We start from the raw sequence: 60246 nt of genomic DNA, 5'->3' as shown, positions 1-60246 counted from the left end.
AGGAGATGGCGATGCTAATGCCCACTCCCCACCTTCACCCAGCTGGGATCAGGTGCGGAGCAGGGGACAATGCCTGCCCCACTCTGGGATCAGGCGCAGAGCAGGGGGCGATGCCCACTGCCCAGCTTCACCCGGCTGGGATCAGGAGCAGAGCAGGGGGCAATGCCAGCCTGCCTTTCACCAGACTGGGATCAGGTGCGAAGTAGGTGGCAATGCCTGTCCCCCTTCACCCAGCTGGGATCAGGAGCCAGTTTGGTGTAGCGATTAAGAATATGAGACTTTAATCTGGAGAACCGGGTTTGATCCGCCACTCCTCCACTTGAAGCCAGCTGGGTGACCTTGGGTCAGTCACAACTTCTAGGAGCTCTCTCAGCTCCACCCACCTCACAGGGTGTTTGTTGTTGTGGAGATAATAATAACATACTTTGTAAACCACTCTGGGTGTTAAGTCATCCTGAAGGGTGATATATAAATCGAATGTTGTTGTTGTTAGAGGAGTTGATAGCAATGGTAATGCCTGCCCCACTTTGCTCAGCTGGTATCAGGAGGAGAGCAGGTGGCAATGCCCTCCCCGCGCATTAACCCAGCTGCTATTAGGTGTGGAGCAGGTGGCAATGCCCACCCCTCTTCACCCAGCTGGGATCAGGAGCGGAGCAGGTGGCAACGTCCGCCCCTCTTCACCCAACTGTGATCAAGAGTAGAGCCCTTGATCCTTCACCTGGTCGGGATCAGTCATGGAGGAGGAGGAGGCAATGCCCGCTTGCCCACCCTCCCCCTTCCAAAACTTGTATTTTTTCCCACAACAGGCTTTTTAACTAGTCCGAAATAAAACGTAAGTATTAAACATGACGTGTTAAACAAGCAGTAAATCTTATTGCGTAAGCAGAAATACAGTGCACTGAGAACAAGGTAATGCACACATCAACAGATAACACATACCATACACAGCAGTATCTGCCTAGGAACCCAAATGTTAGCATCTGTGGGCAAGTTTTCTGTCTCAGGCTGCATGCAGCCTGTTAGCCGTGTCCCGTGGAAGAGAGTGGGCAAGATGAAGATATCTGAGTTCGGCCTACCCTGTGTTCTTTTTCTGCACCTTACTCTAGCATGGCATCACAGGAGCACATGAATGTTTCTCATTAGACTTTTGTTAATAATTATAACATAATAATAACATTCGATTTATATACCACCCCTTCAGGACAACAGAGCGGTTTACAAAGTGTCATTATTATCCCCACAACAAACAGCCTGTGAGGTAGGTGGGGCTGAGAGAGCTCTGAGAGAGCTGTGACTGACCCAAGGTCACCCAGCTGGCTTCAAGTGGAGGAGTGGCGGATCAAACCCGGTTCTCCAGATTAGAGTCCCGCCGAGTCTCGCCGCTCTTAACCACTACACCAAACTGACTGGATATAAGAACTTCCAGCTGGCAAAAAATGTGCTGCTCCGAAGCTCCTGTTGTCCCAATTTACAGAACATAAAACAGAGGCCAGAATGTCAACCATTATTCTGCTGTGAATTCGTGGCAGAGATGGGTCCAGCTTGGAGCCTACCAAGGCATGTCTGGCCTTTGACCTCTGTATGACTCTGTGGTCCAAAGCAGGCAGTGCCTTGTAGTTTTCATCTGCATCTGACGAAGAGAGCTGTGGTTCTCGAAAGCTTATGCTACAGTAAAGTTGGTGAGTCTTAAAGGTGCTACTGGACTGTTTTCTATTTTGCTACTACAGACTAACACAGCTAACTCCTCTGGATCTTGTAGTTTTCAGATTGCACCGCTGCATCCGCAAAACCAGTTCTCTAGGCGGCTTTGTTTCTGGCACCTAAAGACCTCTGCCAGATGACGTTCTAAGACAGAAGAAAACAGACTCTCCCCAGATGATCCTGAGCACAAGACCCTTCCTCGGCTAGCTTGACCCAGACAGGCAATTCCAGCGCAGAGGCCTGGCAGTGCTTCTGAAAGAAGCCCCTGCTTGGGGCTGGGCGGAGTTCTTCTCTGTTGTTCAGGGAATGACTGGCATTCAAGAGGCACAAATTGCAGCTGAGGGCACAAGCCACAAGTGACGCCTGACACAGGTTGGACACTTGTCAGCTTCCCTCAAGTTTTGATGGGAAACGTAGGCATCCTGGTCTTGCAGCTGCAATGGAGAGCCAAGCTGTAGAACCAGGACGCCTACATTTCCCATCAAAACTTGAGGGAAGCTGACAAGTGTCCAACCTGTGTCAGGCGTCACTTGTAGCTTGGCTCTCAGTCTCACAGGCTGAGGAAGCCTCCCTTAAAACACTCCCCTCCCCTCAGTTAAAGCCAAAGCATCAGGATAGTTTGGAAAGTAACAGCAAAATTACTTTCCAAAATACTCTCCTACAGCCCTTGAGTGCCTGCCTGGACAATCTGGTCCATGTCTGTGGCCCTTGGAAGCAACTCCCTGCCATCTGAGCTTCCCTTCCTTGGGAGCCCCACACACCCTTTTCTGGGGTCCTGCTGGCTTTGTGAAATGCCCTCTGGGGTTGGAGAGGAAACTGGAGATTCTGGGAGTGGAGCCTGGAGAGGGCAGGATTTGTGAAGGGGAGGGACTTCAGCAGACAACAAAAATGCAAAGCATGCGTATTGGATGAGGGATACATTTCTGGGTAACAATGTGTGTGAACAAAATCCTGGATTCTGTAAATAAAGATGGAGTGCTAGCTCTAATTTGGGATTTAATTGGGGCTTTTTTTCAGGGGGAACACGGGGGAATGGAGTTCCGGCACCTCTTGAAAATACTCGGCAATAGTGCTTGAAAATAATATGATTTCAAAGAATCCCGTGTGTTTCTTCCTCATTCCCCTCTTGAGAGTTCCATCACCTCTTTTCCCAGAAAAAAAACCCCTGGATTTAATGATTTTTTAAAAAAAAATTAAAATCTGATGCTAACACACAATTAAATCTGAGGTGTGTTTTTATATGCTGTTTTGGATGTTGAAAGCCAGTAGCTCTAAACAGCAGGATTTGAGTCCAGTGGCATCTTAAGAGACCAACAAAAAATTTAGGGTGTAAGCTTTTGAGAGGCAGAGCTCCCTTCTTCAGGCACCTGACTCTCAAAAGATTGCACTCTGAAAACCTTGTTGGTATCTAAGCTGCCATTGGACTCAAATCCTGCTGTTCTACTGAGGACCAGCACAGCTACCCGCCTAAAACTGTCTCTAAATGGGTAGTTCATCACAGTTTCCAGTTTTTCCATTCTCAACCAAGAACAACCTTGTGTGTGTGTGTGTGTTTTCAGGCTATTTTGGTGGAGATTCCAGCATATGGAATTCTTGGGGCTGAAAAAGTCAAGCTTCATGGGGAATTTTCCTAAAAGAAAGTGTTTTAAGTGACTGTAGTAGAAAATGTTAGATGTTTCTTCTTTAAAAACCACGTGCCAAATAGTTTATTTTGTTTATTGCATCAGTAAATGGTTATTGTTCAAAATATAAAGAAGAGATGACCTCAGGTTGTTGAAATCCAATCTATTGCATCTAAAGGTTTGGGCCTATTGCCTTCAGCCACAAAATGCACTTTAATTAGATTATGGATATTGCCTTCAATTACAGTATTCAGAGATGCTAATTTTCAGGAGCTGATTTTCTGCACTTCCCACCTCTGTGTAACTCCTAGCTTTAATCAGGCTAATTACATTTTGCATTTATTTATTACTGTTATTAATAGTCTGCCTTTCTCACTGAGATTCAAGGTGGGTCACTCAGTGTTAAGTTAATACAATCAACATCAGGGACAATAGACATTGCAGTTGGGTATAGAAATGCAAATTTGCAAAGGTTTGAAAACACGAAAACAAATGCGAGTTACGAACAAGTAGAGATCCCACCACAACTTACTAACTCAAAATTCAAATTACAAACACTGTAGTATACAAAATGAGTATACTATGTGCTCCAAAATACTAGGCAAAAATTCACTTTTAAACAAAGCAACCAACATTGGCAAAAATTACACGTCGTGTTACCACAGACCTCTTAAAGGGACATAGTGCAAATATAAATCAATGAACACTCTTTGATTCTCTGATACAAAGATGTCGTATTGATCTAAACAGTATCCTGTTTAAACGGGTCCAGAATCTCTCAGGTAAGTTACAAAGGACCTCTTAAAGTGGCATAGTGCAAATATGAAAGCACGCATCTGACAAAGAGAGCTGTGGTTCTCGAAGGCTTATGCTACAGTAAAGTTGGTTAGTCTTAAAGGTGCTACTGGACTCCTTTCGGTTTTGCTACTACAGACTAGCACGGCTAACTCCTCTGGATCTATAGTGCAAATAGGCATCAATATACACTCAAAAAATCATATATAGACATCAGATTGATCTAGACAGTATAGGTCCTAAATTTTTCAGGTAAATCCAATCAAGTGTCCTCGTGTAATGATTTCCAAAATTTGCTAACTCTCTTCCTTTTTTCTTCAGAGGAGAAGACGCCCTCAAGGCCCCGCTCGACAAGGAACCAGCTTGCCACCTCGTTTCCAGTAATCAAAAATCACCTTTATCACCTGACATTTTCAAAGACTGCAATGTGTGTTTCCAAAGGACCACCTGGGCGTTCCTTGGAAACATACATTGCGGTATGACTTGTAATTATGGACTAAATTATGCACCTTTTGGAGAGCTGTCTTTGAGAGGTCCATGATAATATGATGAAATTTTTGCCAACATTGGTTGTTTTGTTTAAAAGTGAATTTTTGCCTAGAATTTTGGATTACATATTATACTCATTTTGTAAACTGCAGTGTTTGTAATTTGAATTTTTAGTTAGTAAGTTGTGGCGGGATCTCTACTTGTTTGGTTAGAGGTTTGGAAACGAGCAGAAATCAGATACAGAGCTGAAATAATGCTGAAATAAAGCATAAGCCATTCTAAACCACATTCACCACATTTCAAAATTCTGAGTGCGTTGCAGGTACCATGGACAGCCAAAAAGACAAATAAGTGGGTACTACATCAAATCAAACCAGAATCCTCCCTAGAAGCTAAAATGACAAAACAGAGGCTGTCGTACTTTGGTCACATCATGACAAGATTCTCTGGAAAAGTCAAGAATGCAAGGAAAAGTAGAAGGCAGTAAGAAAAGAGGAAGACCCAAAATGAGATGGCTGGACTCAACAAAGGAAGCCACGTCCTCCAGTTTGAAAGATCTGAGTAAGTCTGGTGATAGGAAATTTTGGAGGTCTTTCATTCATAGGGTCACCATTGGTTGGAGGCGACTTGATGGCACATAACACGCACAGACACACACACACAGGAGGATCACACAGTGGGTGTCATTGTACCTATCTGGACTCCCACTGGCCCTTCTTTGTAACCCCCACCCTACCCTTTGATGTGGCTATTAGGGCTGATCAAACTTCATTCTGTTTGGGAACTTTGACTCAGGAAAGCTTCTTCCTTGGAAAATTCTGTTGCACCCAAAGGAGTCGCTGGGCTCGAACTGCATTCAAAGCGTGCCTTGAGGACATATTCCGTTCAGCTGACTCTGATGGAGAAGGGTGGGTTTGGCTGGGGGCGAGGTGTGGGGGAGGATCCACATTTCCAGCTTCTTGCTCTCCAAGCCCATTCGCTCTGGCCAATGGATCCTAGTTCAGAAGCAGGGATTCAGCTCTGGTTCTCAAAACACAGGAGACAAAGATCACACCTCTGGGTTTGTCTATAAAATGCAAATCGCAGGTTCTGCAGGTTTAGTTTGCCTCCCAGCCCTGCAGGAAGAAGAAAGCGGGTTCAACCCTTCGCTCCCCACCTTGATAAACAGGCAGGGTGTGAAACAGCAGGATTTGAGTCCGGTGGCACCTTAGAAACCCACCCAGTTTTCAGAGTGCAAGCTTTTGAGGGTCAGAGCTCCCTTCTTCAGACATTAGTAAACGAGAAAAGGATACTTAATCCCGTGTTGGTGGCCCCAGCATCTTCATAATCAGAGGCATACTGCCTCTGAACAGGGAGGTTCCATTTAGTGTTTGTTGATAGACTCCCCCCTTCCTCGCCATGTCTCTTTGCCCTTTTAAGGTCTGCTTTTGCTAGCACCCTTGCACATCTCATGGCAGAGCTCCCTTCGATAGCGATTCCTCCAGATCCTCGCCAAAGTGTCAGCCCTGTTGAACAGAGAAATGAGCACGTTCTACGGTTGCCAGGTCCAGCCTGGGAAATTCCTGGAGGTTTGGGGGTGGAACCTGGAGAGGGTGAGGTTGGAGGAGGGGCCTCAGAATGGCATAATGCCATAGAGTCTACCCTCCAAAGCAGCCATTTTCTCCAGGTGAACTGATCTCTGTCACCTGGAGATCAGTTGTAATTCCGGGAGATCTCCAGCCACCACCTGGGGGCTAGAAACAAGAAGGAGGGGCAACGCAGCGTAGTAAACTGCAATAGGAAAAGAGAACCTATAGCAGTAAGGTCTGAAGACCTATAATTCCTTAAAGTGCACCGTGCAACTAACAAAAACCAAGACAGAAACCCTTAAGGATGATTATCAAAATACTTTCTAATTGTAAAGTGCTGGGTGTGAATGCTCTACAATACTGTAACAACACCAATTCATGCAATAGAATTAAACTTGAACAATCCACCAGTGAGTCCTAAATCTCCAAAGTCTTTCATATTATGAATGGAGCAATCTCTCTTCTTTCACTCTGGGGGTATCCCCGGCGACGTGAACAAGCATGGAAGCTGACTCCCGGGCGGGAGAAGCCGCAGCGGAGATGTGGAACACGCTGGAAAAGGGGCGCAGCTACCCAAAACGCTCAACAGGTCGCAAGCTGAACTCCTGTTTCGGGAATTCTTTCTCAAGAGCGTGGAAGGACAGCAATAATACAGTTCCAGTAGGGTTGCCAGCCTCCAGGTAGTGGCTGGAGATCTCCCGGAATTACAACTGGTCTCCAGGCCACAGAGATCAGTTCCTCTGGAGAAAATGGCTACTTTGGGGGGTGGACTGTATGGAATTATGCCATGCCAAGGTCCTTTCCCTCCCCATACCCCGTTTTCTCCCAGTTTCACACCCCAGATCTCCAGGAATTTCCTAGCTTGGAGCTGGCACCCCTAAGTTCCAGTGTTGTGTACAAACTCACTTCTCTAATCCCTAGCACATTCTGAGCCCCCCCCCTCACATCTGTACAGTGCCGATCAGATGGACTAACACATCACGGAAGTCCCCAGAAGTCAAGCTCTGGCAAGCTCACGTTCATGTTGGCATAGATTTAAAGACAGGAAGCAAAGAGCAGGAATAAACAGGCAGGTCTCACAGTGGAGGGAAGTAACGAGTAGAGTCTCACAAGGACTGGTGTGGGGACAGATGCTATGTAATTTGTTCATAAAATATCTGGAACTGGGGCTGAGCAGTATAGTAGCCAAGTTTGCAGATGACATGAAACTGTTCTGGGCAGTGTGCAAGAGTCGGGGCGAGGAGCCCCTTAAAGCCCAACTAGATTTCCAGGGTAGGAGCTTTTGAGAGTCAGAGCTCCAAGATAATCTCCAGAAATCCCGTGAGTAAGTAACTTTGTGGTTAATTAAGTACAATGCAGGCAATTGTAAGGGGATGCGCATTGGAACAAAACAGCTCATCTTCAAATATATGTTAATTGGGTGTGAACTGGCTGAGACTGAGCGAAAGAGACCTTGGGGTCCTAGTGGAGAGCTCAATGAACATGTCGAATCAGTGCTACAGCAGTGAAAAAGGCACTGGGGATTATTAGAAAAGGAATTGAAAATAAAACATCCAATATTATAATGTCCTTGTATAGATCTATGGTGTGGCCTCATTTGGAATACTGTATGCGGTTCTGGTCACCGTACCTCAAAAGGACATTGCAGAGCTGGAAAAAGTACAGAAGAGGGCAACCAAGGTGATTAAAGGGTTAAAGCACCTTTTCTATGAGTAAAGGCTGTAGAGTCTGGGACTTTTTAGTTTAGAAAAAAGATGACGGGGGGGGGCACATGATAGAGTTTTATAAAATTATGCTCAGGGTAGAGAGAGTGGACAGAGAGAGCTGTTTCTTTCTCACCCAGCATTCACGGGACCCCAATCAAGTTGATAGTCACTATATTCAGGATGAACAAAAGGAAATACTTCTTTACAGAAGGAGTAATTAAGATGTAGAATTCACAAATGATGTAATAAAACACATTAAAAATATAACAAGTTACACAATCCCTTTCATCCCAGAAATCATATTTTTGGATCAATGGGACACCTTTGCAATCCCTAAAATCAGAAAAGAATGGATAAGTATTTTTCTAGTAGCGGCCAAATCAGTAATAGCTCTAAGTTGAAAATCGTCGAAAGCACCATCCGTTGACAGCTGGATGGCCAAAGTTTGGGGCCATTATATACAAGAGAAAATTCATGATATCTTTCAGGCAGAACACTTTCCAAATGAAACTGATTTCATAACAAAATAGTATCCATTTTTTGAATATATACCTGAAAACTATAACAGCCTAAAAAAATGTTATGTTATGATGTCATAAAGGACAACTATCAAAACTTTTACGGAAAATATCAGCATCCTATAAGTTTGTTGTCATATCTCTCCCCGTATGTGCCCCAAAGAGCGCTTTGTTCAACCGGAAAACATCTACTGGTGGTCCCTGGCCCCAGGGAGGCTCGGCTGGCCTCTACCAGGGCCAGGGCCTTTTCGGTCCTGGCCCCAACCTGGTGGAACTCTCTGTCTGAGGACACCCAGTCCCATCAAGATCTTCTATCATTTCAGCAGGCCTGTAAGACGGAGATGTTCCGCCAGGCATATGGTGGAGGCTAATTTTAGCCCATCATTGCCGAGCCTTCCACCGGTCTCCCTCTACGAGGGGTTATGGAGAGTCCACTGCTGGCTGCCCCCAAAAGGGGTACAGTAATCTATCTGCCCACTACTACCTCCCCTTTTTGTATGCTGATGGGCAGGAGTGCAGGACTGCCCGTCTTGGAATGGTTTTATTGATTGCTGTTTTTATGCTGTGTTTATTGTTTTTATGTTGTATTTTAATCAATGTTGTACCTCGCCCTGAGCCTGCTTGCGGGGAGGGCGGGTTAAAAAGATAATAAATAAATAAGTAAAAAAATAAATAATAAATATGTATCACATAATGTTTTGTTTGCCAAAGGAAATTGCATTTATTATAACTTGTGAATTTGTTAAACGTCAATAAAAAAATTTTTAAAAAAAGATGTAGAATTCACTGCCAGAGGAAGCAGTGATGGCTGCAGGCACAGATGAATTTAAAACGGGATTCGACAGAAGACAGGTCTATCAGCGGCTACTAGAGTAGCCTTGGTGACTTAAGGGAACCTCCATATTCAGAGGCAGTCAACCTCTGAATCCCAGGGCCAGAGACAACAGCAGGGGAAGGCCTCAGCCTCTCAGCCTTGCTGTTGGCTCTCCATGATAGCTCCTTGGCCCCTGTGTGAGGCAGGGTGCTGGCTAGATGGACCACAGGTCTGATGTACCAGGGCTCTTCTCATGGCTTCTCTTTCAGGGAATGTGTGGGATACGCCATTGTGAAGATCTCTGCATTTTCAAACTGGATTCTCAGCAGAACTCTGCTTTCTGAAATGATACGTGGGAATGAACAACAGAATGTGCAAAGATCCAGAGGAGTTAGCCGTGTTGGTATGTAGTAGCAAAATAGTAAAGTTGTGCATAATTGTTTTGTGCATATTGTGCAGACTTGTTCCCCCCCCCCCACACACACACAAGGTGGAGTACTTTTGTGCTCCGATAGATTTGGGGTTGGAGTAGAAGGGAGTCTGTCTCAAAACCCTATCTGAAGAAGTGAGCTGTGACTCACGAAAGCTCACACCCTGACACAAATTTTGTTAGCCTGATAGGTACTACTGGACTCTTGCTCTCCCTGAAGAAGAGAGCTGTGACTCATGAAAGCTCACACCCTGACACAAATGTTGTTAGCCTGATAGGTGCTACTGGACTCTTGCTCTCCCTGAAGAAGAGAGCTGTGACTCATGAAGGCTCACACCCTGACACAAATTTTGTTAGCCTGATAGGTACTACTGGACTCTTGCTCTCCCTGAAGAAGAGAGCTGTGACTCATGAAAGCTCACACCCTGACACAAATGTTGTTAGCCTGATAGGTGCTACTGGACTCTTGCTCTCCCTGAAGAAGAGAGCTGTGACTCACAAAAGCTCACACCCTACCACAAATTTTGTTAGCCTGGTAGGTGCTATTGGACTCTTGCTCCCCCTGAAGAAGTGAGCTGTGACTCACGAAAGCTCACACCCTGACACAAACTTTGTTAGTCTTATAGGTGCTACTGGACTCTCGCTCCTTTCAAAGGGGGCGGTGTGGAGGGAGTGAGCAATCCCCTATGGAATGAAGGCTTCACCGACACCCTTATCATTATCCCCAGTTTGTGTTAACTGGGCCAAAGCGGTCACTCCAGCTTGATCACTCATGACAGAGGTGCTTGCAACCCAAGAATGATCTCATCATGGAACTATCAAGGAGAGATCTCACAATGCTGTCGGGCTTTGGGCTATCAAGAGAGAAATGCAGATCGAGCTTCCTTCTGGCTGGAGCACACGAAAGCTCCTCCAGTGGCAGGCGGAGCCCCCACAACACTTTGACTCTCCAAAACACAGTGGAAGGAACACAGCCCAAGATCCCTCGTGGAATCAGAGAGGTGTGCAGGGAGATAAAACGAGCATCTGTGGGTGCAGAGTCAGGTTCCTTTCCTGCCATACAGATCCTTAATCTTTGAGCAAAATAGCAAAGAGTCCAGTAGCACCTTTAAGACTAACCAACTTTATTGTAGCGTAAGCTTTTGAGAACCACAGCTCTCTTCGTCAGATGCATCTGATGAAAGCTTATGCTACAATAAAGTTGGTTAGTCTTAAAGGTGCTACTGGACTCTTTACTATTTTGCTACTACATACTAACAAGGCTAACTCCTCTTAAACTTTGAGGAAAGTGAAGGTAACAAGTGGGAGACTTAGCTGGCGACCAGATCTAGCACCCACCTTAACTCAGTTGGCATGCATGCGCCGTGGGGATTGTATGCATGTGAAGTGTGGCACAAGTGTATCTTTGGGGCCTTTTGTAGTTTTACAAAATTATGCATGGGGTGGAGAAAGAAGAGAGTGGAACTTTCCTCTCCTGATAATATAGGAATTGGGAGCAGGACACACAATTCAGTTGAGGGGCAGACAAAAGGAGGCAACGTGTGAAATTCACTGCCACGAGATATGATGATGGCCACAAGCTTAGGCAACTTTGAAAGGGGATTAGGTCAGAGGATAGACCCATCAATGGCAAGGATGAATAAATGGAATGAGGGCTACAACTAGGGGAGGCCTTGACCTCTGTCTTCTTCTACGGCTTCCAAGGACATGAGCCTGGCCATGGGGTGAAACAAAGGTGCCAAGTTACAGGTCAGAAAAGATGCCCCATTGGACAGACAAGAACATATGGAACATCATAAAGAGTCCAGTAGCACCTTTAAGACTAACTTTATTGTAGCATAAGCTTTCAAGAACCACAGGTCTCTTAATAAGCCTTTTTTAAACAGGAGTTACACTGAACCCTTCCCCCCGCCCCCAGTGGTGCAGAGTGGTAAGCTGCAGTACTGCAGCCCAAGCTCTGCTCGCAACCTGAGTTCGATCCTGGCCGAAGGCAGGTTCAGGTAGCCGGCTCGAGGTTGACTCAGCCTTCCATCCTTCCAAGGTCGGTAAAATGAGTACCCAGTTTCCTGGGGGTAAAGCGTAGATGACTGGGGAAGGCAATGGCAAACCACCCCGTAACAAAAGTCTGCCAAGAAAACGTGATGCGATGTCCCCTCATGGGTCCATAACGACTCGGTGCTTGCACAGGGGGCTAACCTTTACCTTCACAGAAGTGACATTCAAAAACATTGCAAATGATTTTTCAGCTAGCAAATCTATTGCGAAGGCTAATGCTAAGACACAATCACCACACCAATTCATCAGTGCAATCGGTGGACCTTTTGCTGGAGGAAGGGTGGGGGAGAGTAGGGGGCACATACGCTCTTTGTCCCAGCAGGGAGAAAGGAATGAAGGAAGCAAGACCAGGCAGGGAGATAAGCAAAGAAAATGATGTTTTGCTGGCAGAGCTTCTAAAGTAGGTCAGGTTTTATAAACTAAGAAGCCATGGGAGAGCCAGCGTGGTATGCTGTCAGGCTAGGATCTAGAGACCCAGGTTCGAATCCTTGCTCTGCCATGGAAGCTCACTGGGTGACCCACCCTGGGCCAGTCACAAACTCTCAGCCTAACGCAGTATCTGGAGGACAGGAGAATGAGGTAAGATACTTTACGTTCCCATTAGACTGAACAGATGAAGTAAACAATCCCAGTGTCTACAGAAGGGAGGGAGGGAAGTGAAAGAGAAGGGGGCCTGTGGGGCAAAGCTCAGAGGGAAAACTCCCGTGAAAAAGATCTCAGAGCACAACTAGATGCCACCAAGTGGGTTTAGGACGGGATCTCCTTTTTTGAATCGTTAAAAAGCAGCTGCTGGCTCCCCAATTTGGACTGCAGCTGCAGTGCAAGGAGAAGGCAATCTTAACTCTTTCCCCCACACCATTTTTCAGAGAGAAACCCCCCTTCCCAACTGATGAAGGTCCCCTCTGGCCTTGCTTTCCCAGGTCCAGCCCAAATGTCATAAGGGAAAAAAACCCACATGGCGTTCCATGAAGAAGAATGATTGGCTTCCCCTCTGTCTCCTTTACGTTTCCCCATCCCGTTGCCTGCCTCTGAGGAGCCCTGGGTTCTCAGGCCTCGTGGGACTTTGGCCCCGCACAGTCCTGCTCCTTCTGGGTGCCACAAGATGCCTTCTGTTCCAGCTCGCTGATGTTCCGGATCAGGGGTGGGGTAGAAGTCTCTGTCGTGCGGCTTCTCTTTTATTGGTGTTGTCCTTTTCTGGTTTTGGCCACCTCTCCTTGGCGGAGACAGAGCTGAAAAACACAGGTCCTCCAAAGGTGTGTGGGGGGGGGGGGAGAAATGCCCTGGTGCCCCAGGTACAGACTCTGATAGAGTCTGCAATGCTCTTTTTCTCAGAGGCACGAAAGGCCCCATATGCCTGGCAGACTGGCATCGCTGTAGGCTGTGCCAGGCGGCAGGAAAGCAGAAGTCCGCTCCTGCTCTGCCCTCCCTCTGAAGGAAGCCGGTGCCTAGCGCATGCAACTTATGGTGAATGCATCTGCTATGACCTGCCCGGGTTGCAGCCTGTCCCATACTGTCTGTCATTAGCCTGCTGCGCAGAAGCCACAAAAGCCCCACTGGATCAGACTGCGGGTCTGGGTAACCCTGTGCCCTATTTCACACATTATTGTAGCATAAGCTTTCAAGAACTACAGCTCTCTTCATCAAATGACTCTTTAGTCTTTACTTTTTTGCTTGGTTAAGAAAATGATTGCTGCTGTGATGGTGTCTGTTCAGCGTTTTGTTCAGCAGATTGGTTGAAGGATTCTTTCAGGCATCTAAAATAGGCCTCACGCATCTGACGAAGAGAGCTGTGGTTCTCAAAAGCTTATGCTACAGATGCATCTGACAAAGAGAGCTGTGGTTCTCGAAAGCTTGTGCTACAGATGCATCTGACGAAGAGAGCTGTGGTTCTCGAAAGCTTATGCTACAATAAAGTTGGTTAGCCTCAAAGGTGCTTCTGGATTCTTTACTATTCTGCAGCTACAGACTAACACAGCTCACTCCTCTGGATCTATGCCTGTTCTGGGAGCCGCTGCAAGCCCTTGGTCCAAGGGACAGCAAGCACCAGCCCCCAGCCTCTGCGGGCTAACTGAATGATATCATGCTTCGATAGACAATTAACTTTGGCCTCCCACCGAGATTAGAATGGGCCAGCAGGTCTGAACTTGTCACCAAGGTCTTAGTCGCTGGCCCTCATCCTCCTGCATATTTGCTGAATGCATGAGGCTGCTGGGTGCTGGAAGTTTTATTAGGAGCGGGGGCTGGGATGGAGTCTCCAGTGGAGTCCCAGACTGGAGCCCTCTTTTGTGCATTCCTGAATGCAGCTGCCTGCATTCGCTTTTGCAAGACTAGCGCAAAAAACCCATCAGGCACGCAGAGTAATGACTCCGCAAAGCAATGGGCGGCTTTCTCCCCCTGCCCCCCGCCCCCCACCCCAGCCATGCCAGTGCCAAGCAAAAACACCCTCCTCTTTTTCATTCAGGGAGAGATTGTATTGTGTCAAAGATCCAGAGGAGTTAGCCGTGTTAGTCTGTAGTAGCAAAATCAGAAAGAGTCCAGTAGCACCTTTAAGACTAACCAACTTTATTGCAGCATAAGCTTTTGAGAAGAATAAAATTGGTTAGTCTTAATGGTGCTACTGGACTCTTTCTGATTGTATTGTGTGTATACAGGAGGAGTAGGCTAAAAGAACAGCTCTACTGGGCTGCTTTGTGCTTGAGGGCTGTGGAGGTGGGGGGGCTCCCATTTTGCAGATGGGAAACTGAGGCTGTAGGTTGCATCAGACGAAGAAAGCTGTGGTTCTCGAAAGCTTATGCTACAATAAAGTCGGTTAGTCTTAAAGATGCTACTGGACTCTTTACTATTTTATAGAATAGGCAGGACATCATAAGGAGACATGGCAGGCGGCCTTGGCTATGGGCCCTCGCCCTGAGCAAAACAGGACATTGCAGCCCATAGATGGGGGTCAGACTCAGAGGGCAACTGGAGAGGTGTGGAGAGGGCAGAATGGAACCTGCAGAAGGCCCTTCAATATAAAGCTGGCCATCCTCTTCATAGCTCATTTAGCAGCACCGGATGAGGTTGTCAACCTCCAACTGAGGCCAGAAGATCTCCAGTTAGGAAATTCCTGGAGATTTTGGAGGGGGGGGGGAGCCTGGAGAGGGCAGGATTTGGGGAAAGGAGAGTCCTCAGTGGGGTATGATGCCGTTCAGATCAGCATTCATCCTTCAGAATTAAAATAACTTGCAAGCTTCTGATACCGATAAGCAGGGTTTTTTCTGGAAAAAGAGGTGGCAGAACTCTCAAGAGGAAAATGAGGAAAACACACATGGGATTCTTTGAAATCATATTATTTTCAAGCATTATTGACAAGTATTTTCAAGAGGTGCCGGAACTCCGTTCCTCCGCGTTCCCCCTGAAAAAAAGCCCTGCTGATAAGTAAAACAGCCTCTTGCGATGCAGTCTTATTTGCGTGGATATCGCAGGGGCATGTCTGCATTATGCATTTTAAGTGTTCTGAACCAGTGTAACTGTCATGGCTGAGCATTCCCCACCCCCCAAGGGTGCCAGAGGTTGGTGTTTTCTGACAGCGTTGGGCATGTCTCACTGGAGCTGACTGGGCCTAGCAAAGCACTGCAACCTCTCAGCTTCTGAGAATGGGAGCTGGGACACTTACGCAGGTTGGAGAGCATTTTCAGTGTGTGGTGAAAACGTATCCCAGCCTCAGGAGAATGTGTTCATTATGCACCAGGAGAGCTCTAGGAGAGACGTTTCGAATACTTCTCTTCTCTTCTCTTCTCTTCTCTTCTCTTCTCTTCTCTTCTCTTCTCTTCTCTTCTCTTCTCTTCTCTTCTCTTCTCTTCTCTTCTCTTCTCTTCTCTTCTCTTCTCTTCTCTTCTCTTCTCTTCTCTTCTCTTCTCACGATTGCTGTAACAAAATTCTGACCTGGAAAGGGCTCTCTGCAGTTTACCTGTAATGCAAAAAGACGTGCCCCTGCTTCCTGTGGTATGCAGTTCAATCAGGAATGCTGTAAATGTTTAACATTGACCTGCTTCTACTAGTACATGTGAGACAGCCCTGAAGTGGAGGTGAAATGCACTCGGTCTATATTCTGGGGCTCTGTTTTTAAAAAGCGAATCTCATTAAGACGAGGCAGCACGTGGAGCGGTCAGAGGGACTAAGATGGGGGAGACCCGGGTTCAAATCCCCAGTCTGCCACGGAAGCTTGCTGGATGGCCTTGGGCCAGTCCCTTATTCTCAGCCTAACCTACCTCACAGGGTTGCTGTGAGGAGAAAGTGGAGGAGAAAAGAACGATATAAGCTGCCTTGGGCCCCCGTTGGGGAGAAAGGCAGGGTATATATGAAGCAAATAAATAATTAAGAATATAAGAGCCCTGTGGGATCAGAACAGAATTTCACACAGTGGCCAAAGAGTCTCCCTGGATAGTTAACAATCCCAGCGCCTGCCTCTGGTGTTGCCTCACAGCTCTGGTGTTGCCTCACAGAGGTATGCTGCCTCTATACAGGGAGGTTCCCTTTAGTCACCCTGGCTTTCAGCGGCTGCTGGATCTGTCCTCCTTTAAAAGCCGTCTTGCCCCTGGCCGTCACTCCGTACACAGGTAAATCCCACAATTTAATTACTCATCAGCTAGAGTATTTTCTTTAGTTCATCCCAAATCTATTACCTGTCAACCTTCCAAATATATAAAGCTTTATGCCTAATTTTATAAACCTTTATCACGTCCCCTTTTTTCTAAACTGAAAAGTACCAGGCTTTTTAGCCTTCCCCCCATAGGAAAAGTGCCCCAACCTCCCTTAAACATTTTGAGTGCCCTCCTTTGTCCTTTGTCCAGCTCCGCCATGTCCTTTTTGCGACATGGAACACAGAGCTGCACATAGAATTCCAAATGAGGCCACACCGTAGATCTATACAGGGGTATTACAATATTAGCCATTCGATTGTTAAAAAAAATTTGAAAAGAAAAATATAGATAGCAATAGAAAGTGCACAGAAACGTAAATACAAAATACAAAATACTAAATTTAAACGACAACAGAAAAGTGTATTCAAAATACGTGGCAATTCAACTAACTTATGGAATGTTTCTCCTTCCCCTTTCCTTAAAAATTATACCTAAAATATCATATCAATAGTCTTTAATCAGTTAGCTATTTCCTATTTTATACTCAACATTTTTAAGTATCTATATTATAATTAATCTATTTCCTTATTAACTGCTCCTAATTTTTCTTTGTTTCGAGCTTGAAGCCATTTGATTTTTTTTCCAGTTCCTTTCCTCATAATCTTCACCATGGAGTCTACCTGTTTCACGGCTGATGCACTCTGGCTTGACATTTTCATCGAGCTTTCCATTACAACTCCAACAGTGCAATCCTAAACAGATTTACACCAGTGTAAGCTCATTGAAATCAATGGGCTTAGGCTGGAGTAACTTTTCTTAGGATTACGAGTTAGCTTTTCTTGTCTGAACCTCTTCAGACTCCCCCGTCATATATTTAAAGTTAGGATATTTTCTTCCAATATGTTTTTTTTTTAATTTTTATTAGGTGAGCATAGTTTACAAATAACATTTATCTATTAAAACCTTAATATCTATATTCCCCCACCCTTTCCCTCCCCCCCTTTTCCTGAGACTTCCAACAGCTTTCCAACCCAATAACAAAGTCTATTACTTACTTATCTCTACATATCATTCTAACATTTTACTTTACTATACTAAATAATATCCATTGATTTCAAATCTAATTCTAATCTTAATCTAACAATAGTTAAAACTTCCCTTTATCAGATAAAAGATTCATATCTCTTAATCTCCAAATTTAATAACTTTCCAGTTGGCATAGTTTTCCCTTTACGTCCCGCTTCTTCTCTAAATATTGTCTTAACCTCCCCCATTTGTTAAAAAATTCTTCTAAATTCTGATCTCTCAGCCGCCTTGTCATTTTATCCATTTCTGCCATGTACAGCAATTTTTGTATCCAGTCTTCAATAGATGGTATGTCTTGCACCTTCCATTTTTGTGCATATAATATTCTTGCCGCTGTTGTCATATAAAATAATAATGTTCTGTATTGCATAGGAACATCTTCCATATTTAAGTTCAGTAGCAATAGTTCTGTGTTCTTTGTTATCGATATCTGCAAAATTTCATTCATCGCTTCTAAAATATCTCCCCAGTACTGTTTAGCCACATCACAAGTCCACCACATATGATACAATGATCCTTCATGATTTTTACATTTCCAACATTTATCTGACATCTTAGCATTTCCATACGCTATTTTCTTAGGCGTCAAGTACCACCTATATATCATTTTATAAACATTCTCCTTAATATTAGTACAGGTCGAGATTTTTAGGATATTTTCTTCCAATATGCATCACCTTACACTTACCTACACTGGACTTCATTTGCCACATTTGTTGCCCACACCCCCCAAAGTAGACAGATCCTCCTGAATCTCTTCACAACCCCTTTCCCCAAAATGCTAACCCAGGGGCCCCTTGATTGAGGCCAAGATGTACTTTTTAAACAACAACAATTTTTCATCTGTATTTTGCAGGAATCAACACTATTGGCTTGGCGAAGGGCTGCTGAGGCCGGCCAACGCGGCCTCTCTCTTCCTGATAGAGCCAGTGTGCTTTTAATAGCTATTTGATAAGGCGGACTTTAATGCCAGAATTATAGATTTCTCCTGTTTAGAGTAGGAAGAGAACAACTAAGCTCTGTCAAATCAGACTGGAGGTCCACCTAGTCCAACATCTGGTTCCAGATGTTTCCAAGATGCCCGTTAGCAGGACATGAAGCTCTGGAACATATATTACCTCTGATGATGGAGGTTGTATTTAATTCCCTGGGTAAGCCCTTTTAAAACTGTCTATGCAGTCATGATGGCCACAGATTCCGCAAGTTAATGATGTGTTCTGTGAAAAAAAAACCCTTTGTCCTGAATCTACCAGCCACTAATGTATCTGGGTGATCCCATATTGTCTTATTTTGGAATACAAAGAGAGAACTATCTCTCAGTCTACTTAAGAGGGAAGTATCTATTCTTAGGTTAGGGCTGGCATGGCACCCCTTTCATAAAATCTAACAGATGAAGCTCTTTCACAACAGTGAGCTACATTGGTATGGGAATGCTGCTACTGCCTCCTCCTCCTCCTCCTTGTGATGCTGTAACAAGCACTAGCTCACTGCCAGGAAAAAGTTGCAATCTTTAATACTGCAGACCTGACTTCCAAAGACGCTTGGCTTCCTACCCTGCACTCTGCTGTCTGCTCTTATCCCAAAGAAACCTCTGCTGCCATCTGGTGGCACTTTGGAGGGTTCCTTTCCAAGTGCTCTTAGTATGTTACGCCGCCCTCTGTGAAGCTTTAAATGGTGGACTGTCTACCTATTTCCTATAGGGAAAGATCACCTTGACATGGCAGAATGAGCTATTGTCAGGGTTTCATGGAGGGTCCTGGGCTTGTCAACAGGGGTTCAAGCTCCAAGAGTCAGGGAAGATTGGTGCGGAGGGAGGGTTGGACACGCAATGCACGAAGCCACATTATACCGAATCAGAGCATCGGTTCATCAATGTCGATATTGTCTACTGAGACAAGCAGAGGCTCTCGAAGGACACTCACATCACTTACAAACTGATTCTTTTAACTAGTTCCTTCTTGACAGGTGACAGAACTAAAGATACTTGGAGATTTTAAACATTCGGCTCAAGCCTGTCCTTCTGGCTGATACCCAGTATAGAATCACTCCGTTCCTGTCCTGTGTTTTCAAAACAGGTTTATTATTCCTGCGATGGTGGCCTCTGCCCCACCCTCCAAAAGAGGTCTCTGTGGACCGAGAGCTTTTCTTTCTGATCTGCAGTTTGCAAAGTTGTTCTGCTTTGGTTTCTGACTGCATGGTTGCACAGGGCGGGGGAGGGGGGCACATTCCTGCACACTCAAAGAGTGTTTTGTAAACAGAGGAAATTAGAATGGAATGGGGCTGGGTGGCACACCCAGGCCCCAACTGGCGCCTTGGTTGTGTGGTGTTTGTGTGGTGTAATTAGCAAGGGAGCTCACAGGGTTTTGAGAGTAAGGCAGGGCCAACTTCAGAAGTGGTGCTGTCAGATGTTGGCCGGAGGTCCACAACCAGCCTAAAGCCCCAGAACTGCTTCTGGGCCCTGCCACTCTTGGGCAAGGGGCTCACCGAGGGTGTCTTCAAGCTGTCGTGGTCTGCAGAGGAACAGCAGGATTTGAGTCCAGTGCCAACAAGATTTTCAGGCAAGATTCAGTGCCATGCAAGATTTTCAGCTTTCAAGAGTCAGAGCGCCCTTCTACAGACACCCTCAAAATCTTGTTGGAAAATCCAGAAGTAAAATGTGGTATCTCACACACACAAAAGCCTTCAGGGCATGAAAGAATAAGAACCCCTTTCCTTCGCACTGGACTCCCTCTCTAGACAAAGTTCAAGCCTTAAATTAATGTTCCCTACCTCTCTGTCCTAACAAGTTGGCTCCCTTTATCTTATCTGACTTGTTAATCCTTTTGCCTCTATCCAATCCTTTTAGTCTGGACATAACTCACAGGAGTGATGCCTTGAGAGAAAAGGTGGGATATGTGTGTGTGTGCGTGTTGTGTGCTGTGTGGTGTAATTAGCGAGGAAGCTCACAGGGAGTAAGGCAGGGCCAGCTTCAGAAGTGATTCGAGAACCACAGCTCTCTTCGTCAGGTGATGCATCTGACGAGGAGAGCTGTGGTTCTCGAAAGCTTATGCTACCATAAAGCTGGTTGGTCTTAAACGTGCCACTGGACTCTACTATTTTCCCCAGGGGAACTGCTCTCTGCAGCCTGGAGAGCGGCTGTAATCCCGAGAGCACCCACCACCTGGACGTTGGCAACCCAAGCCCCTCTTCCGGAGGCCTGGGCCCGTCTCCAGCATCCGCCTCCCCGTCCTGGGCCCGCGTTGCTAAGCGCTGCTAGGCCGCGCCCGTTGCCTAGCAACCCTGCCGCGGCCGGGGCGAGCCGAACTACCATTCCCAGAATGCTGCTGGCCCTGTTGCCATGGCCACGAACGCAAACACCATGGCGTCCCGCAGCCCTGCTCGCCACCAGGGAGGCGGAGGGCTCCCGTTGCCAGCCGCGGGCGGGAGGTAGAGGCGGCGCCGGCATGGCCCACGAGCTGGACGAGGAGAGCCTGCAGGAGCTCTACAGCTGGGTCGACGCCATCCCGCTCTCCCGCCCCAAGAGGAACATCGCCCGGGACTTCAGCGACGGAGGTGGGGAGAGGGGAAGGGGAGGGGGCGCCTCCTGGGGCTGCAGAGGTAGGGTTGCCAACCTCCAGGTGCGGCCTGGCGAGGCCCTGGAATGGCAACTCATCTCCGGGCAACAGAGATCAGCTCCCCTGGAAAGGAATGGCTGCTTTGGAGGGCGGTCTTGGTGGCATTATATACCCCAACCCCTAAATCCTGCCCTCCCTTGCCTAGGTTCCACCCTCAAATCTCCCGCAGTTTCCCGACCTGGAGATGGCACGCCTAGGTGGGTGGGTTCTGTTGTCTGGGAGGGGAGGGGAGGGTGAGCAGAAGAAATGCACAGAGCCACACCGGCCCTCTCTGCTTCCTTGCTTTGTGCTGAATTTTAGGGTTGCCAACCTCCTGGTGGAGCCTGGTGTTCTCACAGAATTACAACTGATCCCCATGCTATAGAGATCTGTTCCCCTGGAGAAAACAGCTGCTTTGGAGGCTGGATCCTATGGCATTATACCCCGCGGAGGTCTCTCCCCAAACCCCGCCCTTCCCAAGCTCCACTCCCAAATCTCCAGGATTTTCCCCAACCAATGTTGGCAACCTTAGAGCATGGGCCTACCGCTGCTCTTACCATACACATTGAACCCCCCCCCCCCCATTGGTGCTGGTAAAAAGTCAGAAATGAAATTTTCCCTGCCGTTCAGATGCAGAGATGCACTCGTCCACATATATTTTTTAATTTACTTTATCCAAGTTATCTGTAGTCCGCCTTTCTTTCTGAGACTCAAGGAGGACTACACAGTGTGAGTCAATACGATCAACGGCTGGGACATTCAGTAAACAACACAAGAGGGAATGAGTTACAGAAATCTGAAAGAAACAAGCAGACCCTCCCCTCACCAAAGATCGCTGGCACTGACTGTGTTGGCCTGGTGTGGGATGCAGAGGAGAGTTTTGCTATCTACTTGGTGTACCGACCGCCTAGCGCACCAGTAGCTTCCCTGTCGAACCTGTTGGAGGTGGTATCGGGGTGGGCGTTGGAGCACCCTAGGCTGTTGGTCTTGGGTGACTTCAGTGTCCATGTCGATGACACTGCCTCTTCTCAGGCTGCGGACCTGGTGTCGCCCATGGCAGCACTGGGACTCTCCCAGTTTGTTTCTGCTCCTACACATCAAGCGGGCCACATGCTGGATCTGATCTTTGGGGTGGGGGTTCAGGTGGACCTAGATGCTATTACAGTGGTGCCGTGGTCAGACCACCAAGTCCTGGGAGTGCCAACCCCCTCCTGCATGGGCGGCGAGCTGATTTATGCTCGCCCGCGGAGACTCATGGATCCAATTGGTTTCCAGAATGCTCTGCGGGATCCGATGCCCCCTGGCGGTTCGTTGGATGAGCTGGTGGGAGATTGGCAGGACCGTCTCTCGAAAGCCATCGACGAGGTCGCTCCCCGTCACCCTCTCCGTCCCCGTGTCAGACTGGCTTCTTGGTATACGGAGGAGCTACGTCAGATGAAACGGAAACTGAGACGGCTAGAGCATTTATGAAGGCCTACGAGGTGGCTGCGAAGGCGATGAAGAGGGAGTACTTCGCTGCCTCCATAGCGTCTGCAAGCTCACGCCCGGCAAAATTGTTTCAAGCTGTTCCATCTCTAGTCTCCCTCTCGCAGGCAGACTGTCAAATTAGGAATTCGGCCATTAGCTGCGAGGCTTTGGGGAGCTTCTTTGCAGATAAAATCTTGTCTCTCCGGTGCAATCTGCCAGCCATGGTTGATACAATGAGGGAACGGGAGGCCCCTTGGCTGCCTTCTGGTCCGATTTTAGATCACTTCAGCCTGGTCTCTCGGGAGGATGTGGACAGGATCCTGCGGCTGGTTAGGCCCACTACGTGTTCCCTGGACCCCTGCCCGTCACGGCTGGTAAAAGCCAGCACCAATACTTTGGGGGCCCAATTGGAGGATATGATGAATTCATCGTTAAGCTCTGGGGCTTTTCCCGGGGTGTTGAAGGAAGCTGTGGTGAGGCCTCTCTTAAAAAAGAGAGTCCCAACTGGGGGAAAATCACAGTATGAATGAAGTCAACTATGGATGAAACAGAAGCAGCCGTGTTGGAATGTCCATTTCAAATGTTGGCTTTTACTCTGAGTAGACTCCAGCTGCAATGAGTGAAGCCCATTAGAAGGGGGGCTGCCTCTGGGAGGAGTCTAAGGCCAGTTGGTTGGCAGCCCCTTTCTTTCTTGGGGGGGGGCATCACAACCCCCTCCCATGTCTTCCTTTTGTTTCCCATCCAGTCCTGGCAGCTGAAGTGGTGAAATTCTACTTCCCCAAAATGGTGGAAATGCACAATTACGTTCCAGCTAATTCTACCCAACAGAAGCTGTCCAACTGGGGACATCTGAACAGGTCGGTATCCCGGAGGGGAATTCTGAATTGGAAATCCAGCACCGCAACTCGGAATTTTCAAGGGGACCCCTCAAGGGCAAATTCTCTTGCCAGAATGTCTGTATCAGGGGGTTGCCTGATACTGAATCCTCAAATTGGTCTTTGAAGTTTGGCCCTGAAGCCTGTGTACCCCTGTGAATCACCCCCCTTTTTGCTATAACTAAATTTTGAAATATCGTCAGAATTCAGCTCTGCAGGGAAATCCATTCCCATTTTCTTGCATTACTCAAAGCCCTGGGTCAGTTTTAAGATAACTCTACCCTCGAGGTATGCCCAGAGCTTGGCACCCAGCATGCAGTGTGGGATGCAGCCGACACAGTTTGCCCTGGGAAAGGGATCCATATTCTGTATTGTTCCTCCTTTTGTAGGAAAGTACTGAACAAGCTGAACTTCTCCGTCCCGGAAGACGTGATCCGGAAGATTGTTCAGTGTTCGCCTGGAGTGGTAGAGCTGGTTCTGATTCCGTTGAGGCAGAAGATCGAGGAGAAGCAGAAGCAAGCCAAGGTGTTGTCCACCTCTTACCAGGTCAGTAGATACCAAGAGGCAGGTGGTGCTCAGCCCTGCTTTGCCTTTTTACAGCAAATCCAGAAATCCTTCTCTGTTTCCTTAGCTCCAATGTAGCTCCTATCCTGGGTCTGGCAGAGATAACAACGGTCCCCTTTTCAGCCTCACCAGCACCTCATGCAATCAGGCACGATTATCCCCATTTCATAGACTAAAGAACTGAAGCTGAGTTGAGGAGGGGGCATACAAAAGGGGAGGCAAGTGTGTGGTGTAGCAGTTTGGTGTCAGACTAGGGTCGTTTCCCCATGTCTTAAACACCCACGGAATGCTGCCGGCTTTGCGCGATTTCTGACGCCACCGTTTCCAAAATGGAGGCAGGCAGTTATGATTCTGTTTTCGTGGCGCCACAGGGATGTCAGAGATTGTGCAATAGAGCCCCCAGTGTTCCATGAGTGTTTGAGACGTGGGGAAACAGCCTTGGGCTAGAGAGGCCGAATCCTGCCTCTGCCAGATTGCCCCTCAGGCATGAAACTCAGTGGGTGATCAGGGGCTAATAACACTCTCCGAGCCCAACCTGCCTCTCAAGGTTGTTGTGAAATGGGGAATGTATACCCTACCCTGGAAGAAAATGCAGAATAGAAATCTAAGTGAAATAGCTATCATTTTAAAAGGATCAGAGATCCCAGAGCACCTCTTGAGTAAGGGATTGGCTGCATCCTCTACCATTACAAATCCTTTATTTATTTATTTATTTATTTATTTATTTATTTATTTATTTATTTATAGCCTACCTTTCTCACTGAGACTCAAGGCTTATGGGGGAGGGGTATTTTCATCTGAGAAGGCATGAGGAGAAAAGTACCCCCCTTTTCCCCATTCTACATCTCCAATCTGCAAAGCAACTAGTTTCCAATTAACTTGGTAAAACCAGCGCCACCAACACCACACAAGAGAGTATGGATTTCCTGAATCATGTCTCAGCTGGCCATCAGAGACCTGGGTCACTGAATATTTTTATTTTCTTCATCTCGTTGGACAGGTTCCTGGAGAGGTGGCATGACTTTTTCTCTAAATAAATAGAAATAAATACGAGGCATGAATGAGAACGGTCCCATCACAGAAGGGAACAGCTCCCGTGTGATCTTCTTGGCAGGCATCAGAGGGCGGACTTGAGCTGCTTCAGCAGACGTTGGGAATGTGGAAGGCAGATAAAGTGCCTTCTCGAGCACCCATACTTGTCCAGGATGGGGCCCTGGAACCACTGCCTCCCCAGCCCTCCCTCCTGCTGGAGCCAAGCAGAGAGTTGCCTTCTCCATGTGCAATGTGGGTGGAGCCAGTGATGCCCCAGGCCTAGACAGGGCAAATGCAAGCAGCAGTTGCTGCTACTGTTATTTCTTCCTCTTCCTCCTCTTCCTTCTCTGCCCCTTTATCCCCTTTGAGGGGTTGGGGCTGTGTGCAGTCAGCCCCCACAAGTGTAGGGTCTGGGGCAGCTGTCAGTCCTTGGCAGGTAGGTTCCTCAAGTTCTCCACAGCAAACACGCAGGTGTATTGGCTAAAGTAACTTTATTAGGAATCCATCAAGTTCGAGGTGCTCAGACAAGTGAAATTGGCAAAAGTGATGTGGATGGGGTCGGTGGTAGTTATAGGGAAAGTTCCCACTATCAGGATAGGGACCATTAAAGTTTGGGTGCGAAGGAGCAGGTGGGGGGGAGGTGAGAAGGAGAAGCTAGACAGAACAAAGAATAAAATCATCTCAGTTCCCAAGACGGATACATTTCACACTGGCCACAGCCGGCTTTCAAGGACACTTGCTGGAGGCAGCAGGGAAAAGAGAACGTAAATACTTGCAAGATAACCTACTGTCTTAACATCAATAAGAAACTTCTCATGCCCTCAGAGGACCAGCACATAACACAGAATACATTCATGGCAGATATGCAGACAGGCATGTATGGCATGATATATGTCTTTGTTGCCCATTGGCTAAGACTGCCCCTGCGCACCTACAATACAGCCTCCAACTGTGTGTTACGTAGAGTTTCACAAGTCTTTCATTCATTTCATCACAAGCATCCTGGAGTGAAATAGAAAATGGCAACATGTCCGCCTTGGGTCTTTTCCCATCCCAAAATCACCCACCCCAGAGATTTTTTCAACCACCGAGGAAAAATATAAGCTTTTCTGAGTCTCTCCTCCCTATGGGTGGAAAGACACTGCGGGGTCTACAGTTTTGAGTGGACAACTGTAAAGAGTTGAACAGCCTCTTCTGTCTTCTCTAACTCTGTCTGCCCCAGGTTGTTTGCGATTTTTTTTAAAAGTGAAAGAATTACGGAACTCTGCTTATCATGGAGTTTGGGTCTTCACTGAATTTGACAGAGCTTGCTCCTGAGTAAAACTGACCATTATTGGGTGGCATTGATCCCAGCTTTATGTGCAGCTTCATTAACAGGTCATGGGTTTTGCAGCGCCTGATTGCTGGAAAGCAGGCAGATGCATAGTTCTTGGGGCAAAGGACATTTTTCTTACAGCTGCCCCATGGCCAGTGGTTGGCTGACTGGCCTTTGGCTGTGATGCCAGAACACACATTTCTTCAGGTATAAGCCCCATTGAGTTCTGTGGTATTTACGTGCATAGGATTGGGTTTTAAGTCCCAGCTCAGGAAAAGAAGGCCTGTGGCTGAAGGGATCCGTTAAAATGGTCTCAGGGCCAAAACAGATGTTCTCAAGAAAAGAGATTTGGGAGGTTTGTATATATGACTCCCTAAGGTGGTCAAACTGTTATCTGGGCTGTGACAGAGGGGGAATCATATGACCAAGTGCTCACATCGGAGGGGAAAAAATCACTGCATATAGAAAACTAGCATGTCAAGCCAGGTCAGAAGCCATTTCCTTAGCATCTAGTTTTCAGTGTGCAGGGGATTTCTTTTTGACTGCAAGAACTTTCCGCCATTTGCAGGCTGAAGTTAGCATAACTGCTTTACCTCCACTGTGAGAACTAGTGAACTAGTAAAAACTGCCAGGGAGAAACAGTAGGAGATGCAACGGGGAGTGTGGCACATACACAAACACGGAAACACAAGCCCTCTTTTTGAAAATGGCCGCAGGTCAGTTCAACGCTCCTGGGATTTTTGTTTCACGCCTTTTCTTCTTTCCAGGGCCGTCCACCTACCACAGTGGACTCCTGCAGTCTCTGCACTTTTTCGTCTCCGCCTCCCCAGGTCTAAGCCTTTTCCAGCCACTGGTCCTTTGCCTGCATGGAAGTTCTGCTTGCTCCTTCTTTCTGTCTAGCCGAGCCAAGCCATGTGGCTGGGCAGGAGTTAGGACTGCCAGACACTGCAGATTTCTGGGGCGTCCCTTCCCTAAGAGGTGGTCCCGTATTTCAAAACGTCACACACGCCCCCCTCTAGCTTAAGGATGCTCTTGATCTCAGAACACAGAGAGCAGATGAAGGACGAGCTATAAAAATCCAGATTCCACTCTGTGCCCTTATAACACGCGCCGTGTTTTGTTGACTGATTTGATTGCTACCTTGCTTCTCAATGCAGAAAGATCGCCGATGCAGCTGATATAAAAGAAGAGCGTTAAATTGGGGGGCTTTCCACTCTGTCTAAGTTCTAAGGAGCAGAGTTGCTCTGGGGAGGTGGTGGAGAGTGCCCTCAAGTCATAGCTGACTTATGGCGACCCCTGGCGGGGTTTTCCTGGCAGGAGACTAACAGAGGTGGTTTGCCGTTGCCTGCCTCTGCAACCCTGGTCTTTGTTGGAGGTCTCCCAATTGCCAAACAAGGCTGACCCTGCTTAGCTTCTGAGATCTGATGTGATCAGGCTCACCTGGGCTATCCAGGTCAGGGCACTCTGGGGTGACAGCCCACCAAAGCCCCTTTTCTCCTTAGGCTACTAAACATTCCTGCTAGCTGACTCCCCTAACTGCTGGCAACTGGACCACCTGCTGCCTTAATCCACCACCACCGCCAACCACAGGTCTTCTGGCTGTGCAGGGGCAGAGCGCCAGGAGCGGCTTTGCCACAGAAGAGATGTTGTGCGGTGCCAGTTGCCTGCCAGTGGCTCCCGACTCCCTTCTGATCAGGTTTATTTGCCTGCCTTCACTACAGTTGGGATTGGTTTGTTTCCTTTTTATCAAGGAGCACTGTATGGTCTAAAGAACAGAAATTAAGGGTGGCTTGGCTCGTGAGCTTTCTGGAAAAGTTCCCACTGGCCCTCAGGGATGCTGGCAGTGCCACGGGGGACACTCAGGTCAGGCCAGCCAGCAGCGATGAGGAGTGCTGGCTCAGCTCTCATGCCCTCCACTGCTAAAGCTTGGTTCCGCTTCTTTCTGGCCCCACAGCTCATAAGAATATGAGAAGAGCCCTGCTAGAGAAGTCCGGTGAGGGTCCATCTAGTGAAGGTTTCTGTTTCTGGAAGCCCAACGGCATAGAGACCGACGTCTGTTGCCTCCTAGCTCCAGCAATCAGAGGTGCAGTGCCTCTGGACATGGAGTCCAGTAGCACCTTTAAGACTAACTAACTTTATTGTAGCATAAACTTTCGAGAACCACAGCTCTCTTTGTCAGATGCAACTTTATTGTAGCATAAGCTTTCGAGAACCACAGCTCTCTTTGTCAGATGCAGCCTGTTGCATCTGATGAAGAAAGCTGTGGTTCTTGAAAGCTTCTGCTACAATAAAGTTGGTTCGTCTTAAAGGTGCTACTGGACTCTTTACTGTTTTGCAACTACACACTAACACAGCTAACTCCTCTGGATATGGAGGTTCACTTCAGTCCTCTTGGTTAGTAATCACTGATAGACCGCCCCACCATGAATGTGTCAAATCTGCTTTTGAAGCCAAGCTGCTCATGGCTGTCTCTACATTCACCAGCAGTGAATCCCACAGCTTAATTACTCATTGAGGAAAGAAATACTTCCTTTTTTCTCTCTTGATTGTGTTGCCCATCAAATAATAATAATAATAATAACAACATTCGATTTAATACCGCCCTTCAGGACAATTTAATGCCTACTCAGTAGTTTACAAAGTGTGTTATTATTGTCGAAGGCTTTCACGGCCGGAGAACGATGGTTGTTGTGGGTTTTCCGGGCTGTATTGCCGTGGTCTTGGCATTGTAGTTCCTGACGTTTCGCCAGCAGCTGTGGCTGGCATCTTCAGAGGTGTAGCACCAAAAGACAGAGATCTCTCAGTGTCACAGTGTGGAAAAGATGTAGGTCATTTGTATCTACTCAGGAGGGGTGGGGTTGAGCTGAGTCATCCTGTAAGAGTTTCCCAGGGTGTGGAATGCTAATGGCGGGAGGCTTCACTGTATCCTGAGGAGGTTCTTTTGCATATGGATTGGTACTTGATGTGCTAATCTTCTCTGCAGGGCTATTGTCAGGGATAGAATGTTTTGTTAGCCTGGTGTTATTCAGAACTGGCAACCATGCTCGGTTCATTCTTAAGGTTTCTTCTTTCCTGTTGAAGTTTTGCTTATGCTTGTGAATTTCAATGGCTTCCCTGTGCAGTCTGACAAAGTAGTTTGGAAGTGTTGTCCAGTATTTTGGTGTCCTGGAATAAGATACTGTGCCCTGTTTGAGTTAGGCTATGTTCAGCCACTGCTGATTTTTCAGGTTGTCCCAGTCTGCAGTGTCTTTCGTGTTCTTTTATTCTTGTCTGGATGCTACGCTTTGTGGTCCCGATGTAAACTTGTCCACAGCTGCAGGGTATACGGTATACTCCTGCAGAGGTTAGGGGGGTCTCTACTGTCTTTTGCTGATCGTAGCATCTGTTGTATTTTTCGGGTGGGTCTGAATACTGCTTGAAGGTTATGCTTTTTCATAAGCTTTCCCATCTGATCAGTAATTCCTTTGATATATGGCAGAAACACTTTTCCTGTGGGAGACTGTTTTTCTTTGGTTGTTTGATTCATCCTGGGTTTGATTGCTCTTCGGATTTCATTTCTGGAGTAGCCATTTGCCTGAAGTGCGTGGTTTAGATGATTAATTTCCTCATTGAGAAAGTGCGGCTCACATATCCGTCTTGCACGATCCACTAATCACCATCCCCGACAGAAAAGAGGCATAATGAAAACATTAGTGGAGCGTGCAAGACGGATATGTGAGCCGCACTTTCTCAATGAGGAAATTAATCATCTAAACCACGCACTTCAGGCAAATGGCTACTCCAGAAATGAAATCCGAAGAGCAATCAAACCCAGGATGAATCAAACAACCAAAGAAAAACAGTCTCCCACAGGAAAAGTGTTTCTGCCATATATCAAAGGAATTACTGATCAGATGGGAAAGCTTATGAAAAAGCATAACCTTCAAGCAGTATTCAGACCCACCCGAAAAATACAACAGATGCTACGATCAGCAAAAGACAGTAGAGACCCCCTAACCTCTGCAGGAGTATACCGTATACCCTGCAGCTGTGGACAAGTTTACATTGGGACCACAAAGCGTAGCATCCAGACAAGAATAAAAGAACACGAAAGACACTGCAGACTGGGACAACCTGAAAAATCAGCAGTGGCTGAACATAGCCTAACTCAAACAGGGCACAGTATCTTATTCCAGGACACCAAAATACTGGACAACACTTCCAACTACTTTGTCAGACTGCACAGGGAAGCCATTGAAATTCACAAGCATAAGCAAAACTTCAACAGGAAAGAAGAAACCTTAAGAATGAACCGAGCATGGTTGCCAGTTCTGAATAACACCAGGCTAACAAAACATTCTATCCCTGACAATAGCCCTGCAGAGAAGATTAGCACATCAAGTACCAATCCATATGCAAAAGAACCTCCTCAGGATACAGTGAAGCCTCCCGCCATTAGCATTCCACACCCTGGGAAACTCTTACAGGATGACTCAGCTCAACCCCACCCCTCCTGAGTAGATACAAATGACCTACATCTTTTCCACACTGTGACACTGAGAGATCTCTGTCTTTTGGTGCTACACCTCTGAAGATGCCAGCCACAGCTGCTGGCGAAACGTCAGGAACTACAATGCCAAGACCACGGCAATACAGCCCGGAAAACCCACAACAACCATGTGTTATTATTATCCTCATGACAATCACCCTGTGCGGTTGGTGGGCTGAGATAGCTCCGAGAGAGCTGTGACTGACCCAAGGTCCCCCAGCTGGCTTCAGGTGGAGGAGTGGGGAATCAAACCTGGCTCTCCAGATTAGAGTCCTGCCGCTCTTAAGTGACTGACCCAAGGTCACCCAGCTGGCTTCAGGTGGAGGAGTGGGGAATCAAACCTGGCTCTCCAGATTAGAGTCCTGCCGTTCTTAAGTGACTGACCTAAGGTCTCCCAGCTGGCTTCAAGCGGAGGAGTGGGGAATCAAACCCGGTTCTCCAGATTAGAGTCCTGCCGTTCTTAACCACTGCACCAAACTGTCTCTCCACTACACCCCACTTCATTGGGTGCTCCTGGGATCTAGCATTACAAGAGATGGGTCATATTTGGGAGTCTGCTGCAATGCTGCCGTCTTCCCATGGGGACGGAGCCCTTACAAGCTGCGGCCGTCTGCCAAACCCCTCCTGCTGAATGTTCCCAGCTCCGATCACACCAGGCCTGGGAGCTGTTCCTAGTTCTGAAATCCAGGCTTTCCCGTGGATTGCAGGGGAAAGGGGGAGGTTGGCCAGAGAACCTCAGTGCCCCATTATAATGCTTGGCTTCCAGTGTGGCCCTGAAGACTCTGCTGCCACAGTCTCAGAGCACACATCCTGTGCATCTTTGGAAACTCCGGAGTTTCTCCTACGTTCACATCATTTCTGGGTCCTAACCCATTAAAAATACCTGCCCAACGTAAGTCTGTATTTTATCTTCCAAGCCATTAGGGCTCATAGCTTGTTGGTTCTTCATCAGTCATTCAGATGAGCTTAAGGGTTCTTTTGCTGTCACCTGTTTTTCCTCTAAAGGTTGTAGGCTTAATTCGGGGGGGGGGAGTATTGAGGCAAGAGAGGGTGTGTTGGATGTTTGTAAATGTTGAGCAGGAGGCTGGGATGCAGAAAAGGCAGAAATGGTTCATCACGTCCCCTTGAGACACAAGGTATAGACGGCACTCTCTGTCTAGGGCAGTGAGGCTCTGTGTTCTTGGTGTTTGGGGGGGGGTGCAATCAGTGGGAGGGCTTCTAGTGTCCCTTCCCCACTGGAAGACCTCCTGAGGACACCTGGGTTTTGGCCACTGTGTGACACAGAGCGTTGGACTGGATGGGCCTCTGGCCTGATCCAACATGGCTTCGCTTACGTTCTCTTATGTTCCAGCCTAAGCCCATTGACTTCAATGGTCTTAGACTGGAGTAACTGTCCATAGGATTGCAGGATATAAAGCAGTGCAATCAGAATGCTTAATGAACAATGCAATAAAGAGCAGGATTAAAGAATGAGAGAAGGGTGCAAATAATCTAAGGCAAGATATATCACAAACGATACAGAAAAACGGATTGCCAGGTATGAAACAGTGCAGCAGGCATTCAGCAGGCCTTACTTCCAAATAAAAGAGAGATTGGGTTGTATATTTTGGTTGTTGGGAAGCAAAAGAATCTAACAAAGAGGGTCAGACTGGGGCTGTAGGGGTACAGCTTCTTGTTTCCAACAGCAACCGGCCAAGATGCCTCCAGGAAGTCTGTGAGCAAGGCAGAAAGGCAAAAGCTGGCCTCTAGCAGATGCCTTCCTTGTTGGGGGACCAGCACTGGGAAGCTTGCAAACTCTAGGATCCCCCTGCTGAATGCAGAGAAAGAGTCACCTCCAAGGTCTCAGCTCCACCAATCTGGCCTCACATTTCTAAAGCAACTTACATTTTTGACATGGAGGTCTGGCAGTCCTAAGCGGGCACCCTCTTGGCTTCAGTTTTTTGTCTCTGTAGGAGCTTCTGTACTGGCTTAAGGGGCATTCCTGGCCTCCCACCCACCCCCCAGCCAACACCTCCCAGGTCCACCCTCTGATCTCTCTTCCCAGTGTCCGTACTGGTAGCGCTAGCAATGCAAATGGAGAGGAGGGTTTCTGCCTTCTGTTGTAGGGAAACAAATCCACCCTGCTTCACGATGCATCTTCTTCAAGGAGCTCTGTGTCAGCATACCCTGAGGTGGAGCAGCTGCTGGGGCCGGGGGCTTCTAGCAGGGCCCATATCTGCTGATGTGGGCCCTGGGTGGGTGGTAGGTAAGAAGGATGGAGAGTGTAAGCTGGGGTCTGCTGGTGGGGAAAGGAGCTCAGGGGTGCCCTGCCTGCCCCCCACACCTGGAACCGGTCCTGCCTCCAAGCCTCCCATCTCCACAGCGCCCTCCGTAGATAGTTTTGTGTCGCTGTTCCTCAGTCGCTCGCAGATGTGCTTAGATGCTGCCCGCCACTGCTGCTGCTGCAGGCCTTTCTCTGCCCTGCCAAATGGCTGCCAGACCCCAGCCTCCCCTCTGGGAAACTTTCTGGGCGTGCAGGTGCCACAGCCACCGGCTGAGCCACTGGTGGCAGAGGGGCGGGGGAAACGTGAGCTCCCCAGGGCAGCGGGGTGCTATGATGAAAGTTCCCAGAGGAAGGGAAACGTGAGCATTGCGCTTGTCAACGTCCATCCTCTGCTTCTTTCTGCAGGAGCTGGGGATGCGCTCAGCACTGGAGGACAGCAACTATCTGGACACAGGTAGGCTAATTAAGATTGGGCCTCTCTCGTTCGCAGCCATGGCCTGCCAGAGGTCTCCGGGAAGCCCCTTCTTGGGAATGCCACAGCATTTCAGAATGAATGGGGTGAGGCTGTAACGCACTCAGCCTTAATGCCTTTATGCAGATGGCGTTGCTTTTTCATTGCTACAGCTGAACTTGAATATCCTGGATCCGGTTTGGATTCCCGTTAAAAGAGACATTGCAATGTTTTTATTTTTTTCTTACAGGAAAGGAAACCTGGGCCTGTGGGCCAGGGACCCACACAGCTGCAGGCAGACACTGCCTTTTGTTATGGAGGCAGAATCCACACACCCCTTCATTGTGCCTCTTGTGTCTTCCAGGCTCTTCTCCAAAGGCTAAAACGGACTCCACTGGGCCCTACAACCAGGACTCTCCTGGATCTGAAAAGTAAGTGTTCTATTTTTATTTATTTATTTTATTTATGTCATTTATAGTCCGCCTTTCACACTAAGATTCCAGGCGGATTACACAGTGTGAGATTAGTGTACAGTCCATTTCAAGGGCATTTCCATAAACAACGCCATGGGGTAAATATATAGAAGTTTACAAAGGCATAGCATTAGTAAGAATCCAATACAGAGCTGAAGAAATGCTGAATCAGAACAGAAGCAATTCTAGGGCTGACATTAGACCGCATGAAGCACAAGTAGCTCACAGGAGCACGTATTTAAGACAACAGGTATTTATTGGTAGAAATGGGTATTGCTGTGCACTGTGGACTCAACAATCAGTGAAAAGTGGCTCAAAAGCCAGGCTGCTGATACGATCGTACGTACGATGGCATCCACTGACATGCCCTTGTGCTCCTGCATATTGGTCAAACACCACACAGCAAGCATCTCGAGGAAACTGTATGCACGGCCACCTACAGATGGCTTTTGTGGAGTGTTTAATGCACGAGCACAAGGTTCAGTTCAGAGGCCCATGAAGGAACCGCAAGTTGCAGGGAGATGTACGCGCCCCATGTTCTGTGCCGAAATCCAAATAGAAAATGGAGCAATGGAAAATGGCTGTGTGTCCAGGGTCCCAGAACCCCAAAATCCAAATGAAGAGAATTTGGGAAGCATCCAAAGAACTGAGCTTAATTGTGGAGGGGCCGTGGCTCTGTGGTAGAGCATCGGCTTGGCATGCAGAAGGTCCCAGGTTCGGTCCTGGCATCTAGACAGTAGGTGATGAGACCCTGGAGCGCTGCTGCCAGTCTGAGAAGACAAGAGTGACTTTGACTGATCTCTCTGTATAAAGACAAGTGTCCCGACTGACTCATCAACGCCCAGCCCAAACCGCTGGACCTAGAAACATGAAATTTGGGGAGAACATTCCTTTCATGATGTAAACAACCGCTAAGAAGGGATTTAAAGAAATTTGCCACCTAAGGGGGTCAAAAGGGATAAAATGTGTTTTCCCAAAGGGATACAGCTTCCCTGTGTGGCTGGCAGGCTGCTGCCTGCTTCTCCCCCACCAACACACACACCTACTGCTAGCTTGGCCACTCTTCCCTGATTGGGACAGCCTTTCAAGATCATTTGCATATGCGGGCTGATTGGGGCTCGCAACATTCCATACTTCATCCTCCCCCCACCCCCCCAGACAGTTGGAACACAGAGGTCATTTGCATATGCAGCCTGATTGGTCCTCACCCCCCCACGTTCTAAACAGTATGCACAACACAAACCAAAAAACGTTACATACCCATAAGTATTATAACTGGATTTAAAGTTGTTAAATACCACAGCGAAGCACGAGTATCAAGCTAGTTCAGTATAAAGTGGCTTCATGTCTCTGTTTGTCCCATGCTGAGCTGATAGCTGCAGTGCTACCCTCTGCTAATCCACAATGGCACCGCTGAAGCAGGGTAGCAAGCAAGCCAGCTTCTTCCATCTCTGCCGGGCTTTTCCTGCCAGAGTCCCTGGTCCAAGGCTACTAGTGCCATATTGGAACCCCAAACAGATTGTCTCATTTAAAAAAAAAAAATCCCGGGCCAAGGAGCTCAGAGCTTTTTATACAATTCTCTCTTTCCCTACATTATCCTCATAGCAAATGCACATTGAGTAGTTTATTCTGCAAGATAGTTTCAGGTGGGTAGTTGTGTTGGTCTGTAATATAAGAGCAAGATTTGGGTCCAGGAGCACCTTAGAAACCAACTAGATCTCCAGGGTATGAACTTTCAAGAGTCAAAGGTCCAGGATGGTGAGGGGTCTGGAGACCAAGTCCTATGAGGAAAGGTTGAAGGAGCTCGGTATGTTTAGCCTGGAGAGGAGACAAGTGAGAGGCGATATGATAACCATCTTCAAGTACTTCAAGGGCTGCAATATAGAGGATGGAGCAGAGTTGTTTTCCACTGCCCAAGGAGGTCGGACCAGAACCAATGGGTTGAAATTAAATCAAAAGAGTTTTCGGATAAACATTAGGAAAACTTCCTGACAGTTCGAGTGGTCCCTGAGTGGAAGAGGCTTCCTCGGGAGGTGGTGGGCTCTCCTCCTTTGGAGGTTTTTAAGCACAGGCTAGATGGCCATCTGACAGCCATGACAGCAATGCTGATTCTGTGAACCTGGGCAGATCATGAGGGGGAGGGCAGGAAGGGTTACATCAGTGCTCAGTTCTTGTGGCCCCTTCTTATGTGCCCAAGGTAAGGCTGATCACCCCCTTGGGGTCAGGTAGCAATTTTCCCCAGGCCAGTTTGGCCAGGGATCCTGGAGGATTTTTTGCCATCTTCTGGACATGGAGCAGGGGTCACTGTGTGTTTGGGGTGTGTGTGGGGGGGGAGGTAGTTATGAATTTCCAGCACTGGTCAGGGGGTTGGACTAGATGACCCTGGAGGTCCCTTCCAACCCTATAATTCTATGATTCAGGATTAAAAAAGGAGATTTGACCCTCAAAAGCTCATATCCTAGAAATCTAGTTGCTCTCTACCGTGTTACTGGAGTCAAATCTTGCTATTCTGAAAGTCTGGCCCCAGGGCACTAAGTGAGTCTCGTGGCTGAACAAGGATTTGACCACGGATCTCCTCATTCCTAATCTGACACTCCGCCCATTACTCAACACTGTCCCTCTTATTTCACCCCTTCAGGAGAGCCGCTTTTGCCATGCTCAGAGCTGCAGGGGCTCACTACGTGGCTGGCACAGGACCGTGAGGAGATGCCAGGGAAGCACGCAGCTCCCGGCTCCATTTCCCAGTTTGCTGCAGGCCCTCAAGGAAGCACCAGCATTCCCAGGTGCCCATGTGGCAAACAGGCAAGACAGGAGGAGGCTCCAGAGAGGAAGCCAGAGACGGCCAGTTCAGGGATGAACCGTGGAGAGGGAGTGTGGCGTAGTGGTTAGAGCCACGAACAGATGACCTTGAGCCATCGCTCTCAGCATAGCCTATCTTGCAGGGCTGTCCTAAGGAGGGAAAGAATGGAGGAGGATGCACGCCCCCCTGAGCTCCATGGAGAATGGGTGGGATAAGATGGGCAGGTTGGAATACGGGGAAAGATGAGCAGAGCCAGGCAGGAGGACAGGGGTGGGATGGAATACTTCTCCCAGTTGGTTCCCACTTTTCTTCTACTGTGGGACTTTAGGTGGTGCGTCTTGGGTTTCCAAGAGGTCTCTCCTGTTCTAGGCGCAGAGGAAGACTGCCTGTATACACAGAGGCTCCATATGTCTATCATGGATTGTAGACCTATCCTCTGCGCCTAGAACAATTGGAAGGGAGGCTGTTGACTAAACCTCCTCCTCGTGAGCTCTGTTGGATCTGGACTTTCCCCCCACCCGAGCAAGGCAGCTGTGCCCACTTCCTGGGGAGGGGGGTCGCTTAGAAGAACTCATGCCGAGGGTGGCCTGCCCTTTGGACCCAAATGACCGTCCGAATTTCCTTCATCTCCAGGGTGACCAAAGGCGAGTCTGCTTTGCGCCTCCAGTTGGCCGAACGCGAGCAAGCCCTGCTGGCATGCCAGGAGGCAGTTCAGGTAAGGGCTGCTTGTTTTCCTCTGTCTCCCTGGGAAATGCGTGGCGTTGTTTCCCACACCTTCCCAGGGGATCTGTCCCATCTTTCCAGCCTCCCTTGTCTGGCTGTTGTTTTGTACTCTCTGCTTCCACAAGTGATGGGCAATTCCAGGGACGACTGCCTACAACGTCATTTCCTACAACATACTGGAGACTTTTAGTGTAATAAAATATATTTAAAATGTACAGGTTGAGGAGATGGGAAGCAGGCAGGCAGGCAACACTGGCCCCAAACAATCTTAGTCCAGCACCCCAGGGCCCCAAAGGCAGCTTCTGCCTGCTCCAAACCTCTCAGCCACGTTATCCGGCAGCATCCACCTTTGCTGCCTTCTGCCCACATTTAACTTTCAAGAGTGTTTGTACAAGAAGAGTGTGACTCAATGTCAATAGCTCAGAGTCACCACCGGCCATCTCAGGCCATTAAACAAGAGGTTTTGTTTATCATCCAGTACAGAAACCTGGTAGAGAAAGCCATTCCCAATAATACAAGAGCATATTTCCTTTAAAACTTATTTGACTTAAAAATACCCTTTCTTTTTATAAGTGTGTATAAACACACTCACAGAGAGAGAGAGAGAGAGAGAGAGAGAGAGAGAGAGAGAGAGAGAGAGAAACACCCCATAGGAAAAATCAAACTAAAACCCAAGCAAAACCAATCCTCCTAGCCTGATTTTTAAAAAATAAAAACAAATGGAAGGAACATGGAGAAACCACCAAATATCGAGTCTCTCTACACAAGACATTTGACATGTGAAGAACTCGTGTCAGAAGATGCAATGTTAGCCAGGAAGGGTAGTTTAAAAGACAGAGCTGGCGGCAGGGCAAAGGCTTTGCTATATACTGGAGCTGTGTGAAGGGGCTGTGAAATGCCAGAAGGGAAACTTCAGCCCATTAGAACCTCTCCAGGTCCAAGCCCAGCTCTGGAAGGCAGCTCCAGCCCATTTCCACTCCTCGCTGCCCTCTGGTTGCCACCCCACACAGATTTAGACTGGAGAGGTGAAATTGACAGAGACTTTGGGAAGGCAAAGATGGAATTAACAAACCCTCTGACCAGCGATCTCCTCTGTCTTTGTCTTTTTAAACTACTCTTCCCAGCTAACATTGCATCTCCCGACACTTGACAAACACGCACCGAGGCATCTTGTGTAGAGAGACTCATCGTCAGAGGCCTGAGGCTGCCAAATGTCTGCCAGGAACGAGCAGTTTCAACTGCATGCCTATTGATGGGGCAGGGAGTTCCAAAGTCTAGGGGCCACTGCAGAGAATGCCCTCTCCTGATAGGGGAGGAACACGGAGAAGGCTTGGTAGATAGGTAGACGAAAGGATAGTCCAGCTCCATGAACCACCCCTGTGCTTCATCCCATCTTCTTCACTGCACAGGAGCGCTGTGAGTTTGAAGCAGCTGGTTAGCCACGGCAATCAACCAAGTGTGTGGTAGACATGCAATGCTTTGTGGCGGCAGTGGGAGGGCTGCCCCCCTCCTCTCCACGAGGAGCTCCTGGCGCCATGGAGAAATGACGTCTTCTGTGTTTTCCCTTGGCCCAGATCCTGCAGCTGAAAGTGCGCAGGCTGGAGAACCTCGTGCACCTGAAGAACGTTCGGATCGATAAACTCACTCGGCAAGTGCAGCAAACAGAAAAGAAACAGAAATGAACGGACCAGCTCAGGTGACTGCCCAGCTGGGACTCTCCAACCCTCCGGATGGTTTCAGGCTTTCCTCTTGCCCAAACACCCCTCCTTTTTCAACCCTGGCAGCTGCCTTCAGGCTCCAGGGAGGCGGTCCAAACAAAGACTGGCAGGTCCGACCTAGAAGAATGACCTCTCCAGAGCAGCCCAGCTCGTGCCCAGGAGGTGTGGGGGGGAACAGAGTCCTTGGGAAATTGGGATAAAGAAGCGGCCTAGGACGGGCACTGGGAAGGTGGTGTCTTAGGTTCTGCAAGATGCATTGTGGTCCAGGAAAGCCCTGGATCAGATTGCTCTGGCGAATACCACGCCTGCTGATGGCTGGTCCTTCTCCTTTGATGTTGCCCACAGGCCAGCCTTGTCAGAACCAAGATTGGCAGGAATTCCCCCCCCCCCCCACACACACACACCAAGATGGAATGTAAGCTCCCATACTCTGGAGTTTGACAAACTTGGAGCCAAGCTACAAGTGACGCCTGACACAGGTTGGACACTTGTCAGCCTCCCTCAAGTTTTGATGGGAAATGTCGGCATCCTGGTCTTGCAGCTGTAATGGAGAGCCAAGCTGTAAAACCAGGACGCCTACATTTCCCATCAAAACGTGAGGGAAGCTGACAAGTGTCCAACCTGTGTCAGGCGTCACTTGCAGCTTGGCTCTTAGAAGTACCCACCCATTGGCCCCCCTCTCCAGACGAAGCCAGCCTTCGTGCCTGCACCCAGCACACCCATGATGCTGGGAATCGCCAGGCTTCATCTGGAGGTTTTGGAGCAGCCAGGGAGGTGGCAGGCGATGGAGCCACAGCCTGGTGCTTCTTTCAGTCTGGGCGGCCAATGGCTACCCCAAGGGGGCCTTCTCAAGAGACAGTCTGCTACCTTTCTTGATCTTCCATTCACCTTGAGTATCCTGGAGCAATTTCCATAGCTCAGAATAACAGAACCCGCCTAGAGTGTACACATTCTCTTTGGGTAGGGGGCAGGGGAGGCTTCTGCACCCCAGACCTTCCTTTAGGCTAAGGGGCACAACCAGGTTTGGGTTTCTAGTGGGTCTCCTCCTTGTCCAGGCCTTCTGGGAGCTCCTTTCTCTTTCTGCTTCATTAAGATCCAGAGGAGTTAGCCATGTTAGTCTACAGTAGCAAAACAGAAAAGAGTCCAGTAGCACCTTTAAGACTAACCAACTTTATTGGCTAGGATCTTTTAAGCTCTTCGCAAGGGTCCTGTGTATTTCCATAGATCTGTAGGTGATGTTTCTGCCATGCCTCCAGTTTTGGGGGTGAGGTGGCAGCCACATGGGAGGTGCTGAGAGGGAGATTCCCCCCCCCCCCCGCAAAGCCTCCTAGAAATCAATATGGCCAGCTTTGTGGATGTACATGCAGCTATTGCAAAGGGTGTGGATGCGCGTTGAGTACACATCCAATGGTGCAAATCCCCCCAATAAGGGCGCATAGATGTGGTTGCAGCTCGCAGGCCAAAGCGTAGTCTAGTCCCTCGGCAGACACAAGTGGTGTGACTGCACCTTACAGATGGAGCAATAACTGTGGCCTCATCTGCCTTGTGTAGTTTGGTTGCCTTCACTGGGTTGATGGTTTGCAGATTGCTTTTTGTTTCAAGTCAAATAATTACGCATTGACGCAAAACAAAACCTTAACTGTCGTAGGCTGGTGCTTTGGAGAGCCAGTCCCATTTGTTCGGGATGAAGCCCCTGGTGCTTTTGTATCCTATCTAATCTTGGGCGCTCCGCCACTTCCTCGGAACCTCCCATCTCCAAACTCTTCCGGGGTTTGACTGTATCTTGAGCAGCCTCTCTTCCATCGTGGTCAAGTTGCCCCCGCAGCACAGAGCTGATGGCTGGTCCTTCTCCCCGCTTCTCCGTTTTCTTATTCCAGGGGACCTCTAATTTAATTTTCAGAGCCTCGGTCAGACTACAACTCCCAGAGTTCCCCATGACACTGGTACAGAACTGATTTTAGTGTGTCATGTGGTGGGTAGCCACTGACCTGCCATCTTGGCACAAGCAGGCTAATGCAGCGAGCGAGCCCATCTGCATACCCTTAACCCAGACAGCTAGACTAGGGTGTGTGTGTGTGTTTGTGTGCTATGATGCACTATGATGCAAAGAGCTGAGATTTACTGGGATTGATTACTGTGTAGTAATGGCTACTGTTTCCTCAGCAGTTTGTATTTTAGCATTTTCAGGGCTACCAGATATGGGAAATGGAGATTTGGGGGAGGTGGGCAGTGGAGGCAGAGGCCTTTTGGCCCAGGGACTTTCAGCGTGAACAGTACTGGACTTTGTCAGATTCTGGCAGTGTTTTGAATTGGGTCTTCCCATAGCAGGATTCACTGAGCTGGACGCCAGGCAGTTGCCCCTGTGGATGCCCCTGTGCCCTCTTGCAGCCACCGGCACCAATGATCTCAGCATCGATAGAAGCTCCAGAGATCTCAAGAGCAGCACTTGGCACGATGGACTGACACACCTGGTGCCTACCCTATATAAGCCTCTCCCTGGACTCCATGGAATTCATTCTCAGCTAGACCTGCTGATATACCTCCGTGTGGACCTCAGTATCGGCTGTGTGGGTTTTCGAGCTTGCCACATGGACAGTCGCAACACCCTTTGCCCAGGAATTCCTGTTTAAATCTCAGGACGTTCTATAAGCAATTTATTCTCAGTGCCTCTCGATGTCCTGTCGTTGCAAGGAATAATCGTAAGCCATAAGCTTGTACTCCCCGCCCCGAGCTTCCAAAAGAAATACCCCTCCCAACCATCCCCCAAAGACATCTAGACCTGAATGGCATGTCTGTTTTCCACAGTGAAACTGACATCCGTGGAAGTTACAAGGTGTTGCAAATTGTGAGAAATTGAAATTACGGAGCAAGCCAAACCTCCCCCCCCCCCTCCATGACTTGCCAGACCCCAGGCTGGTCACCGGCAGCTGCCTGGCCACCACAATCTGGCTATTGCCTTAAAGAAACATGGCTGTCCTATTGCCATAAAGAAGCATGGCCACCACCTCAAACATGAAGTTGCAGGCACAGAGAGGAAGAGGCATTAGGCCTCTGATACATACCGATGTTCATACCTTTGGAAAACATGCTGGCATATCATCTATGTCCTGTTGGCGCATGGACAAGACTTGTCATGTGCCATCGGTGCTGGGCACGTGGGTAGAGCGCTCTTACTAATTTTGACATGCAAAAAAGGGCTGCCTGAATGACCGGGCCTTCCCACTCGAGTTGTCACACATGATGATTAGTTGTTGGTAATCAGTCATTTTGCAACTCTAGCAATACTCATGCTGCATAATGTGGGGTTGTTGGGGGGCACTGCTTAGTCTCCTCTTTATAGAAAGGCTGTGCTTACGACTTGCTGATAGTAAAAGATTGTATTCTTCTTTCCTCTTCTTGCTTGTCTGAAGTACTCAATAAAAGGCAAGGGCCTTATCTGGCCCTCTAGCTAAGGTATCCTTCAGCCTTTTGCACCCTGTGGGCACCTTTGGAATTCTGACATTGGGTGGTGTGCGCACAGCCACAAAATGGCTGCTGCAGGAGGTGGAACCAGTGACAAAATGGCTGCCACAGGAGACAGAGCCAACCATAAAATGGCTGCCACGGGAGACAGTGACAAAATGGCTGCCACGGGAGACAGAGCCCTGCCCGTCTGACACTGCCCTGAGCCCGTCTGACGGGGAGAGCGGTTTAGAAATGTAATTAAATAAATAAATAAATAAATAAATAAATAAATAAATAAATAAAACGTCATGCATAACTCCAATAGAAAAGCAAGATTCAGTTCCAGTAGCACCTTAAACACCAACTAGATTTCCAAAGTATGAGCTTTCAAGAGTCAATGCTCCCTTCGTGTAACAGTAACCTTTCAACATTTCAGGCAGAAGCATTGCTGAGCAGTCGGGTTAGAACAGATAAAAGGAAGTACTTCTTCACCCAAAGGGTGATTAACAAATGGAATTCACTGCCTCAGGAGGTGGTGGCAGCTTCAAGCACAGACAGCTTCAGGAGGGGACTGGATAAACATATGGAGCAGAGGTCCAGCAGTGGCTATTAGCCACAAGGTACAGATGGAACTCTCTGTCTAGGGCAGTGATGCTCTGTATTCTTGGTGTTTGGGGGGGGGGCATCAGTGGGAGGGCTTCTAGTGTCCCTTCCCCACTGGCAGACCTCCTGAGGACACCTGGTTTTTGGCCACTGTGTGACACAGAGTGTTGGACTGGATGGGCCATTGGCCTGATCCAACATGGCTTCTCTTATGTTCTTATGTTCTTAGGGGTCTTTGCCTGTTTTGGACAGCTCCGAGGGGGAGCCCGGCTGTTCCTGTTTCCAGTGGCAGCTGGCAAATATCCAACCCGGAGGCCTCAAACCTGTGTAGTGGCCCAGTTGTCACCTCAGGATGAAAAATTGGTTCCAGGATGCTCCGGCATCAGGATCTAAAACATTTTGACACAGGGCAGGTTAAAAGTCTTTTGTTTAAACTGCTTTGTAATGTGATGGCCATCGTCAAAATGTTTATTGGCACAATAAATACCTAAAGACTAAAGACCAAATGTCTTTAGGGATACCTAAAGACACTTTTGGCTTCCAGAACACACCCTGTGAAAGTTAAAGCTATTCTACATCAATTTTGAAATTCGAATTAATATCTCCTAGTTTCCTCAAAATGATAAATGGTTTATTCTCCCCAACCCCCCAATGCATAAATATTAAAACATTTGTATCTGAAGCATCCAGTGGAAGATAGTGGAAACAAACAGCAATATTAGATGAGTGTCCTGCCCCTCCTGTCTGCCAAACATCTGGTTGCAGGTGGAAGAACTGGAGTTTGGTTGGTTCTGGGTTTACAGCAGAAAATCAGCCAAGTTGGTCATTATATCTAATATAAACTAAGGAGTGAATATTGTCTGTCATAAAGGTGAAAAGTAAATGACAAGATTCTCCAGCCAAACTTTCTGCACCAGGGGAATTGGTGGAAAGAAGAACAAGCCTTGCTGAGGAAGAAGCAGCATGGCTGCTGCACAGGAAAGCCTTTCCTTTCTGCCGCTCTAAAATTTGGATGGATTTGTATAACAGATCTGTAGAGTTGGATCAGTCCACGAGACATGTTGTCGGCCTTTCAAAAAGAGTTTGACCAAATTGCAGAAAGTTTAGCAGCCCTGGAGAGGGTTCTTTTATGGACTGGCCAGTGGAATCCAAGGAGGCAGTTGTTACTTTTTCAGCTCAAGAGAAGACCTTCTTGCAGATCCATCTATATTGATCACTGCAGGTGATGTCATTCCATGATTGCAAATCACTGGATCTGAAATGCACACAGTCTTCTTGGTGCTCTGGCGCTGCATGCCAGTTATCAGGTTGTCCCTGTTGCCAGAAACTACAGAGATTTGGGGGTGTGGGGAAGAGAAAGATTATATTGTTGTGAGACAAACAAAAGGATTCCCTCCATGGAAAATGGAAACTCTTTGCCCTAAGGATTCCTGCCTTCCTCCCCTATTGGTCCTATGGATCAGTAACTTGAGAGGCAGTGCAGTATAGTGGCTGGAGTGTCGGACTACTATCTGGGAGACTTGGGTTCGAATCCCTGCTCTGCCGTGGAAGCTTGCTGGGTGACCTTGGGCCAGTCACACACACTAAACTAACCTACCTCACAAGCTGGTTGTTATGGAGCTATGTACAAAAAGAGGCTTACCCGGGTACAAGGAAGCTACAAAAATGCAGGCAAACCTCCCGCAAACAGGACCAATGAACATCAATTAATATAGCTGAATAATCAATATAATTAAAGTGCAAAAGTGCTCGAAGTGACCTAATATCCTCTATGCAGTCAATAAATACAATAAATATGTCAATAAATAATGCAACAATATAAATACACGTCTTTTGAAGGTCCGTTCCTGCAATAACATAAAGAAAACAACAGTTAACAATCAGTGCATGGTGAATATTTGTCTTTGATGCTTTTTTAATGTATTCACATTAATGTATTTTAATGATGCGTCTTTGATGCTTTTTTAATGTAATCACATTGTTGCATTGTTTATTGACATATTTATTGTATTTATTGACTGCATAGAGGATATAGGTCACTTTGAGCACTTTTGCACTTTAATTACATTGATTATTCAGATATATTCATTGACGTTCATTGGTCCCGTTCCTGGGAGGTTCACCTGTATTTTTGTAGAATAAAATGGAGGACAAGAGAACGATGTGAATTATGCTATATCCCCATTAGGGGAGGGAAAAAGAGGTATAGATGAAGTAAATAAAATAAATAAATAGAAATAAATAAATAGAAAGCGGCGTTTGGGAAAGAATGTAGCTAGGCACAGGGAGGGACGTAAACACTACAGGTCTGCCGGAGCTCTATGTAAGAGAGGTGCTATTTTGCCTACTGATAAATGGAGTCGTGGTGTGTGTGATGCATGAGATCACTACTGTTAGGAACAACGCTATTTCATTCAGGATTTAAAAATTAAGGAATTGAGGATCGGTCTGACAAAGGGAAAAATCGGCAGGTGTAACATTCAAGCAACAGCAGTATCAACTTTATCCAGCTGCTGCCAATAATCCCTTAGTAGGCTGCCAAGCCTCCACTAGAGTGGAAGGTCCCCTACCCCAACTCCTGTTTCCCATGGGAGAAAATAATTTTTTATTGGATGTTGGCATGACAGCACTTCCAGGGAAAACATCCGTCCTCTCTAGGAATTGGCATAAATGCTGTGGTTTTACCAGAGTTTCCAGGGCTTCCTAGACAGGCTCAATGTCACTGGTCACTGGCAATATGTGCCCACCCTTAGTGACAAGGACCTCTTTCCACCCCCCACCCCAGTTTCAAACTTTTCCTGCCTCAGTTGGTTGTCGTATTTGGTGCCGTCCGTCCAAGTCCAGTTGCCTTCTTCCCTTTGATCAGTGAGTCCAATCCAAAATGACACCCCTTTGGCTTTACTGAGTAAGTATTTCTGCAAAAAAAAATTATAGATAGAGATAATGGCAGCATTTAAGAATGATAAATATGCTTTTAAAAATTCAGGCAATCATACATGCTACACACAAATAATATTCCTAACAGCGGTAACAAATATGCTCAAATATTTAAACAGTATTTTAAATTCCTAAAAGCTCAAAAGAGCATGACGAGGTTGTTATCAACTCTGATTGATCAAATAATCTTGAACTTGGATGTTAGCTCAGGCAACTATTTGAAACAGAAGCTGGGAAAAGATGCTAAAAATCCAAATTTTGCAAGCTCATAGGCAAGTTATACCCCTGAAAGATTCTGTGTTTTTGCCTTAGGATAATATACAAGTGGATCAGTATAAGATGTTCTGTCCCTGCCTTTTAACACTTTTTAAACATATCTGGTGGGAATGGCACAAAATATTGAGGAAGATTTATGTACAGTTAACTGATGGGTGTGTGTGTGTTGTGCTTATGTTGACCTGTTTATTTACTTTATGTTAGCCTCTCTACACGAGACATCTTAGAGCCAAAACACACGAGAAGAAACACCCAGGTTCAGCATGTGTTCTCTTACCTCAAGGTTTGCCGGGATCTGTAGGCGTCCTGGAAGCTTAAAGATCTGTAGGCGTCCTGGAAGCTTAAAGCTTAAAATACAGGCGCTCTGTAAATGCTAAACTTTAAGCTTCCAGGACGCCTACAGATCCCGGCAAACCTTGAGGTAAGAGAACACGTGCTGAACCTGGGTGTTTCTTAACGTGTGTTTTGGCTCCTACACAAGGACACTCAAGCGTAGGGAGATGCAACGAGAGATGGGAAGCGTAGTTTAAAAAGACAGAGTTGAAGGCTCTGTCAATTTCACCTCTCTGCACAGAGCTGCAGAGATTGCTCCTCAGAGGGTTTGTTAATTTCATCTCCTCCTCCCCAAGGCTCTGCCAGTTTCACCTTCCCTTAATTACAGGCCCATTTAAGAGTTGCCATTTGGGATAAAGTAATCCAAGTTGGTGAGATGTGGTATGGTGCAGCCCAATCCTGTCAGATCGCAGAACCTACGCAGGGTCAGTAATTGGGTGGGGGACCACCAAGGAAGATGCTGCAAAGGAAGGCAATGGCAAACCACCTCTGCTTCTCCTTTGCCTTGACAGCCCCTTGCTGGGGTCCCCATAAGTCATTTGCACCTTGTCAAGACATAACCAAGTGGGTGGGTGGTGATCTGACAGGTCTGGGTACTCTTAATTACTGTGAATATCTTAATCCATTTCAATTGGGCTTCTAGCCAGGTTTGGGAAAGAGATTGCCTTGATAACCGTATGTAAAGAGATGGACAAGAAAGTGTGCACCTCTTGACGTGGGTCTACCAGAACCCCCAACCCTAGTCCTTCCTGAAGATTATAATCCAGTCTAAGGCACGTCCTTCCACTTTGCCTGGGTCCATTGAGTCAAAGAGGAAGGGTGTGTGTGTCTTGGACTGGATTATAACCTTCAGGAAGGACCAGGTCTGCAGCTCGGGGGTTCCCCTGGACCCAACCTTATCCCAGGATCCCCAGGGGTCGACCATGGCTGGGAGTGCCCCTTTCAGCTTCCGTAAAGGAACACCTTTGCTCACCCATGAGGTTCATGCATTTGGTAACCCTGCCAGTAAACGAAGAGTGTCAAAGGCTCACCATCTCTTCCTTGGAGGCGACAGAGGTGAGGTGGGCCCCGTGCGACATGCAGGCCTCTTCAGCCTCCCGCCAAGTCTTAGCCTCTTGGGAAAAGAAGTAGAAACTCCCGTTGTAAAAATTCCAGCCGACGGAGACAAAACTCATGAGATTGCCTTTGAGAACAAGAGCACAGTCAGAGTCACAAAGCGGGGAAGACGGCGATGGAAGGGGTCAAGGGGCGAAGCACCTTCCCTGGGAAGAAAAGCAAAAGGGTGACCCAGTGGAATTGATCAGCAGTAGATTTGGGGTATGTAAAAAGGAAGCACATAAGTATGTGCATCATGCACATTGGATGGAATCCACTTCCACAAGATGTAACGGCATCTGCTAGCTCAGAAGGCATTGAAATAGGATTAGAGAAAGACGCAGAGTTCAGGCCTATTGATGGTTATGCGCCATCATGACTAACTGGCGCCTCCATATTTGGAGGCAGTACACTTCTGAGTAGGGAGGGAAGGCGGCGTGGTTTAGCCCCATCTCGTCAGATCTCGGAAGCTAAGCAGGGTCGGTACTTGGATGGGGGACAACCGAGGAAGATTCTGCAGAGGAAGGCACTGGCAAACCTCCTCTGCTTCTCATTTGCCTTGAAAACCCCAGCAGGGGTTACCAGAAGTCAGTTGTAACTTGATGGAGGTTTTTACACGCATGCATGCACGTGCGCCTGCATGTACTAGATGCTGTAGGGCAAACTGCAGAGGGAGCTGCTGCTTCCATACTTCATTCCTGAGGACACAAGAATCAGTTAGCTGCTCTCTGCTAGAAAAAGAATGCTTGGCTAGATGGACTCTTGGTCTGATACCCATAATGTTGTTGTTGTTGTTATCAATCTTTTGAGGTTATGAATGCTGGGTAGATTGGGCATTGATCGGAAGAACAGAAGATTGGGTAGATGTTTGGATGCAGGGATGAGAAAAAAAGAACAAAGTTTGGACAATTAGATGTCCCTCGTGGGAGGGGGGGAGGGGGAGAAGCAAAGCCAGAGCAAAAAGATGGAAGAAGTTTGGGCGTGCTTAAGGAAGGGCAAGAGAGGAGAGGCAGTTGAGTAGGAAGCTGTTGCAGATTAAGCTGTTGTTGTTAAAAGTACTGACAGCCCATGAGAGACAGCCTAGAATTCCCAGCTCTGCTGTTCTGAGGTCCATAGAAGAAGTGTGGGATAGAAGTGGAACAAGTAGATGCATTTGCTCAAATGGGCTACCTACTGTAACGCTGTTGTAGAGATGTTAGTGATGCTGTGACATTCTTCAAATAGGCCTGGATCTCAGAGCAACCCAACAACTTGAAACCTGAAAGAAGACATTTCAGAACAAATCAAACTGAGTGAAGGGGGAGGAGAGAAGGCAGGCAACGTTTTCTCAGACTCCCATCTTGCTAAAAATATCATGCATAGCAGTGGTGGAATGGAACTACAGCGGCAATAAAGCTGTCGGAAGGCCTCTGTCAGGACAAAGGTGATCACTCTAGCTCTAACGGAGGAAACAGGACAGTAATTAAAATTGCAGCATGAAGGACAAATGCAGCACCAGAAATCATCTGGAGGACGTGGGGGAAGGGAAAGAAATGTGGCAGAAGGGGCACACCAGGCCCTTCATTCTAACATCGCCAGCTGGCTCCAAGCTGCTGGGCTTTACAGGGAGGAGCTCTGATCTCCATCTAAAAGAAATTGAGAGGACTTCTGCGGCCACCGCCTGAGATATGCTTGTCTGTAGTTCTGCTAATGAAGCGATTTGGGGCTGCAGTCCTAAGAGCACTTTCAGTAAAATGGTATTTACTTCTGAGTAGACTTGTTTAGACCTGCTCCTTTCCATGCTATCCTAAAGAAACTTTCACCTCTCTAAGTCCTCTGACATCCGTGGGCTTACCTTGCTTAGGACTGCACTATCAGTCTCCCAAATGGCAGCGTAAGGAAGAAACAGGTGGTCTCTTACGCTTTTTTGGCACATAATAGCAGTAGAAATTGTGAAATGGCCACATTTTATTTGCTTGGTTTAAAATATGGGCATAGCTTGATAACAGGACGCTGATTTCTTTGGTTGTTGGGGGTTTTCCGGGCTGTATTGCCGTGGTCTTGGCATTGTAGTTCCTGACGTTTCGCCAGCAGCTGTGGCTGGCATCTTTAGAGGTGTAGCACCAAAAGACAGAGATCTCTCAGTGTCACAGTGTGGAAAAGATGTAGGTCATTTGTATCTACTCAGGAGGGGTGGGGTTGAGCTGAGTCATTCTGTAAGAGTTTCCCAGGGTGTGGAATGCTAATGGCGGGTGGCTTCACTGTATCCTGAGGAGGTTCTTTTGCATATGGATTGGTGCTTGATGTGCTAATCTTCTCTGCAGGGCTATTGTCGGGTGTGGAGTGTTTTGTTGGCCTGGTGTTTTTCAGAACCGGAGCCCATGCTCTGTTCATTCTTAAGGTTTCTTCTTTCCTGTTGAAGTTTTGCTTATGCTTGTGAATTTCAATGGCTTCCCTGTGCAGTCTGACAAAGTAGTTGGAAGTGTTGTCCAGTATTTTGGTGTCCTGGAATAAGATACTGTGCCCCGTTTGCATTAGGCTATGTTCAGCCACTGCTGATTTTTCAGGCTGTCCAAGTCTGCAGTGTCTTTCATGTTCTTTTATTCTTGTCTGGATGCTACGCTTTGTGGTCCCGATGTAAACTTGTCCACAGCTGCAGGGTATACGGTATACTCCTGCAGAGGTGAGGGGGTCTCTGCTGTCTTTTGCTGATCGTAGCATCTGTTGTATTTTTCGGGTGGTTCTGAATACTGCTTGAAGGTTATGCTTTTCCATAAGCTTTCCCATCTGATCAGTAATTCCTTTGATATATGGCAAAAACACTTTTCCTGTAGGTGACTGTTTTTCCTTGGTTGTTTGATTCATCCTGGGTTTGATTGCTCTTCGGATTTCATTTCTGGGGTAGCCATTTGCCTGAAGTGCGTGGTTTAGATGATTAATTTCCTCATTGAGAAAGCGCGGCTCACATATCCGTCTGATTTCTTTGTTTAATATGTAGATACTATAGAGCTGTTTGGTGTAGCGGTTAGAGGTTTGGACTGGAAGCTGGGAAACGCAGGTTTGAATCCCCACTCTGCCCTGGAAGCTCTCTCGGTGGCCTGTCCCTAACCTGCCTCGCAGGGTTGTTGTGAGGATAAAATGCAGGAAAGGAGAACGATTTTTGCATTCCCATTGGGAAGAAGGCGGAGTATAAATAAAGAAATAAATATGTAGTGAGAGTGCTTTCCTACAGAGCAAAGAGCAGCCGCTGATCTAAGGGCACCGAAGGCAAGTGCTGTCCGTAGTAAAAGGACAGATCATTCCCCCTGCAGTGTTTGCTTCCAGACATGGCCCAGCCCAGGACTGCCATTTCCCACTTACTCTCGGCTTCCTCCAGTTGAGCATAAGAGACGTTGCAGCGCTGCAGACTGTCGCTGGACTTCCGAGCGATTCCATCTTGTTCCTGGAGCTGCCTCTCTTGCTGGAAATCTGCAGGCAACACAAGAGCAGGATGAATCTCCGAAGAGCAGCATCAGGGCAGGCGAGCCTCGTGGTTTATTCAAAAGGAGGAAATCTGGCAGTCTAACCTCTTACTGCCACGTTCCCAGGATCGCACAGTCTTTACTCTCTGGGCCAGGAATGACCACCTCTGCCTCATCCTGGCAGCACTTACAGGGACTACGAGCAGCCTCTCCGCATAACAGCGTTTGCTGAGAGAGGTGGCTTTGCATTCCTCAGAGCCAAGCCACTAGTGACGTCTGACACAGGCTAGACACGTGTCAGCTTCCCTCAAGTTTTGATGGGAAACGTAGGCATCCTGGTCTTGCAGCTGTAATGGAGAGCCAAGCTGTAAAACCAGGACGCCTACATTTCCCATCAAAACTTGAGGGAAGCTGACAAGTGTCCAACCTGTGTCAGGCGTCACTTGTAGCTTGGCTCTGAGGCCCGCCTGTCTCCCATGTGGACTTTTGGCAGAGGTTTTCTGGGAGTTCCCTCCTGGTCCCAATTCTGATCAGGCTCGTGGTATGGGGGTAGACGGGGCTTCAGCTCCCCCTTGTGATGTTATCCTGGCTTGAAATGGCCTCGGATATTTGGTATTTTCCCCACTGGGCAGAGCCGTGTGCACGGACGGCTCTGTGTAAACTCCCTGAACAGGGGAACGGAGTCCCACTGGGGCCATTTGAAGCTGGGGAAAGGGTGTGGGGACGGCTCCCCCTTCTGGCCCTGCACTGCAGCCCTGCTCTGAATCAGGCCCACCTGCCCCAGCAGGGAACTCCCAGCGCACATCTGGCCGAAAGTCCTCACGGCAGGCGGCCACGTGGCAGACAGGAGGACGTTGTGGAAGGGGAACTGGCCCCAGACTGGATCCAGAGAGCCTGTTTCATTCTGAAAATTGTGATTTCATATCCCAAATCAGCCACCTTTTTTTGCCACTGAAGGCCTGGGGGGGGGAGAGCTGGTTTCAGCTCAGGATAATCTCCTCCCCCTTCGTTTCCTTGTTTATTCTACTGTATTTGATGTTTTGTATTGTATATCGCTTTGGGTTCCCACTGGGGAGATACAAATCAATCAACCAATAAATTCTCAGCAGCACTTTCCTCCAACCGCCACCAAGGAGCCGAGGCAGGAGGTAGTTGTGAATTTCCTACAGTGTGCAGGGGGTTGGTCTAGATGACCCTGGAGGTACCTTCCAACCCTAGGATTGTATAAGGTCACTGCAGGACCGAGGAGAATGAAGCCCCCCCCCACCAGCCCTGAGCACTGGGGATAGGATAGAAACCAACCGGATCTACGCGGAGACAGGCGCGCGTTCCCTTGGGCAGCTGTACTTACACAGGACAGTCACTGAAACCAGTGCAATGGCCAGGAGCAGAACCAGGACTGCAAGGAACGAGAGGATGGAGACGCTCCTCTTGGAAGGGGGAGGAAGGGCCGGTTTCTTTGAAGCTGCTCCTGGAAGCAGAGGAGGACAAAATGCGTTAGACTCTCCCGTCTCCCCTTTCGTGTGCTTCCAAGGAGTGCCAGAACTTGAGAAAAGAGGATGGATGGCTTTGAGTTGTTTGCTCATCGTCATTTGCCTAGGAAGAGAAGCTGGGTGGATTCTGCACGTGCTCCAGCCCCGGGGAGAGAGGGGCAGAACCTGCCAGTTCCGTTCCAGGATGAATTCTCTTTCTGAATTTGTTTTGGCTTCCGGTCTGCAATTAATTATGGATTGAGCCATCCAGTAGATTTGGTGGCATTATACCCTGCTGCGTTCCGTCCTCTCCTAAACCCCGCCCTCCCCAGGCTCCACCCTCAAAATCTCCAAGAATCTGACTACCCATTGAGGGTGACCCAATGCCACCTCTTCTATCCCAATAGATATAACAGACTCCTGCGTCTACCCTCTTTGCAAACTTAAAAAGGTGGAGCCAACAGGAGACACTTTATTCGTTCACTGAAGGCACACAGCTATTTCGGGGGCGCACAAAACCCTCAAGCAACAGGCCCATTCACGGCAGCGCAGCAGGCCAGCAGAGATTAAACCTACCACAACCCAAATTTGTTTTCCGTCACAAGCACAAAACAGGAACTAAAAGGGCCTATCTCTCAAGCAGGTGCAAGCACTGAATTTTACTCCAACACAGAGATATACAGCATACTATTAAGGGAACATTTGCCATGAAGCTATTAGGAAACAGCTGGGAAATCAATCCATCCATTTTACGGATGGGAAGCACCAAAGTTGGGATTTTGTAGTTCCAAAGATAATCAGTGAATCCACAGAAAAGAACTGAAAACCCATGTTGAGCCGATCACTCAAGAAAGTGAGCCAACCATAGAGGAGGAGGAGGAGGAGGAGGAGGAGGAGGAGGAGGAGGAGGAGGAGGAGGAGGAGTAATCGACACCTTGAACATAATACACCAGACATAACAGTTGTGGAAAAAAATCGAAAAGTCTGGATAATTGACATTGCAATTCCGGGGGATGCCAGAGTCGAAGAAAAAGAACAAGAAAAAATGATTAAATACAGAGATCTGGCAATAGACACCACCCAGCTATGGATGAAGAATGCAACAGTAGTCCCCGTTGTCATCGGGGCCCTGGGATCTATTTCGAAAAACTTTGGGACTAATATGGAAAAACTGCAGCTTTCTGCAACTTTCTGTAGCTTTCACCTACAGAACTGCAAAAGACGGGGTTACTTGGAACAGCACACATTTTACACCGACACCTGGCTGTTACTTAGGTCTCTGGTGGAAACTTGTATCAGCTCAGCAAGGCCAATCAATGATAACATACGATCCTTATTTATTATTGATTGTTGTGTGAAATTTGAACAACAACAACAACAACAACAACAACAACAACAACAATAATAATAACCACGCTTATATACTGCTTTTCTAGACAGATTAGTGCCTTACCCAGAGCAGTGAACAAAGTCAGTGTTGTTACTATCCCCACAATACAGCTGGGGAGCTTGGCTGAGAGGAGTGGCTGATCCAAGGCCACCTGCAGAGTTCAGGGCAGGAGTGGGAGTCGAACCAGCAGTGTGCTGATTTGCAACCCAACCGCTTAACCACTGTGCTACAGCACAGTAAGTGAATTCATAGTAAGTGAATCCATAGCACAGAGCACTCAACATCTATGTAGACATCCACACAGAAATACTCTCCCTCTTGTTGCCCCTTTGACTGACTTGCTTTGCTGGTTCCTTCTGATGGGCAGCTCCATCTTCTGTTCTTGCGGGGAGCACTTCGTGTAGGTGGGGTTGGCTGACAACCTGTACTGCCACCATCCACGCAGGTGTGCATGGAGAGGACGGTAAAGAGAAAAGAGAAGAAGACAGTGAACCAGAGGAAAAGCCAAGAGTCAGCTACAAAGAATTATTTATGTATTTATGTATTTATGTATTTATGTATTTATCACCCACCTCGTTCATTAACCATCCACCTTTCTCATTGGAAAGTAAGGCCACTTACAGAATCATAAAAAACTAAGCGATAGATATCAGTATAATAGATATAATAGACAATGCAATATTTTTATTTTTATTTATGTTATGTGTAGTCTGCCTTTCTCACTGAGACTCAAAAAGGATTACACAGTGTAAGTCGGTACAATCAAGCAGAAATCCAAACCAGAACTGAAATAATGCTGGAACAAAACATAAGTAAATTGACATGACATACTAAACAACTTGGAAAGTATCCAGTAGGAGCATACTTACAGCAACACACAGTATGCAGTAGTACAGTCTACAGCCCCTATCACTTTACTAATATTAGATAATATTTTTATTATTTCATTTTATTAGATAATATTTTTGTTATTTTATTTTATTAAATTTATATTCCACTCTTCCCTCAAGTGGGCTCAGAGCAGAATCAGCAATGGGGAGAAATGCTCCAGGGAAGTTGGCAACGGGTGCCCTTATAACATCCCTTATAACATCCCGTTTCACTCTTTGCTTCTTCACCAGCCAACTCTATTAATTGCTAATTCAATCCAAGATCAATCATAACATCCATTGGTGTTTCTAGTCCTAGGAAATGACTAGAAGAAACATTGCTGATTCTTCTCAATGGGTTTTTGCCTATGAAAAGAAAGAACAAAACATGAATATGGATTGTGGACTTTTTCTATGAACTATGATATTTACCTGATGAACTATGATATTCATCTTATATGACAAGCGTTGGTTTGGATTGTATTTGGATATTATTGGCATTGACCTACTTTGAAACAGTGATTGCTTGGGGTATTTTGGTATTATAAGGTATATACAATATGAGATCTTTGTTTACACTCTTTGCACTCGCACTTTCAAAAATTAAAAATTAAAAATCATAAAATTATATATACAATTCAGGTCTCTTAGGACTTATTGTCCTCCTTAGTTTTTTCGGTTGTATGAGACCTGCCCTTGTGGTTTCTTAGAGTTTAAATTTTTTCTAAACGAACAAATCAATAAACAAGTCACACTGCTGCCAAAAAGCACAGGAGCAGGGCAATTGAAAAACTTGGTAACCTTCCCCTTTCTCTTCTTTGCACAGGAATCCATAGTGAAAGTAAGGCAGGAGGGGTGCAGCATGGCAACATAACAGCACCAGTAAGAAATTTAAGTTTCACCACTAGTATTGCTGAATGACGAAATATGAAGCAAGCACTCTTTGGCAAAGAAAACAAACTCCCCAAAAGGCATTCTTTTATTCAGGGCGCGCGCGCGCGCGTGCGCACGCACACACACACACACACACACACACACACACACACACACACACACACACCATGCCCACTGCTAGGCCCCCTCTTCTCTCCCACCAACCCGCATGCCCCCACCTGCCTACATGTCCTTCCTTCGTCCTCTCACAAGTTCTCCCACCATCTGCAGTCACGGCTGCCTCCACTGCTGGATGCTGGGTGGTGGGTCCAGCAGTGCCACAGCCACGACCAACTAAGAGCACCACTCACACGGCCTTCTCCAGCAGTACTCGGCAGCCTATGCAGGTTGGAGCAGAGGCGACAAAACACTCACAAGCAGGCCATAGAAGGGTTTAAGTGCAGGCATCAGAGGAGATACATGACCAGGGAGGCAGCAGCTGCGGTCTCCACCAGAAGCCACGGGCCCCAACAGCTGCCCCACCTCACCATGTGCTGACACCGGCCCTGCTTCCACTTCTCCTCTTGCAATTCTGTTTTTAAAAAACAATGTGACCAGCTCCAAAGCCCTGACATGTCCCTTTCTGGTATTGCTTGGAGGTGTAGTAAGGTGGTCCCATTTCATATCTGATTTGATCCCAGGACTTGCCTTAAAAACAGTTTTGCAGGGGCCAAAATCAGTTCCGCTATAGGGCACGGTGGCAGGAAAGACTTCAGCCTTCCTTCCCTTCCATCCCATGCAGCTTTTGTCAGAAACAACCGGGGGTGGGGGGGAATGGGGGCTGTTTGTCCCACCATTGATTCCACATGTCTGCTTGGGACATGATTCTGTGAGATCACTCTTGGGATCCGTTTTCAGTGTCAGGCTCAGGGCTTTTTTTCAGCTGGAACACGGTGGAATGGAGTTTCGGCACCTCTTGAAAATGGTCACATGGTCGGTGGCCCCGCCCCCTGATCTCCAGACAGAAGGGAGTTTAGATTGCCCTCCACACCGCTGGTGTGGAGGGCAATCTCAACTCCCCTCTGACTGGAGATCAGGGGGCGGGGCCACCGACCATGTGACCATTTTCACTGAGGGCTTTTTAAACTTTTAAAAGCTGCCCCCTTGTTCCAGCTGACCCAAAGTGACGTCATTGTGCAGTCCTGAGTTCCACCACCTCTTTCCCCAGAAAAAAAGCCCTGGTCAGTCTTCCTACTTGAATAATGTGAAGCAAGTGGCAGAGAGCTCCTCTGACCTCAACCCAGATGACTTGCAGAATCAACCAGCCTCCTGCACATATGGGGTTTGAGAGACTGGTTCAGGATTGCAGGATGCGGTCTTTCCTGAGCCAAGTGGTGAGGCTGTGGGGCGGGGGGGGGGGGGGTCTGCATTTACACTTTAGGCAGCCGTTTCAGCTGGCATCTTCTCACCTAGCATGAGTCAGCCGCCCTTGAGAAGCTGCGGCAAGACTTTCCTGTCCAGCTTGAATCCCACAAGACTGAGAAAGAGGGCTGCTTGAGCAGCAAGCACTCTTTAGAGCCGCACCGGTACCTCCATGTTTCCGTGTTTGCACTCAGAGCATCTTTGCTCCCATACAAGGGCAGGTATGGGAGGAGATTCGGTTTCCCTGTGCCCCCTGCCTCTTGGCAGCTTGGAACAGATGGAGTGGCTGCCAGTGCTTTTGCTCTTCGATATGTGTGTTCAATATGACAAAATTCTTCAATATGACAAATTTAATATGCTCTTCAATATGACAAAACTGAGGCTATCACACTTTGGTCCCATCACGAGAAGACAAGATCCTCTGGAAAAGTCTATAATGCTAGGGAAAGCGGAAGGCAGTAGGAAAAGAGGAAGACCTAAAATGAGATGGCTGGACTCAGTCAAAGAAGCCACGTCCTCCAGTTTGCAGGATCTGAGCAAGTCTGTTAATGATAGGACGTTTTGGAGGTCTTTCATGCAGGGGGTCGCCATAGGTTGGAGGCGACTTGACGGCACATAACACGTCACTCCCATTCTGCAGTCACTCCATTGGTTTCCCAACAGTTACTGGGCTCAATTCAAGGTCATGACTATCACATTCAAAGACCTTCATGGCCTCAGCCCCTCATATCTGTGTGACCGCCTTTCTCCCTATGTTCCACCGTGGCAGCTTCGCTCATCTGGGCAGGACCTTCAGATACCACCCTGCGGTTGGGCAAAATCAACAGCTGCCTGCATGCGTGCTTCCTCTGTGGTAGCCCCCACCTTGTGGAACAGCCTGCCTAAGGAAGTCAGGAAAGCTCCCATTCTCCTGGCTTTCCACAAACTATAAAAGACTGAATCATTCGGGAGGGCTTTCTACCCAGAATATAGGACTGGGTCATAAGAAAAAGCTCAGAAACATGTAAGAGACAGGACTATAGACTATGCTATTGGGTACTGTCTGCTGCTGTAAATATGCTACTACTGGATAATTTCTGCATTGCTAATAGATGTTATATTAATTAGTAACACTTTGTTTCAGAAAAAATTCGTCCCGGTATTTCAGATTTATGCTTGTTTTCAAATGTTCTGCTACCATATCCTATTGTATCTGTTCATTGAACATCTTGTTGCATTCTGCAACAAAAGTGAGTGTCCTAGCTGTTGATTATATTCTGTTCATTTGCATTGTGTAATCCACATTCAGTCTCAGTGAGAGAGGCTGACTAACAACTACTACTACTACTACTACTACTACTACTACTACTACTACAACAACAACAACAGGAATGAAGGTGGCATGATATAGCCTGCTCTCGTCAGATCTCGGAAGCTAAACCGGGCCAGTACTTGGATGGGCAACCACCAAGGAAGACTCTGCAGAGGAAGGCAATGGCAAACCACCTCTGCTTCTCATTCGCCTTGAAAGCCCCTTGCTGGCGACTTGATCTTCATCATCATCTTCGTGAGAAGGGCGCTCCACAACTGCTCAAGAATATGCCCTTTGATTCTATCTTTATATGTTCCAGGGCTAAACCTTGGCACTAGAAGCAACGCCCTTGGCTAACCCCCGGAAAAAGTCACTCACTGCCTTCATCATCTACTTACCTTGACCCCCATCTTTTCCTGCTGGTGCCGATTTCTCTCCAGAAAAACTTTCTTTCTATGGAAAAGAAACTGCAGCAGGCTTTGTGCATTGCTCCATAGCTTCCATACAGTTAGCTTTATTTTCTAAGAGCTGCCTATGTCCTGGTATCTCCTTCTAATCCATGGTATACAGTCTAGCAGGCAAGACTTTGGCTGGAGAAGAAGGTGCTTGAGGCCTGTGCAGTTTCTTCCCCTGGGTACAGATTCAGGGTTTTCATTTCCTTGGGCATCAAATGGTAAACCCCAAGAGAAGACCAAGCCAGGATCTTGCTTGCCACTTCAGAGAATCCTGGTATTAGATGCACTTTGAGTTCCAGTTTGACCATAAGCAAATTGGGGGGGGGGGGGACTGAATTGGTCTCTGGACTCAGTACATTAAGAAAACTTCACATCATCCCTAATCACCCCTAAGACACAAGCAAGGACCCTCTGAAGCCAGGAATTCCACTGTGATCTTAGAAAAGAGTCCAGTAGCTCCTTTAAGACTAACCAACTTTACTGTAGCATAAGCTTTCAAGAACCACAGCTCTCTTCATGCTTCTCTTTCGAGAATCTCTTTGTGATTCTCGAAAGCTTCTGCTACAGTAAAGTTGGTTAGTCTTAAAGGAGCTACTGGACTCTTTTCTTTTTTGCTACTCCAGACTAACATGGCGAACTCCTCTGGAGCTGTGATCTTACCGTCATTTTGAAGCCTCTGAAAGTTCTCGTAGATGTTTTCAGCCATTCTTTGCAGAGAACCTGAATGTTGTTGTTGTTGCTGCTGCTCCTCGCCTCTGAATGCTGTTGAGAGAATGAAGCGGGAAGTGACACCTTCTTGACAGAGTCACACTGTGGAGGCATTCTTTATATTCATTTTCTGAAACTGCAGAAGGCAAACAATGGTGGTTAAGAATACCCTGACCTTGCATTTGTGTGTTAAGTGCTGTTAAGTTGTTTTCCGCTTATTGTGACCCTATGAATTAAATGTTGGAATAATAACAACAACAACAGTAACAGCAACTCTGCTTATATATTGCTCTTCTGGACAGATGAGTGCCCCACTCACAGCAGGGAACAAAGTCAGTGTTGCTGTTATCCCCACAATACAGCTGGGGAGCTGGGCTGAGAGGAAGGGCTGACCCAAGGCTGCCTGCAGATCTCAGAGCAGGAGTGGGAG

At 47.5% G+C, this 60246-nt stretch overlaps 2 protein-coding genes across 3 annotated transcripts; one reads left to right on the top strand and one right to left on the bottom strand.

Moving 5' to 3' along the window:
* Window positions 1–20756: 20756 nt before the first annotated feature.
* On the top strand, window positions 20757–42664 carry SPEF1 (sperm flagellar 1). 2 transcript variants are annotated; one of them, XM_054990208.1, is made up of 8 exons: window positions 20757–20958; window positions 23212–23323; window positions 23731–23887; window positions 33449–33497; window positions 33859–33925; window positions 37401–37482; window positions 39065–39186; window positions 41537–42664. In XM_054990208.1, exons 1-7 carry the CDS (start codon window positions 20850–20852, stop codon window positions 39170–39172), a joined length of 684 nt encoding a protein of 227 aa, XP_054846183.1. In that variant the 5' UTR covers window positions 20757–20849; the 3' UTR covers window positions 39173–39186; window positions 41537–42664. The 2 variants fall into 2 exon arrangements, with proteins under 2 accessions (XP_054846183.1, XP_054846184.1); XM_054990209.1 differs by having other exon boundaries at window positions 41534–42664.
* Window positions 42665–45981: 3317 nt separating this feature from the next.
* LOC129336933 (C-type lectin domain family 4 member F-like) lies at window positions 45982–59814 on the bottom strand. Its single transcript, XM_054990355.1, has 6 exons — window positions 59769–59814; window positions 52688–52807; window positions 51236–51343; window positions 49071–49154; window positions 47833–47984; window positions 45982–46170 (listed from the first exon to the last, which is right to left on the bottom strand). The coding sequence occupies exons 1-6, from the start codon at window positions 59812–59814 to the stop codon at window positions 45982–45984; spliced, it is 699 nt and encodes a 232-aa protein (XP_054846330.1).
* Between the last annotated feature and the right edge of the window lie 432 nt (window positions 59815–60246).

Source organism: Eublepharis macularius, chromosome 10, assembly GCF_028583425.1.
Source record: "Eublepharis macularius isolate TG4126 chromosome 10, MPM_Emac_v1.0, whole genome shotgun sequence".
Taxonomy (NCBI): domain Eukaryota; kingdom Metazoa; phylum Chordata; class Lepidosauria; order Squamata; family Eublepharidae; genus Eublepharis; species Eublepharis macularius.
This window is presented reverse-complemented; position numbering and strand designations above follow the sequence as displayed.

Excerpts from the sequence above, each read along its gene's own strand:
- SPEF1 (XM_054990208.1), top strand. The coding sequence starts at position 20,850 with ATGGCCCACGAGCTGGACGAGGAGAGCCTGCAGGAGCTCTACAGCTGG. Across the intron at positions 20,959-23,211 it reads CCGGGACTTCAGCGACGGAG|TCCTGGCAGCTGAAGTGGTG; the intron begins GTGGGGAGAGGG and ends TTTCCCATCCAG. Across the intron at positions 23,888-33,448 it reads TGTTGTCCACCTCTTACCAG|GAGCTGGGGATGCGCTCAGC; the intron begins GTCAGTAGATAC and ends TTCTTTCTGCAG.
- LOC129336933 (XM_054990355.1), bottom strand. The coding sequence starts at position 59,814 with ATGGCTGAAAACATCTACGAGAACTTTCAGAGGCTTCAAAATGACG. Across the intron at positions 52,808-59,768 it reads TCAGAGGCTTCAAAATGACG|GAGCAGCTTCAAAGAAACCG; the intron begins GTAAGATCACAG and ends CTCTGCTTCCAG. Across the intron at positions 49,155-51,235 it reads TCAACTGGAGGAAGCCGAGA|GTTTCAAGTTGTTGGGTTGC; the intron begins GTAAGTGGGAAA and ends GTCTTCTTTCAG.